General features: G+C 43.7%; 5 protein-coding genes across 8 annotated transcripts; 3 read left to right on the top strand and 2 right to left on the bottom strand.

Annotated features, from left to right (window-relative positions):
* The first annotated feature begins 16296 nt into the window (after positions 1–16296).
* On the top strand, positions 16297–22509 carry LOC109757507 (sucrose-phosphatase 2). Its single transcript, XM_020316328.4, has 9 exons — positions 16297–16597; positions 19369–19437; positions 19538–19837; positions 19934–20035; positions 20175–20369; positions 20461–20748; positions 20924–21110; positions 22003–22049; positions 22140–22509. The coding sequence occupies exons 1-9, from the start codon at positions 16343–16345 to the stop codon at positions 22227–22229; spliced, it is 1533 nt and encodes a 510-aa protein (XP_020171917.1). The 5' UTR covers positions 16297–16342; the 3' UTR covers positions 22230–22509.
* Positions 22510–23952: 1443 nt separating this feature from the next.
* LOC109757510 (probable ethylene response sensor 1) lies at positions 23953–29128 on the bottom strand. The gene is made up of 6 exons (XM_020316331.3): positions 28914–29128; positions 26421–27398; positions 25382–25750; positions 25031–25297; positions 24811–24938; positions 23953–24585 (listed from the first exon to the last, which is right to left on the bottom strand). Exons 2-6 carry the CDS (start codon positions 27324–27326, stop codon positions 24354–24356), a joined length of 1902 nt encoding a protein of 633 aa, XP_020171920.1. The 5' UTR covers positions 27327–27398; positions 28914–29128; the 3' UTR covers positions 23953–24353.
* A 1343-nt stretch (positions 29129–30471) lies between these two features.
* On the bottom strand, positions 30472–34884 carry LOC109757525 (phosphatidylinositol 4-phosphate 5-kinase 2). Of its 3 annotated transcripts, none has more exons than XM_020316344.4 (8): positions 34097–34884; positions 33804–33971; positions 33514–33679; positions 33298–33408; positions 33018–33211; positions 32795–32928; positions 32574–32673; positions 30472–31184 (listed from the first exon to the last, which is right to left on the bottom strand). In XM_020316344.4, exons 1-8 carry the CDS (start codon positions 34513–34515, stop codon positions 30863–30865), a joined length of 1614 nt encoding a protein of 537 aa, XP_020171933.1. In that variant the 5' UTR covers positions 34516–34884; the 3' UTR covers positions 30472–30862. The 3 variants fall into 3 exon arrangements, with proteins under 3 accessions (XP_020171933.1, XP_020171935.1, XP_073355699.1); XM_020316346.4 differs by having other exon boundaries at positions 30472–31175; positions 34097–34843; XM_073499598.1 differs by having other exon boundaries at positions 33800–33971; positions 34097–34351.
* A 4520-nt stretch (positions 34885–39404) lies between these two features.
* Positions 39405–44534, top strand: LOC109757516 (carotenoid 9,10(9',10')-cleavage dioxygenase). Its single transcript, XM_020316337.4, has 14 exons — positions 39405–40630; positions 40787–40857; positions 40948–40962; positions 41148–41259; positions 41563–41662; positions 41767–41829; positions 41977–42087; positions 42170–42354; positions 42584–42722; positions 43173–43290; positions 43368–43469; positions 43627–43896; positions 44010–44121; positions 44244–44534. The coding sequence occupies exons 1-14, from the start codon at positions 40367–40369 to the stop codon at positions 44271–44273; spliced, it is 1692 nt and encodes a 563-aa protein (XP_020171926.1). The 5' UTR covers positions 39405–40366; the 3' UTR covers positions 44274–44534.
* Positions 44535–47142: 2608 nt separating this feature from the next.
* LOC109757512 (carotenoid 9,10(9',10')-cleavage dioxygenase) lies at positions 47143–52227 on the top strand. 2 transcript variants are annotated; one of them, XM_020316333.4, is made up of 14 exons: positions 47143–47738; positions 47865–47935; positions 48071–48085; positions 48264–48375; positions 49199–49298; positions 49403–49465; positions 49611–49721; positions 49805–49989; positions 50219–50357; positions 50813–50930; positions 51008–51124; positions 51265–51534; positions 51650–51761; positions 51897–52227. In XM_020316333.4, exons 1-14 carry the CDS (start codon positions 47325–47327, stop codon positions 51924–51926), a joined length of 1857 nt encoding a protein of 618 aa, XP_020171922.1. In that variant the 5' UTR covers positions 47143–47324; the 3' UTR covers positions 51927–52227. The 2 variants fall into 2 exon arrangements, with proteins under 2 accessions (XP_020171922.1, XP_020171923.1); XM_020316334.4 differs by having other exon boundaries at positions 47147–47738; positions 51008–51109.
* Positions 52228–70423: the final 18196 nt, after the last annotated feature.

A 70423-nucleotide genomic window follows, 5' to 3' on the forward strand; every position in this document is an offset into this window, starting at 1 on the left:
ATACCCAGGTGCTACTGCGAGCTCTGGTAAGGTACACATCAATAACATGTATATCACATATACCTTTGTTCACCTTGCCATCCTTCTTATCCGCCAAATACTTGGGTCAGTTCCGCTTCTAGTGACCAGTCTGCTTGCAGTAGAAGCACTCAGTCTCAGGCTTAGGTCCAGACTTGGGTTTCTTCTCTTGAGCAGCAACTTGCTTGCTGTTCTTCTTGAAGTTCCCCTTCTTCTTCCCTTTGCCCTTTTTCTTGAAACTGGTGGTCTTATTGACCATCAACATTTGATGCTCCTTCTTGATTTCTACCTCCGCAGCCTTTAGCATTGCGAAGAGCTCGGGAATCGTCTTATCCATCCCTTGCATGTTATAGTTCATCACGAAGCTCTTGTAGCTTGGTGGCAGTGATTGAAGAATTCTGTCAATGACGCTATCATCCGAAAGATTAACTCCCAGTTGAATCAAGTGATTATTATACCCAGACATTTTGAGTATATGCTTACTGACAGAACTATTCTCCTCCATCTTGCAGCTATAGAACTTATTGGAGACCTCATATCTCTCAATCCGGGCATTTGCTTGAAATATTAACTTCAACTCCTGGAACATCTCACATGCTCCATGACATTCAAAATGTCGTTGAAGTCCCGGTTCTAAGCCGTAAAGCATGGCACACTGAACTATCGAGTAGTCATCAGCTTTGCTCTGCCAGATGTTCATAACATCTGGTGTTGCTCCTGCAGCAGGTTTGGCACCTAGCGGTGCTTCCAGGACGTAATTCTTCTGTGCAACAATGAGGATAATCCTCAAGTTACGGACCCAGCCCGTGTAATTGCTACCATCATCTTTCAACTTTGTTTTCTCAAGGAACGCATTAAAATTCAACGGAACAACAACACGGGCCATCTATCTACAATCAACATAGACAAGCAAGATACTATTAGGTACTAAGTTCATGATAAATTTAAGTTCAATTAATCATATTACTTAAGAACTCCCACTTAGATAGACATCCCTCTAATCCTCTAAGTGATCACGTGATCCAAATCAACTAAACCATAACCGATCATCACGTGAAATGGAGTAGCTTTCAATGGTGAACATCATTATGTTGATCATATCTACTATATGATTCACGCTCGACCTTTCGGTCTCAGTGTTCCAAGGCCATATCTGCATATGCTAGGCTCGTCAAGTTTAACCTGAGTATTCTGCGTGTGCAAAACTGGCTTGCACCCGTTGTAGATGGACGTAGAGCTTATCACACCCGATCATCACGTGGTGTCTGGGCACGACGAACTTTGGCAACGGTGCATACTCAGGGAGAACACCTTTATCCTGAAATTTAGTGAGAGATCATCTTATAATGCTACCATCAATCAAAGCAAGATAAGATGCATAAAAGATAAACATCACATGCAATCAATATAAGTGATATGATATGGCCATCATCATCTTGTGCTTGTGATCTCCATCTCCGAAGCACCGTCATGATCACCATCGTCACCGGCGCGACACCTTGATCTCCATCGTAGCATCGTTGTCATCTCGCCAATCTTATGCTTCTACGACTATCGCTACCGCTTAGTGATAAAGTAAAGCATTACAGGGCGATTGCATTGCATACAATAAAGCGACAACCATATGGCTCCTGCCAGTTGCCGATAACTCGGTTACAAAACATGATCATCTCATACAATAAAATTTAGCATCATGTCTTGACCATATCACATCACAACATGCCCTGCAAAAACAAGTTAGACGTCCTCTACTTTGTTGTTGCAAATTTTACGTGGCTGCTACAGGCTTAGCAAGAACCGTTCTTACCTACGCATCAAAACCACAACGATAGTTTGTCAAGTTGGTGCTGTTTTCCTTCGCAAGGACCGGGCGTAGCCACACTCGGTTCAACTAAAGTTGGAGAAACTGACACCCGCCAGCCACCTGTGTGCAAAGCACGTCGGTAGAACCAGTCTCGCGTAAGCGTAAGCGTAATGTCGGTCCGGGCCGCTTCATCCAACAATACCGCCGAACCAAAGTATGACATGCTGGTAAGCAGTATGACTTATATCACCCACAACTCACTTGTGTTCTACTTGTGCACATGACATCTACGCATAAAACCAGGCTCGGATGCCACTGTTGGGGAACATAGTAATTTCAAAATTTTCCTACGCACACGCAAGATCATGGTGATGCATAGCAACGAGAAGGGAGAGTGTTGTCCACGTACCCTCGTAGACCGAAAGCGGAAGCGTTAGCACAACGCGGTTGATGTAGTCGTACGTCTTCACGATCCGACCGATCAAGCACCGAACGCACGGCACCTCCGAGTTCAGCACACGTTCAGCCCGATGACGTCCCTCGAACTCCGATCCAACCGAGTGTTGAGGGAGAGTTTCGTCAGCACGACGGCGTGGTGACGATGATGATGTTCTACCGACGCAGGGCTTCGCCTAAGCACCGCTACAGTATTATCGAGGTGGACTATGGTGGAGGGGGCACCGCACACGGCTAAAAGATCAAATCAATTGTTGTGTCTTTGGGGTGCCCCCTGCCCCCGTATATAAAGGAGCAAGGGGGGAGGTGCGGCCGGCCAGGAGGAGGCGCGCCAGGAGGAGTCCTACTCCCACCGGGAGTACGACTCCCTCCCTTCCTTGTTGGATTAGGAGAAGGGGGAAAGAGGAGGGAGAGAGGAAGGAAAGGGGGGCGCCCCCCCTCTCCTTATCCTATTCGGACAGAGGGGGAGGGGCGCGCGGCCCTGCCCTAGCCGCCTCTCCTCTTCTCCACTAAGGCCCACTATGGCCCATTAAGCCCCCGGGGGGTTCCGGTAACCCCTCGGTACTCCGGTAAAATCCTGATTTCACCCGGAACACTTCCGATATCCAAATATAGGCTTCCAATATATCAATCTTCATGTCTCGACCATTTCGAGACTCCTCGTCATGTCCGTGATTATATCCGGGACTCCGAACAACCTTCGGTACATCAAAACTCATAAACTCATAATATAACCGTCATCGAAACTTTAAGCGTGCGGACCCTACGGGTTCGAGAACTATGCAGACATGACCGAGACACGTCTCCGGTCAATAACCAATAGCGGAACCTGGATGCTCATATTGGCTCCCACATATTCTACGAAGATCTTTATCGGTCAGACCGCATAACAACATACGGTGTTCCCTTTGTCATCGGTATGTTACTTGCCCGAGATTCGATCGTCGGTATCTCAACACCTAGTTCAATCTCGTTACCGGCAAGTCTATTTACTCGTTCCGTAATACATCATCCCGCAACTAACTCATTAGTTGCAATGCTTGCAAGGCTTAAGTGATGTGCATTACCGAGTGGGCCCAGAGATACCTCTCCGACAATCGGAGTGACAAATCCTAATCTCGAAATACGCCAACCCAACAAGTACCTTCGGAGACACCTGTAGAGCACCTTTATAATCACCCAGTTACGTTGTGACGTTTGGTAGCACACAAAGTGTTCTTCCGGTAAACGGGAGGTGCATAATCTCATAGTCATAGGAACATGTATAAGTCATGAAGAAAGCAATAGCAACATACTAAATGATCGAGTGCTAAGCTAACAGAATGGGTCAAGTCAATCACATCATTCTCCTAATGATGTGATCCCGTTAATCATATAACAACTCATGTCAATGGCTAGGAAACATAACCATCTTTGATCAACGAGCTAGTCAAGTGGAGGCATACTAGTGACACTCTGCTTGTCTATGTATTCACACAAGTATTATGTTTCCGGTTAATACAATTCTAGCATGAATAATAAACATTTATCATGACATAAGGAAATAAATAATAACTTTATTATTGCCTCTAGGGCATATTTCCTTCAGATAGAGGGTCGCCTTGCCGAAGACCACACGACGGTGCAAATGAATCCAAGAGGGTCCCATTTAACCTGACAGAGTACCTCACAGATGTGACACACGACATTATCGAGTCCACCCATCTATGAGCAAAACCCAGCTTTTGCATGTTGGGGATCGTAGCAGAAATTTAAAATTTTCTACGTATCACCAAGATCAATCTATGGAGTCATCTAGAAATGAGAGAGAGGGAAAAGAGTGCATCTACATACCCTTGTAGATCGCGAGCGGAAGCGTTCAATAGAACGGGGTTGATGGAGTCGTACTCGTCGTGATCCAAATCACCGATGATCCTAGCGCCGAACGGACGGCACCTCCGCGTTCAACACACGTACGGAGCGGGGACGTCTCCTCCTTCTTGATCCAGCAAGGGGGGGAGAAGTTGATGGAGATCCAGCAGCACGACGGCGTGGTGGTGGAAGTAGCGGGATCCCGGCAGTGCTTCGCCAAGCGCAAGCGGGGAGGAAGAGGTGTCACGGGAGGGAGGGAGGCGCCAGGGCTTGGGGTGCTTCTCCCATGCGCCTCCCCACTATATATAGGGGTGGAGGGGGCTGGTTTCTTGCCCTCCAAGTCCATTGGGGCGTTGGCAAAGGTGGGGGAAAGAAATCCCATCATTTCCCTTCCCCACCGATTGTTATCCCCCTTTTTTAGGGATCTTGATCTTATCCCTTCGGGATATGATCTTATTCCTTCTAAGGTGGGATCTTGGTGCGCCTTGACCAGGGGTGTGGGGCCTTGCCCCCACTAACCACGTTCATGTGGGTCCCCCCATGCAGGTGGGCCCCACTTCGGAACCTTCTAGAACCTTCCCGGTACAATACCGAAAAATCCCGAACATTTTCCGGTGGCCAAAATAGGACTTTCCATATATAAATCTTTACCTCCGGACCATTCCGGAACTCCTCGTGACGTCCGGGATCTCATCCGGGACTCCGAACAACTTTCGGTTAACCGCATACTAATATCTCTACAACTCTAGCGTCACCGAACCTTAAGTGTGTAGACCCTACGGGTTCGGGAGACAGGCAGACATGACCGAGACGACTCTCCGGTCAATAACCAACAGCGGGATTTGGATACCCATGTTGGCTCCCACATGTTCCACGATGATCTTATCGGATGAACCACGATGTCGAGGATTTAATCAATCCCGTATACAATTCCCTTTGTCAATCGGTACGTTACCTGCCCGAGATTCGATCGTCGGTATCCCAATACCTTGTTCAATCTCGTTACCGGCAAGTCACTTTACTCGTACCATAATGCATGATCCCGTGACCAAACACTTGGTCACATTGAGCTCATTATGATGATGCATTACCGAGTGGGCCCAGAGATACCTCTCCGTCATACGGAGTGACAAATCCCAGTCTCGATTCGTGCCAACCCAACAGACACTTTCGGAGATACCCGTAGTGCACCTTTATAGCCACCCAGTTACGTTGTGACGTTTGGCACACCCAAAGCACTCCTATGGTATCCAGGAGTTGCACAATCTCATGGTCTAAGGAAATGATACTTGACATTTGGAAAAGCTCTAGCAAACGAACTACACGATCTTGTGCTATGCTTAGGATTGGGTCTTGTCCATCACATCATTCTCCTAATGATGTGATCCCGTTATCAATGACATCCAATGTCCATAGTCAGGAAACCATGACTATCTGTTGATCAACGAGCTAGTCAACTAGAGGCTCACTAGGGACATGTTGTGGTCTATGTATTCACACATGTATTATGATTTCCGGATAACACAATTATAGCATGAACAATAGACAATTATCATGAACAAGGAAATATAATAATAACCATTTTATTATTGCCTCTAGGGCATATTTCCAACAGTCTCCCACTTGCACTAGAGTCAATAATCTAGTTACATTGCGATGAATCGAACACCCATAGAGTTCCGGTGTTGATCATGTTTTGCTCTAGGGAGAGGTTTAGTCAACGGATCTGCTACATTCAGGTCCGTATGTACTTTACAAATATCTATGTCTCCATTTTGAACATTTTCACGAATGGAGTTGAAGCGACGCTTGATATGCCTGGTCTTCCTGTGAAACCTGGGCTCCTTGGCAAGGGCAATAGCTCCAGTGTTGTTTCAGAAGAGAATCATCGGGCCCGACGCGTTGGGAATAACTCCTAGGTCGGTAATGAACTCCTTCACCCAGATTGCTTCTTGTGCTACCTCTGAGGCCGCCATGTATTCCGCTTCACATGTAGATCCCCCCACAACGCTTTGCTTGCAACTGCACCAGCTTACTGCCCCACCATTCAAAATATACACGTATCTGGTTTGTGACTTAGAGTCATCCAGATCTGTGTCGAAGCTAGCATCAACGTAACCCTTTACGACGAGCTCTTCGTCACCTCCATAAACGAGAAACATATCCTTAGTCCTCTTCAGGTACTTCAGGATATTCTTGACCGCTGTCCAGTGTTCCATGCCGGGATTACTTTGGTACCTTCCTACCAAACTTACGGCAAGGTTTACATCAGGTCTGGTACACAGCATGGCATACATAATAGACCCTATGGCCGAGGCATAGGGGACGACACTCATCTTTTCTCTATCTTCTGCCGTGGTCGGGCATTGAGCCGTGCTCAATTGCACACCTTGCAATACAGGCAAGAACCCCTTCTTGGACTGATCCATATTGAACTTCTTCAATATCTTGTCAAGGTACGTACTTTGTGAAAGACAAATGAGGCGTCTTGATCTATCTCTATAGATCTTGATGCCTAATATATAAGCAGCTTCTCCAAGGTCCTTCATTGAAAAACACTTGTTCAAGTAGGCCTTTATGCTTCCCAAGAATTCTATATCATTTCCCATCAACAGTATGTCATCCACATATAATATGAGAAATGCTACAGAGCTCCCACTCACTTTCTTGTAAACACAGGCTTCTTCATAAGTCTGTGTAAACCCAAACGCTTTGATCATCTCATCAAATCGAATGTTCCAACTCCGAGATGCTTGCACCAGCCCATAGATGGAGCGCTGGAGCTTGCATACCTTGTTAGTATTCTTAGGATCGACAAAACCTTCCGGCTGCATCATATACAATTCTTCCTTAAGAAAGCCGTTAAGGAATGCCGTTTTGACGTCCATTTGCCATATCTCATAATCATAGTATGCGGCAATTGCTAACATGATTCGGACGGACTTCAGCTTCGCTACGGGTGAGAAAGTCTCATCGTAGTCAACCCCTTGAACTTGTCGATAACCCTTAGCGACAAGTCGAGCTTTATAGATGGTAACATTACCATCCGCGTCCGTCTTCTTCTTAAAGATCCATTTGTTTTCTATCGCTCGCCGATCATCGGGCAAGTCTGTCAAAGTCCACATTTTGTTTTCATACATGGATCCTATCTCGGATTGCATGGCTTCAAGCCATTTGTTGGAATCTGGGCCCGCCATTGCTTCTTCATAGTTCGAAGGTTCACCGTTGTCTAACAACATGATTTCCAGGACAGGGTTGCCATACCACTCTGGTGTGGAACGTGTCCTCGTGGACCTACGAAGTTCAGTAGTAACTTGATCCGAAGTACCTTGATCATCATCATTAGCTTCCTCTCTAGTCAGTGCAGGCACCACAGGAACATCTTCCTGAGCTGCGCTACTTTCCGGTTCAAGAGGTAGTACTTCATCAAGTTCCACTTTCCTCCCACTTACTTCTTTCGAGAGAAACTCTTTCTCCAGAAAGGACCCATTCTTGGCAACAAAGATCTTGCCTTCGGATCTGAGGTAGAAGGTATACCCAATGGTTTCCTTAGGGTATCCTATGAAGACGCATTTTTCCGACTTGGGTTCGAGCTTTTCAGGTTGAAGTTTCTTGACATAAGCATCGCATCCCCAAACTTTTAGAAACGACAGCTTAGGTTTCTTCCCAAACCATAATTCATACGGTGTCGTCTCAACGGATTTCGACGGAGCCCTATTTAAAGTGAATGCGGCAGTCTCTAAAGCATATCCCCAAAATGAGAGCGGTAGATCGGTAAGAGACATCATAGATCGCACCATATCCAATAGAGTGCGATTACGACGTTCGGACACACCATTTCGCTGAGGTGTTCCAGGCGGCGTGAGTTGTGAAACTATTCCACATTTCCTTAAGTGTGTGCCAAATTCGTGACTCAAATATTCCCCTCCACGATCTGATCGTAAGAACTTTATTTTCCTGTCACGTTGATTCTCAACCTCACTCTGAAATTCCTTGAACTTTTCAAAGGTCTCAGACTTGTGTTTCATTAGGTAGACATACCCATATCTACTCAAGTCATCAGTGAGAGTGAGAACATAACGATAGCCACCGCGAGCCTCAACACTCATTGGACCGCACACATCAGTATGTATGATTTCCAATAAGTTGGTTGCTCGCTCCATTGTTCCGGAGAACGGAGTCTTGGTCATCTTACCCATGAGGCATGGTTCGCACGTGTCAAATGATTCGTAATCAAGAGACTCCAAAAGTCCATCTGCATGGAGCTTCTTCATGCGTTTGACACCAATGTGACCAAGACGGCAGTGCCACAAGTATGTGGGACTATCATTATCAACCTTACATCTTTTGGTATTCACACTATGAATATGTGTAACACTACGTTCGAGATTCATTAAGAATAAACCATTAACCAGCGGGGCATGACCATGAAACATATCTCTCATATAAATAGAACAACCATTATTCTCGGATTTAAATGAGTAGCCATCTCGAATTAAACGAGATCCTGATACAATGTTCATGCTCAAAGCTGGCACTAAATAACAATTATTGAGGTTTAAAATAATCCCGTAGGTAAATGTAGAGGTAGCGTGCCGACGGTGATCACATCGACCTTGGAACCATTCCCGACGCGCATCGTCACCTCGTCCTTTGCCAGTCTCCGTTTATTCCGCAGCTCCTGCTTTGAGTTACAAATATGAGCAACCGCACCGGTATCAAATACCCAGGAGCTACTACGAGTGCTGGTAAGGTACACATCAATAACATGTATATCACATATACCTTTGGTGTTGCCGGCCTTCTTGTCCGCTAAGTACTTGGGGTAGTTCCGCTTCTAGTGACCACTTCCCTTGCAATAAAAGCACTCAGTCTCAGGCTTGGGTCCATTCTTTGGCTTCTTCCCGGCAACTGGCTTACCGGGTGCGGCAACTCCCTTGCCGTCCTTCTTGAAGTTCTTCTTACCCTTGCCTTTCTTGAACCTAGTGGTTTTATTCACCATCAACACTTGATGTTCCTTTTTTATCTCCACCTCCGCTGATTTCAGCATTGAATATACCTCAGGAATGGTCTTTTCCATCCCCTGCATATTGAAGTTCATCACAAAGCTCTTGTAGCTAGGTGGAAGCGACTGAAGGATTCTGTCAATGACCGCGTCATCCGGGAGATTAACTCCCAGCTGAGTCAAGCGGTTGTGTAACCCAGACATTTTGAGTATGTGCTCACTGACAGAACTATTTCCCTCCATCTTACAACTGAAGAACTTGTCAGAGACTTCATATCTCTCGACCCGGGCATGAGCTTGGAAAACCATTTTCAGCTCTTCGAACATCTCATATGCTCCGTGTTGCTCAAAACGCTTTTGGAGCCCCGGTTCTAAGCTGTAAAGCATGCCGCACTGAACGAGGGAGTAATCATCAGCACGCTGCTGCCAAGAGTTCATAACGTCTTGGTTCTCTGGGATGGGTGCGTCACCTAGCGGTGCTTCTAGGACATAATCTTTCTTGGCAGCTATGAGGATGATCCTCAGGTTCCGGACCCAGTCCGTATAGTTGCTGTCATCATCTTTCAGCTTGGTTTTCTCTAGGAATGCGTTGAAGTTGAGGGCAACATTAGCGTGGGCCATTTGATCTACAAGACATATTGTAAAGATTTTAGACTAAGTTCATGATAATTAAGTTCATCTAATCAAATTATTCAATGAACTCCCACTCAGATAGACATCCCCCTAGTCATCTAAGTGAAACATGATCCGAGTCAACTAGGCCGTGTCCGATCATCACGTGAGACGGACTAGTCAACATCGGTGAACATCTTCATGTTGATCGTATCTTCTATATGACTCATGCTCGACCTTTCGGTCTTCCGTGTTCCGAGGCCATGTCTGTACATGCTAGGCTCATCAAGTCAACCTAAGTGTATTGCGTGTGTAAATCTGGCTTACACCCTTGTATTCGAACGTTAGAATCTATCACACCCGATCATCATGTGGTGCTTCGAAACAACGAACCTTCGCAACGGTGCACAGTTAGGGGGAACACTTTCTTGAAATTATTGCGAGGGATCATCTTATTTAAGCTACCGTCGTTCTAAGCAAATAAGATGTAAAACATGATAAACATCACATGCAATCAAATAGTGACATGATATGGCCAATATCATTTTGCTCCTTTGATCTCCATCTTCGGGGCGCCATGATCATCTTCGTCACCGGCATGACACCATGATCTCCATCATCGTGTCTTCATGAAGTTGTCACGCCAACGATTACTTCTACTTCTATGGCTAACGTGTTTAGCAATAAAGTAAAGTAATTTACAGGGCGTTATTCAATGACACGCAGGTCATACAAAAAATAAAGACAACTCCTATGGCTCCTGCCGGTTGTCATACTCATCGACATGCAAGTCGTGATTCCTATTACAAGAACATGATCAATCTCATACATCACATATATTTCATTCATCACATCCTTTTGGCCATATCACATCACAAGGCATATGCTGCAAAAACAAGTTAGACGTCCTCTAATTGTTGTTGCATGTTTTTACGTGGCTTCTATAGGTTTCTAGCAAGAACATTTCTTACCTACGTAAAACCACAACGTGATATGCCAACTTCTATTTACCCTTCATAAGGACCCTTTTCATCGAATCCGATTCGACTAAAGTGGGAGAGACAGACACCCGCTAGCCACCTTATGCAACTAGTGCATGTCAGCCGGTGGAACCTGTCTCACGTAAGCGTACGTGTAAGGTTGTCCGGGCCGCTTCATCCCACGATGCCGCCGAAACAAGATAAGACTAGTAGTGGCAAGAAAATTGACAACATCTACGCCCACAACAAGTTTGTGTTCTACTCGTGCATAGAAACTACGCATAGACCTAGCTCATGATGCCACTGTTGGGGATCGTAGCAGAAATTTAAAATTTTCTACGTATCACCAAGATCAATCTATGGAGTCATCTAGCAACGAGAGAGAGGGAAAAGAGTGCATCTACATACCCTTGTAGATCGCGAGCGGAAGCGTTCAAGAGAACGGGGTTGATGGAGTCGTACTCGTCGTGATCCAAATCACCGATGATCCTAGTGCCGAATGGACGGCACCTCCGCGTTCAACACACGTACGGAGCGGGGACGTCTCCTCCTTCTTGATCCAGCAAGGGGGGAGGAGAAGTTGATGGAGATCCAGCAACACGACGGCGTGGTGGTGGAAGTAGCGGGATCCCGGCAGGGCTTCGCCAAGCGCAAGCGGGGAGGAAGAGGTGTCACAGGAGGGAGGGAGGCGCCAGGGCTTGGGGTGCTTCTCCCATGCGCCTCCCCACTATATATAGGGGTGGAGGGGGCTGGTTTCTTGCCCTCCAAGTCCATTGGGGCGTTGGCAAAGGTGGGGGAAAGAAATACCATCATTTCCCTTCCCCACCGATTGTTATCCCCCTTTTTTAGGGATCTTGATCTTATCCCTTCGGGATATGGTCTTATTCCTTCTAAGGTGGGATCTTGGTGCGCCTTGACCAGGGGTGTGGGGCCTTGCCCCCACTAACCACGTTCATGTGGGTCCCCCATGCAGGTGGGCCCCACTTTGGAACCTTCTAGAACCTTCCCGGTACAATACCGAAAAATCCCGAACATTTTCCGGTGGCCAAAATAGGACTTCCCATATATAAATCTTTACCTCCGGACCATTCCGGAACTCCTCGTGACGTCCGGGATCTCATCCGGGACTCCGAACAACTTTCGGTTAACCGCATACTAATATCTCTACAACTCTAGCGTCACCGAACCTTAAGTGTGTAGACCCTACGGGTTCGGGAGACATGCAGACATGACCAAGACGACTCTCCGGTCAATAACCAACAGCGGGATCTGGATACCCATGTTGGCTCCCACATGTTCCACGATGATCTCATCGGATGAACCACGATGTCGAGGATTCAATCAATCCCGTATACAATTCCCTTTATCAATCGGTACGTTACCTGCCCGAGATTCGATCGTCGGTATCCCAATACCTTGTTCAATCTCGTTACCGGAAAGACACTTTACTCATACCGTAATGCATGATCCAGTGACCAAACACTTGGTCACATTGAGCTCATTATGATGATGCATTACCGAGTGGGCCCAGAGATACCTCTCCGTCATACGGAGTGACAAATCCCAGTCTCGATTCGTGCCAACCCAACAGACACTTTCGGAGATACCCGTAGTGCACCTTTATAGCCACCCAGTTACGTTGTGACGTTTGGCACACCCAAAGCACTCCTATGGTATCCGGGAGTTGCACAATCTCATGGTCTAAGGAAATGATACTTGACATTTGGAAAAGCTCTAGCAAACGAACTACACGATCTTGTGCTATGCTTAGGATTGGGTCTTGTCCTGTCCATCACATCATTCTCCTAATGATGTGATCCCGTTATCAATGACATCCAATGTCCATAGTCAGGAAACCATGACTATCTGTTGATCAACGAGCTAGTCAACTAGAGGCTCACTAGGGACATGTTGTGGTCTATGTATTCACACATGTATTACGATTTCCGGATAACACAATTATAGCATGAACAATAGACAATTATCATGAACAAGGAAATATAATAATAACCATTTTATTATTGCCTCTAGGGCATATTTCCAACATTGCATCACCTGCTTCAACAACGACTAGTCCACACGATCATACGCTTTGGATATATCAAGTTTATAAGCACAAAAACTCTTGGTCGGATCCTTCTCCTGTTTTATATGATGGATGCACTCAAAAGCAACAAGGGCATTATCTGTTATCAATCTGCCTGGTATAAATGCACTTTGTTCTAGTGAGATGATATCATCCAGTAACGGTCTCAACCGATTAACAAGACATTTAGAAATGACCTTGTAAATAACATTACAGAGACTGATAGGCCTATAGTGATTAAGGCAAGTTGGGTTAGGGATTTTTGGAATAAGAACAATAGAAGTAGAGTTTACCCCTTCCGGGAATATTCCAATACTGAAGAAATCCTTCACTGCCGCAACCACACTCTCCTTTAGAGTACTCCAATTACGCTAATAGAACCGCGCTGGAAATCCGTCCGGGCCCGGGGCCTTTAGCGGCCCAATCTGAAATAATGCATCTGCAATTTCCTTCTCCGTAAAAGGTGCACATAATCTCTCATTGTCCTCTGCTGTGACCTTTGCTTCAATCAAATCCAACACACCCGCAGCATCTAAGCTTTGTTCTGACGTGAAAATGGCGGTGAAATAATCATTATCTAGGTTTGCCATCTCATTAAAGTCCGTATGGACATTACCAATGTTATCCGTGAGACTGCGGATTTTATTCTTCCTTGCCCTCCAAACCGCTTTACTTTGGAAGAATTTTGTATTACGATCCCCTTCCTTGAGCCATGAGATGCGGGACCTTTGTAACCAAAGCATTTCTTCCTGGTAAATGAGTTCATTCATTTTGTCCGTTATACTTCGTATTTCTTCACGGTCGGCATTCATGCTCATGAGCTCCTCAAGCTGTGATCGAGATTTAGCCAGTTCTCTCGACACATTACCAAACTTCTTCCTGCTCCAAGAGCCCAGAGTTGTCATCATTTTCCGAAGAGCATCCTGCAACTTCTCCAAGTTATCAACGTATCCCACCGACTCACAAGCTTCTTTGATTACAGCCGGAAGCGCAGTGTCTCGCTCCCAGAAAACTTCATACCTCCTGGTTTTTGGCCTCGTCACCCCAACTTCTGGCTCCCCCTTTACTACCAAAGCTATGTGGTCCGAACAAGGGGTCGCCACATGAGTCACAAAAGAAAACGGAAACATATCCCGCCATGTATTAGTGGCTGTTGCCCTGTCCAACCGGACCTGGACGTTGTTACTGCCGCTACGTTTATTATCCTAGGTAAATGGGATCCCTGAGAACCCCAAGTCTACCAATCCACAAATTTCCAAAGTGTCTCTGAAAGCAATCATTTGAGGCTCCGGTCTTGGTGTAGCTGACAAATGTTCAAAACTCCATAGGGCCTCGTTGAAATCCCCTACAACCAACCATGGGTTATCGCAGACACTTTTAAGGTTTTTTTAACTTTGTCCACATTGCATGTCTGTGTTCAACCCGAGGTTCTCCATATACACACGTTAGCCTCCACTGTTCTGCATCTGTATTTAAACGAACCAGAGCGTCAATGTACCGATCATTCTTGTCCAAGATTTCCACGACACATGCCCCATGCCAATACAGCGCTAGCCCTCCACTGAGACCATTGCTGTCCACTCCCTCAAAACCCTTCAACCCAAGTCTACTTCGAATTCTCCTCATCTTCTCAGCTTTCTGTCTAGTCTCACTAAGAAACACAAAAGTGGGGGAATGCGACTGGGAAATCGTCGCGATTTCACAAACTGTCCGGGTATTCCCCCCTCCCCGGCAGTTCCAACTTATGAGATTCATTGGGACTGGCGGTCCTCCCTCTCGGAGGCCGCCTCAAGTGTCATCTCCATGTCATGTGCATCCCTTTCTTCCCCTTGCTTTCTTCTCTTCACAATCGGGTCCTTCCCTGGGGTAGAGGAAGATGGTACGGCCGGTTCACTACCTGACGCCGCGCCCCCATTTTCTAACGTCAGCACTGAGTTTGAGACTTTGCCCTTCAGGTGCGGGAAAGTTTGTCCTCTGACATTAACTGAGCCGTCTGGACTGATTAGCCTCTTCCGAAAGTTCCTACCTTCTCCCCCCCGTGTTTGTATACTGTGTTGGATACACCCCTTCAGACAGCCCATCCCCCCTCCCACGACCTCCTCCTACTTCACTTGTACTTCCGCCCATCTCACCTATACCTCCTCTGTCTCCCCTCTTTCCATCACTACCCACACCCCCAGCAGCCCTTCCTCTACCTGCTGAGAATGTCCAGCCTCCTCCCCTACGTCCTCTAGCACCACTCCCAACAGATTCATTACTCCAGTGAAGCCATTCTCCCCATTCATAGGACTCCGGGCTGTGAATGCCATCCCCACACTCCTCCACTACGTGACCCATACAGCCACAATAGAAGCAAAAATCTGGCAGTTTCTCGTAGCTAACTGGGTACTTCTTCATCTCCTTTAGAGTGATGCGTACAAAATGAACCAAGGGATTATTCACATTAACATACACCCTCACCCTCAGATAATTTGAGGGATTTATCTTCCCCTCATTGACCATCACTGTAAACGGTGGCTCACCCACCTTCTTTGCTAGCTTTTCAGCAAGTTCTTTCTTCCTTGTAAGACCATCTGGCATGCCTTTGACTCTAGCCCATAATGGATACATGTTCAAAGCATAATCAACAACATTGGTAAATCCATCATACTCAACTAGCACAACCGGGTCACGGCGAAACTGTCATGGTCCTCCATCCATCACACGCTTCCAATCACCCAAACAATGGCATTGAGCCAGGAAAAAGTTTGGCCCTTTGATGTTGAAGGTGACTCCTTGAGCACAAGACCACGCGTTCCTCATTGAATTCAGCAGCGCAGCGTGACTAAACGGGCGCATGGTATGAACCCTAAGCAGGCCAGCCATCTCACTTCCTTGATCAAATCCTCCACTTCTCCTGACAAGTCTAGATCTTCTTCTTCCTCCCCGTGCAAATTCATCCCCTCAAAACGTCCTCAAGATCGGGATCTGGACCAAGGTGATCCCATCTACCTTCTCCCTCATCCTCCCTGCCCGCTTCCTCCTCCTCCTCCACCGGGTTATCCACTAGGGTTTCCTCGATCGGCGGCGCAGATTGCCTGCTTTGTTCAAACACGTGTGATACTTGTTATTTGGAGAAAAAAAGAGGTGTAGGGTCCGCTACGTGAAACAACACCCACCGAAGGAGCAAACCAACCTTTGTTGGATGGTTAGAGGGATAGTGCTATCCTCATCTCACCAGAATTTAAATTCTGGTGCTCGCATTATTCCTGAATTTATTTTAGGATTTCCGGCGATGCGCTTTCAGTGGGAGGAAATGTTTCCGTCGACGACAAGGTGCCTAGCTACGGTCACTTCGTAAATGTCAAGATAATATGCCGGCTCAGTCTCTCAAAGATGCTCATAGTGGTAGAATGTGCGTGTGTGCGTTTATAGGTGTGAGTGTATGTGCGTATATATGAGGTATATGTTAAAAAAAAAAACACCCACCTAAGGACGCGCGGTTGGGGCGGTGGACAGAACGGAGAGACGAGCGAGCGATCGGTTGGGTGATGGAGAGCGTTTTCCGATCCGGAAGTGGGCAGCGGTTCACCTCTCCTCACGGGCTCACCCCTACCACCTCCCCTATTTCACCGCCAACCGCACGAACCCCATCCCTCCTCGTCTCTTTCCTCCTTTCTTTCTGTGGCGGCGGGTCGGCGCTCTCACCAAGCAGCAGTGGTGGACACCGGCGGTTTGCGCGGCGCGCCGGCGGGGAGCAGCGGCAGATCGGCCGTGCGGCGGGCAGGCCACCGGGCTCCGTCAAGGTATGAATCCGCCCCCTCCCCTCCGCTCCGCCCGCCTCAACTCCTCCCTCGCGTACTGCGAATCTCGACCCGATCTTGGCCGGCAGCAGATTGAGATTTGAGAGGATCCCGATCTTGAGAGGGGGTGATTCGAAATAAACAGGCCCGTCTTTCATTACTTGCTATATACTTATATGGTTCTGTTGCGATCTGTTTGATTTTGTTGCTGTCTGTTCTTGCCCAATATGTATGTGGTATATGGTGGTTAGCAATATGTTTGTTGGTGCTCTATTTTCATTTTGATTTGATAGAAGGCGTGCATTGTACTACATGGTCAACAGCAACAACAACAACAAAATCTATTGGGTTTCATCTCCATAAGAGTGGCTGAGTTTTACATTGGCTCGCCAAGCCTATCACAACCCTCCTCCTTTACCCGGGCTTGGGACCGGCTATGCTGAGACAACATAGGCGGAGTTCAACAGCATGAGTAATAAAAGGAAAAAAAAGGATGATTAGAGCATCTCCACCTGCACCCCCCAATTGAACCCCCAATGGCCTAATGGGGGTCCGGACTGAAAAAACGGCACCCCCCAAGTGTCCGAGCCAGCGCCAGTCCACGCGCCGGCGATGCGGCTTCCCAACGTGTCGCATGAACGCTAGCGCACCCCCATCTACCCTGATAAAAGGCAGGCGCCCCTCTCCTCGCCGTGCAAACCCACCCGCACCACTCGCCCTCGCTCTCCTCGTCGCGCACAACTACGAGGCTTCTGGCTTGGTGTACCGCGGCGGGCGCACCATCAACAACGACGACGCGTGCGGGCTGCACCGCTATGGGCTCCTCGCCCTACCTGACTACCGCCTCCCCAAGGGGTAGTGCGTGTCCACCGCTCGCCTCCCCGTGCCGCCGCTTCTTGAAACGGCGGAGCAGATTTGCCGCCGGAGCTGGATGACACGGGAGGAGTGGCGCCTCCCCGAGAACGACAACCACCACAGTTCGCACGCGAGCGGGTGCCGACGGCCCATTCATGTCGCGCCACAACTCCGCCGGGTGACACCACTGGTGGGAGGTGACTGGCCACACTGTGGCCAGCGCAATTGAAGCCGCCCACCGCCATGCTGCCTCTGCAGCGTGGCCCCACTCGGACTGCTACCACCGGTGCAGCGAGCCAGTGCCTGCTACCCGGTGAAGGAGGAGCGGCGATCCCCACCGCACGGCTGCCTCAACCTCGTCCAACGCCGCCTGGAAACGGAGTCATAGGAGGCCCTGCAGCAGGGCTATGGTGTCATCGCAGCTGCGGGACGACTCCCCTGGCTTGCTGGCGGCCCTAGCGGACTCGGTCCTCGAGATCAAACGGGATACACCCGGCTAAATGGTGACGACGCATATGGCCACCTCCTCGTCCGGTGGCGCCTCCACCTCCCGTGCGCCTCGGGATGGCGCATTCACTTTTCGTGCACATCAGGACGGCACCTCCACCTCTCATGCAGCCTCCTCCTCCATCCTGGTCCTCCTCGGCGAACTTGTCCCAGTCGACGCTGGAGGCGCTGCTGTCGTCGTCGTCCCCATCGCCGTAGTTGTCGTCGACGGCAACTGCAGCGCCTCTAGCGTCGACCGGGACAAGCTCGCTGAGGAGTAGGTTAGGGTTTAGGGCCTCCTGGTTTGAATTTCATTCAAAATATTTGTAAAATATGAACAAAATTGTAAATATTTTGCTATAATATGTGTTCTATTTTTTTAATTGATTTGGTTTGGGGGGCGCCGTTAGGGCCACCACCCCCTATTAAGGTTCTCATTACTGCCACAAAACTCGCAATACTTTATTTCCATCATTTCTTTGCTAAGTTGTCTTTAGTCAAAACGCCGTTCTTTTTTTTTCAAAGGAGTAAAAAACATGTTTTTAACCATTAATAATCATTTCAAAAAACAGATGGATATGCCATTGGATGGGCCGGAGATGCTGAGATATGGTATCTTGTGGTAGCCATCGATGTGTCAATACAAGGGAACGGTTGCAGGCTTGCAGCCAAGGCTTGGGGGCCTCACCACCAACGAAATTCGGGAGGAAGAAAGGCGCTCGTCCATCTCTCCCGAAACAACCGCTTGCCACCTGTCTCTCCTCCCACGCTCCACTCCCCTTCCTCTTCCCCTGGCAACGGCATCGTTGATCGAACACAATCTACGCCAAACGTGCCTCCGGATCTCGCACACAACCTTGAAGGGGATCCTCCCATAACTGCCGTCCTCCTCCGCCGTTCGCCTAGACCAGCGTGGAGTGGGGATCGATCCGGGCTTGGTTTGCTTTCTACGTTGGTGACGAACCCTAACCTGCTTGGATCGTTCTTAAAATTCTGGTAGGGTGTGTTTCGTCCAGATTCTAGAGCCAGTGATGCTAATTACCTGGCCCGTAGCAGCCTAGCAGTATCAAAACACAATTGAATCACACTTCTATGTTAGCACTGATTGTATGGGATTTTGATAGTAAATGTTCTATTAAAACTGGACAATGTTTTTCTATTTCACATTGAGTGCGTCCATGATCTGAGTTGGGTGTGATAGTTTATTTTCTGGAATCTGGAGACAGTTCATAGCATGCAGCAAACCAGCAGTGGAAACATTAGGATGAGTATATAAGAACTACTCTTTTACTTGATCCTTTGACTGCCTGTGAAAGTCTGGGTTCATAGTTAATGATGTCAGTGGCACGAATAGAACTTTTCTTGATGTTTTATGCACCCAAGATCTTCCCTTCGAATCTTAATTCCTCACAGAGGGACAACCATCTTTGCAGGCTGCTAAAATGGATAAGCTCAAGGGCTCTGCGCGTCTTATGATTGTTTCAGATCTCGATCACACAATGGTGTTTGTCTAAACTCGCAGCTTGGATTTTGTCCAGAGATAATTGTAACTTTTTTTGTATGACCAACTAATTTGAAGTTTCTTGGGTTTCAAACTTTCAGGTTGATCATCATGACGAAGAGAACTTGTCTTTGCTTAGGTTTGGGGCCCTTTGGGAGTCTGTTTACTGTCAGGATTCTCTTCTTGTCTTTTCAACAGGAAGATCACCTACTCTGTATAAGGAATTGAGGAAAGAGAAGCCTATGCTAACTCCAGACATCACTATTTTGTCTGTGGGCTCTGAGATAACTTATGGTGAAGCCATGGTCCCTGATCATGGCTGGGAGGAATATCTGAACAATAAGTGGGACAGGAATATTGTTCTTGAGGAGACAGCTAAGTTTTCTGAGCTGAAGCTTCAGGCATGTTTCGATTGCTAAACAGCTACTTCCCCTAATTAATAATCATTTTGATTTCTATACAAATAACATTATTGTCATTCACTTGCATGAATGCAGGTAGAGTCAGAACAGCGTCCACATAAGGTCAGCTTTTTGGTTGACAAGAAGAACGCTCAGGGAGTGATCAAGTCTCTCTCGGAGAAGTTTGAGAAACGTGGGGTGAGGCAGCATGTTTACTTTTTTTTGAGAGGCAGCATGTTTACTGATGTTGTTAGGTGTTAGTTTTTCGTAATATATTCTTTAAGAAACATGTTCTTTTGGAATTTGTGTGGTTAACTACTATATTTACTGTAAACAGGTAGATGCGAAAATAATCTACAGTGGTGGCCAGGATCTTGACATATTAGCTCAAGGGGCTGGAAAGGGTCAAGCACTTGCATATTTGCTCAAGAAGTTAGGTTCATGCGGAAAAACACCCAACAATACTCTTGCTTGTGGTGACTCTGGTAATGATGCAGAATTATTCAGTATCCCTGGTGTACATGGTGTCATGGTGAGTGTACAATAACTTGCATGATGTGTCTATAAAAGTTCAGGCGTGAATGAATGTGCATTTACTGCAACTCTATGTTCTAAAATGTTAGGTTAGCAATGCCCAAGAGGAACTACTCCAGTGGCATGCAGAAAATGCGAAGGATAATCCTAAGATAATTCATGCAACTGAGAGGTGTGCTGCTGGTATTATTCAAGCTATTGGGCACTTCAAGCTAGGACCTAATGTTTCTCCAAGAGACGTTGAGTTTCCTTACATCAAGGAGGACCCTTTCAAGCCTACAGCGGCCATTGTGAAGTTCTATGTTCTGTACGAAAAGTGGCGTAGAGCTGATGTTCCAAAGGCTGATTCAGTTATACAGTACTTAAAAAACATCACAGTATGTATATGGTTTTCCACTTCCATATACACTTAAACAGTTTGGTTAGCTTTTGTGTAAATTTCCCCCTCTCCCATTTCAGTTTCTCAAGCTTTCTAATTCTGAGAAAATGCCATATTTTCGTTAATATTTTCTTAAGCTTTCAGATTATTTATTTATTTATTGTGGGTGCTAGGATGCAAATGGAGTTATTATTCATCCGTCTGGGGTCGAACTTTCAATCCATTCATCCATTGATGAGCTGGCTTCATGTTATGGTGACAAACAAGGGAAAAAGTACCGGTCATGGGTGGACAGACTAGTTATCTTGCAGACTGCTTCTGACAGTTGGCTTGTGAGATTCGACTTGTGGGAGGCAGAAGGTGAGTTGTTATGATTCTGCAAAGTATTATACAGTTACTGCGTTGAGCAACTCAAACATTAACAGAAAATGCTATTTGATACATTTTGTTCAGATTGCAATATCTTTTACCCAGTTTGTGTGTGCTCAATCAGAATTCTTGTTAATCTATTTATAGATAGTGTCATTTATGGTTTACCTTTACTCGACATGGATGCCAAGTAATAATTTTAGGACTATGGTAATAGGTTTTTATATTACTTTGCGCACATATCCTTTTTTTTCCTGTTGCGAAATAATGACCGCATCATTCAGTTACAGAAAGTGCAATGCTAAGTTTACAGTGTGGACTGTTGTATAACTCTATTCTGGCCAGATATTACGGACTTACTGGTTATAGTATGAAGTAATCTAGATAGTAGAAGTTGATTGAAACACGAACCCCTTTACTGCATATTCTGTAAACATCAATGACTACTTGATGATAATGCTCATAGATTCAAAGTCCATTGCAAAAGGACAACCCGTGGGTCGAGGCATTTATTGTTGAGCAATCAGTAGTTATATCCTGAGTCGGTTGGGGATGTTGAAAATCAATCTTGGTCTATGATTAATGGAAATTGTGCTTCAAGCTAGTTAAAATGATCTGGCTACCTGATTTGACATGTTCCCTTCCTAACAAAGAGATATGGGGACTTTGCCGGTTGATTCTATCTGATGGACATGATTCTCTGATTCTACCTATAATGGAGGGCATAACACATAACCTGTGGGACAGTGTGACGTGGATTTCAAAGTTTTTCCGTCCCGTCAATTATTATTATATAAGCACGCTCCCGTTATCTTCATAATAAATCTTATTTTAGCAAATCATCCTCAGCTGAATGTTTAACACGCTGCTATGCTTTTTTCAGGTGCTGCGTGGGCGTGCTGTTTTACAACTCTTGCGCTGAATGTAAAGGTATATATCGCTTGTGTTGAGCCAAAACCTGACCTGACCCACTCGTATTTTGGAAATTTTAACATGGGTTGTTTTCGTGATGTCACTCAGCCTGAAACCCCTGGGGGTTTTGTGGTAACACACATCCACAAGACATGGCGTAAAGAATATCCCGGGGTCGAGCAGTCATGCAAACTCTAGACTGGATAGCTACCGCCGGCGCATTTTCCTCTTGAGGAGGATCAAATAAGAAATCGTGTACCGAAAGCATGGGAATTTCTTTCACTTGTTCATAATGTTGTTAATAAGTGCTCCCAGACACATATACTGGACTGGATGACGTCTCTTGATGCCTTTGCCTAATGCTTGTATCTCGTCGTTACTGTCATGAGAGGCTAAACTAAAGTAAATAACCAGTCCCAGTCCAGTATATACTAGTAGTTCGATGTGCTACTTGTTTTATTCAGTGTTTGTTCTCCCAGATGCATTCATTTTTATCCATTTCTGCGGTAAGTAATTCCTGATGGAGGGTTCCTATGTACCCTTTCAAGCGATTTTTATCGTTAGTTCTACACATGGTGATCCTATAGGCCCGCACATGTTTCTTCTTTTTTCCAGGTCATATTTATTTTTCTTTTTATGCTATTTTTTCTCATTTTAAAAAAATGTAGGAAAATAATTAAACTTGCCATAAAACTTGAAGAAAGTGTTTGTGCATTTGGAAAAAAATGGTTAGCATATTTTTGGAAAATGTTTCACGTGTATTAACAAGCTGTAAGCATGTTTTTCGTAGACATTATTGCGTACATTTATGTATCTTCATTAAGGACCACAAGAACGCACAATTAGTGTGTGTCTTACTTGTATTCTTAAAATACACAATTATTAATTGACAGCATTGCATTTTTAAACTTTTCAAGGTGTATTCAAAATTATTGTGTACCAATAATAAATTCTATAAATGTATTTAAACATGTTAAACGTGCTTGTAGAAATATAACAATAATTTTATGTGGACTTAAACAGTTCAACGTGTATTAAAATTTATTGTGTAAATTTATGTTTCTTCATTCACGACCACAAGCACACACAATTATTATGTACTGTATCTTCATTGTATTCTTAAAATACACAATTATTAATAAAATTGACAACGCTGTATTTTCAAAACTGTTCAAGGTGTAACTAAAATTATTGTGTAATAACAATAAATTGTAGAAATGTATTGAAACATGTTAATTTTTCTTGTAGAAATGTAAGAATAATCTTACACAATCATTTTATTAATACATGTTGAACATTTTTTAAAATACATGTTGCCAATTTTTTGATTGCATGACGAACATGTTACAAAATATGTTTATGATTTTTTAATACATGTGAATCATTTTAGAAAATATGCTGACCATGTTTTCAAATGCACTAACACTTTCTTCAAGTTTTATGGCAACTTTATTTATTTTTCTTGCATTCTTTTTCAAAATGCCAAAAAATAATATCAGAAAGGAAAATAAACCTGAACTTGAAAAAAAAGAAACTTGTGCGGGTCTATAGGGGCACCATGTATTTAAAAAATCTTATTTTTTTCTGAAAAAGTACGCAGGGGCGCCGTGTATAAGGTTCTAGCTCGTAAATGTCAATTAAGCAGACTTGGCCTGGATAGCTTGTGTGGGCTGTGGGACCCACATTTATAATTTTAGTGGCTTTTTGTGTAATTAAATAAAATCTGAAGGGGTTTTCTGCAAAGAAGATCACACCTACACATACACCAAACGTATGTGAGACGTATCACAGGACCAATTCGCCAAGTTCAAGGACCGTATTGTATTGAGGCAAGGACCGTATTGAAGCAATATTCACAAGTTTCAGCACTGTATTGAAGCAGTTTCTAAGTTTGAGGACTCTTATAGACATCGCCGCCAAGTTTAGGGATCATACATGCATTTTACTCAGGTCTTCAGTGACTTGGTACACTTCATCACAAATTTCGTCCACAGCTCTTTTCCATCTGGTTACTGCAGAATCTACTACACTGGTTGTTGGTGCATTGGTGCATGCTGCAATGTGCTTCCAACTCTTTGCAACATTGGGCCAGCACAGCACAGCACTGCAGCAGAATCATCAGTCAGGTGCAACAACCGTACCCTACTGCTGCCATGCACTATTAACCGCACAGCAACATCCATCAGATTACAGGACGCGCCAATCACCGTCTTCTTTACATCATGTGTACAGCACAAACATACCCCCGGCATCTTCCATTCCATCTCCTACCTCCCCCGACCCACAAAATTAGACGACGAACCATCGGTTTCGGTTATCATGTCATATACTCCTCTGGTACCTAGGTTTCAGGTTAGACAGCCCTCTCTCTTCCCAGCGAGCCGCCGCCGCCGCGCCAGACGGGTCGGAGCCGGCGTGGCTCGGCCACACCAGAGGGACCGCCGGCTGCTGGTACGCGTCGCAGGCCCCCAGCTTCACCACGAACGTCGCTGTGCAGCCCTTTCCCGCCCCGTCGCTCTCCAGCCATATGTGCCCACCCATCAGGCTCACAAACCTGCATATTCAAGTGTTTCTAAGTCACTATGTCATTGATTTGGATTTTCTGGCTCAGCTACTCAAGCTCGAGCTCGAGCGCTGTGAACAGTTATGCTGGCCTTTTTGCGGCCTCGTTTTATAAAAATGAGGTGGGGGAAACCCCTTTTATTCAAAAAATAATAATGTCATCGATCGACCCATCAGCCGTTCACCCGGGGAATCTGTTAGAACATTGGTAGAATACCTCTTGCAAATGGCGAGCCCGAGGCCGCTGCCGTTGTACCCCTGGTTCCCGCCGCTCTGTGTGTGAGCAAACTTTGTGAACACATGGGATAGGTCCTGGGAGCTGATGCCGCACCCTGTATCTTTAACCTGAAACCACAGAGTTTCATGTGATCCTCACATGTGCCATTCTCACTTAATACATTGATTAGAGCATGGAGTTTCTGCGGTGCAATCTTTACCTGAACTTTTACATAGAAATGGCCATCAGTCGCAACCGGATGGAAATCGGTGCTTCTGAACTCTCTTAGAGCGTCAGACTTCACAACCGACGCTACGAGCGATATGTGGCCCTCCTTGGTAAACTTAACAGCATTGCCACAGACATTAAGAATAGTTTGCATGAGTCGCTTCTCATCACCGATGGCAGATAGGGGCAGGTCAGGGGATAACATAACCGACACAGAGAGTTTTTTTATGGCTGCAATCGGCTTGACGAAACTCATCACCTGCAATGCCAAATAACTCAGGTTAGAGTAATATGCATCACCACCGGTATTAGGTGGTTGGGAAGGCAATATTTTTGTACAAACCTCTTTGAAAACAGCATGAAGATTGAATGCGCTTATATCTAGTTTGAAACTCCCATCCTCAAGTTTTGAAAGATCCAAGACATCGTTGATGAGCGTTGCCAAAAGGTTGCTGCTTTTTAACACTGTTTCCACCATTAGGCGCTGCTCGGGGGTAAGTTCAGTTTCTAGTAGCAAGGAGGAGAGGGCTATTATCGCGTTCATCGGGGTTCGCATTTCATGATTCATCACAGCTAGGAAGTCATTGCGAGCACGTATTGCCATTTCAGCCTCTCGCCGAGCTAAATCTAGGGCCACATTTTGATCCATCAGTAGATCACGTGCTCGCATGGATTCTTCAAGAATAGCAGCATGAGAGAGGGCAACAGCTACCTGCAGAGAGTACCATATATGATCTCATTAGAGCAGTGTAGAAAGCTGGTTCACCATGCATATCTGTATTTCTGTGTGCACAATCTAAGTAAAAGCTGAAGTACAAACAACATGGATGCAGCACAAAATTTTCTGCATACAGAATAGTTTTCCAAGGACTGTAATTCTTTCCTAGATAAAAGGCTTAACGCCCAGCTTCATTTAACGGCCAACTGCAGGTAACAGTTATTCAGAGGATCACCCTGTTACAACTCTTTATAAAGGGCATTTCCACTGAAAACGAAAAATTGAAGGAAAGAAAAGAAAACTACAGAGAAGGTTGATGTATGCTCATTACAAAATATATTAGCTGCACATCAGGAAAATAGTGCCATACAGGACCTCATTAGAGCAATGTAGAATGCTAGTTCACCATGCATATGTATCTAGGTAACTAGTTTTTGTGTGCACAATCTATTAAAAATTAAACCACAAATAGAATGGAGTGCAGCACATGAGAAATTTCTGCATACACAATAGTTTTTCAATGACTATAAATTCCAAAACAGGGAAATAAAAAACTACAGGGAATGTTAATTTATGTCCATCAGAACAATATATTAGCTACACATCAATAATAAAAACAAGAAAGAAATGAACAATATAGCATCAGGGAAAGTGTAGTAGCAACCTGATCGGCGACGACCTCGACGAGCTCCAGTTCATGAACATGCCATTTCCTCGCGCTATCAGACGGTAGCATCAAAACCATAATCGCGTAGCTTTTCGCCGAAAGCTCGGGCCAGTCATTTATCTGGAAGTTTGAAAGGTGCAGCAGGGGGACTCTCACAGCAGCCACCTCCGGTGGGACATACCGGCCTTGAACAGGGCGGATCCTTGCCAACGGAGACGTATGCGGCACGATGATCGCACGGTTGCTACTGAAGACTTGGTTGACAACAGGAAGATTGATCTGCACAGACGAGCCACCCGGGATCGGGTGGCGCAGAGTATGAGTTAGCTGAAGGCTCGAACCGCTCCGTGATGGCATCCACAAGGCACATTCCTCCAGACCCAACGTCCTCCCTAGCTCAACCAGAGTAGTCTTTAGGATGGTGTGCCTGTCAAGCGTGCTCCTGATCTCATGGGTGAGCATCCTGACATGCCTCCCCGTCTCCTCCTGCGTGCGTATCAGTCCCATTTCCCTGTCAAGCTCGTCGGCCTTCTTCTTGAGAAACAGCTCCCTTGTCTTGACGCTGAGAAGGTCGGGTATGATATGAACGAGCATGAGGGCGGTCGCGCAGGACACGACGGCCGTGGAGACCTTGGCCACGGTCATGACGATGGCGACGGTCTTGGTGTGCATGGTGAAGGTCCATAGGTTTATGAGGTGGGTGGCCCCGCAGAGGACGATGAAGGCGCCGAACTGGATGAGGACCCATCGGTAGGGGAAGAATGATGACTTCTTGACGAAGTAGATGAGCTCGAGCGGAATGGAGAAGTAAGCGAGGGCTATGAAGAAGTCCGAGATATACTGGTACTTGATGAGGAGCTCGTCGGTTGGCCAGAACGGCTCGATGCAGTCACAGCCCTCCATTTTAGTAGTTAATCTGGTGGCTTGATGTCTAGCTAGAGAGTCGTTGTCGTCGTCCTGGCCGGCATTTGTTCCCTGCAAAGACAAATCAGAGAAACAACTTGATGAACCGTGAGACCAACAAATAAATAACATAAAGTTGGGTACATCCGTCGTATGTGATGAAGCAAGTTAGATTCATTTCATTAAAGTGAAGAAAACAAAAAATAAAGAAGATAAATTTGGGCACGTGTCATCCATAGTAGTATGTGATAGGTATCTGTATTGTTACACATTGAGCACGGAGATGTAGAAATCTAATTATCTAAGTAGCCAGGCATGCTAGGGTGTAGATAGATGAACAAATTGGTCGGGCGAAGCAGCCTAAATAGCTGTTCTCTAAACTAACTGTGTCATGAAGCAAGTTAGATTTATTAAAGTGATGAAAGCAACAACTGTAAAGAAGATAAATTTCGGTACATCCATAACAAATGTGATGGTTATCTGAATTGATAGGCATCGAGCGCGGAGCTGTAGAAATCCACTTATCTAAGTAGTCTAGGGTGAAGCAAGCGTAGATATAAAAATTGGTGGGATGAAGCTAGTCCAAGTAGCTGTTCTTAAACTAATTGTGGCATTTCAATTTTCACGCGAGTATGGCGAGCAAGCTTAGCGGAGCAGGCGAATCTTAGGCGAAAGCGCGGCTGCTGGCTGGTTGCCAGACCTAGGTAAACCACAGGGAAAGGAAAGGGGGGAGATCCCTAGCTGCCAGACCTAGGTAAACCATGGCCGATGCAGGTTGCAGGGAGCAGGGGATATTGTAAGAAAATGCAGAACCACTGAACTAGCAGAGAAAAAACAACAGGGGAAGATAAATTTGGGCGCACCCATTGTATGTGATGGTATGCTTGGGTGAAGCAAGTGTAGATACCTAATTAAACAGATGAATTGGTGGGATCATCTAAGCATTGCAAACAGAAGATCCATAGTGTGCAACAGGTGTCTGATTTGATACACATTCGGCGCGGCGCAGAGTTGTAAAAAATATACTGTATTAAAAAATCTAAGTGGCTATGTGTCGTGAGTGAGTGAGTGAGTGCACATGAACAAATTTAAATGAAGAAGAGGAAATTTCGGCGCATCCGTACCAAATGTGATGGGTGTCTGAATTCGCAGAGGTGCAGAAATCTCTCTAATTGTCCAAGCAGCCTAGGGTGGAGCAGTCTAAATAGCTAGCTATTCCCAAAACTGGTGGGTGGGATGAAGAAGCGGTCAAAACAATAGCTACTCCCAAACTAAACTAACCGTGGCATACCAATTTTTCAGACGGAGTAGCCTAGCCTAGCGTGCTATGCTAATCCCTGCCTTCCCAAAACCAGGTATGGGGACTGAGAGCTGAGCCGAGGTGAGCTTAGCTTAGCAGGGCAGGGGGATCTCAGGAGAAACCGGGCGCGGCTGCTGGGTGGTTTGTTCCCAGATCTAGGTAAACAAAGGGCTAGGAGAAGGAGATCCCTGACTGCCATGGCCGATGCAGGCGGCGGGGAGAAGGGGATACCGTACTGCAGAACCGGCGGAGACCGCGCAAGAAGAAGAAGAAGAAGAAGAGGATACCTGCTCTCGCTCTGCTTGCTTGTGGGGGAGCGCCGGCGCGGCGGGGCGCGGCGGTGGCGGTGGCGTGGGGAAAGGAGCCGGACGGACGACGGACGGACGGACGGAGAAGGTGGGAGGCAATGGCCAGGGGGGACGAACCAACCCAGCTCAGCTGCACACTCATTCACTCACTGACGACACTCGGTGGCGATATGTGTTGCGTTGCCGACAAGTTGGAGCTGATCAGTACTTTCTTCACCTTATTATATAATACTCCCCTTCGTCCTGAATTACTTGTCTTAGATCTGTCTAGATACTGATGTATTTAATGTCAGACCACATTCGTATCTTAACAAATCTAATAAAATAAATAAATACTCCCTTCATCCCGGCGTTATTCCTTATATAAGCGGTATGACGTGTCTGTCAACTACAAATTGTCTGTGATGACTTCGCCGCTGTCGCCGCTTCCTTACAAGAGTCGGCTTGACCCTGTCGATGAGAACCGGGAAGTCTTTGTGCAGTGCTCCTAAGGACCATCGCCCTAGAACCCTTACATAGATCTGAAGCACCCGACACCAGATCACTCCACATATCGAGAAACCCTAACCTCATAGCCCCAAGAAGACGATGGAAATCTGCGCCGAAGCTCCACCGACTACGTCCATATGGACAAACTCGATAAGGATCGGAGTCCGGAAGACAAAATCGAAGAAGGAGCCGCCATCCGCCCGAGCGCCACACCTGCAAGGACAAAAAAACCTAACCTAAACTACTATCCGGAGCGAAGGCACCGGGATTCTCCTCGCCGCCACCGGCCGCTGGAGCGACAGGCACACATACTCCCTCTCTTTTTTTTATGTACTTTGCATATAAGATATATCCAAAGTCAAACTTAGTAAAGTTAGAGCAACTTTATTATAGGAAAAAAAATCAATACTCATAGTATGATATCAATATCCTGAAATTAATTTTCATATCGTATAACTTTAGTGTCAAATTTTTTATGAAGTTTCACTTCGGACAAACCTCATATGCGGAGTAAAAGGAAAATGAGAGAGTACTTATCATATATTACTACTATGTAGTTGTGCAAAGAAAAATCAATTTTTTTTGGAGAAAACTCCAAACAAAATAGTAGGTCTTCACAATATATTCTTAACACCTCCTATATAAAAAGCAACCTGATGCTTAAAAATAGTGCAAGTGCCTCGGTCCTGCCAGTGGACTTTGACCAAGCTCCCTCTGCTCCTTCCTTGCACTGGCTGGCACGCTGACAGTTCAACATGGCTACTCCTATCCCACCACACCAGCCTAACCACTACTACTACTAAACTATGGCTGCTAATCACAAGCAAGATCTGATCTACTTACTAATCCACATCACCAGCATATCCTCCTACTCATGCATACCTTTGTATAGCACCAGTGCCCTACCCAAAGCTCCTCCTCTATGGGGGAACCAACCCAATATTAGCAACAATTAAATATTACAAAATAATATGGCCTCCACAGAGAGAGGGCTCAACAACCAGATGCTGCTAGATTTAACTGGGAGACAGTGCCATGCATCAGAGTGTATCTGCTCAAGATCTTTCTTCCCTACTATCATATCATATCATCATCCATGGCTTACACCAGACTCATCTTCTCTTTCTCATCAAACATAAAAAACACAACCATGTCTCCCTTTCACTCCAACCAATCCAACACACATATACATACATAGGGCAAAGCAGCCCAGGATACTAAACAAGCACTAACTAACAAAAGCAGGGATCTGATCTGCCCCTCACTAATCAGATCATACAAACTATTTACAGACACACACCACACCTCTTCCTTCCCCATGAGCCATGGCTGTGCCTCAAAAAATCAGCCACCATCTCCCTCTACTCATCATCTCCATCTTCTTTACTGTGGTAACGCCACTGAATGTGTATGTAGTACATCAAAACTTGTGTGGTACACTAGCACTCCTTGATGAATATCCTGCCCATGAAATCCCGGAACCTCTGCGAGTAGAGCCTCGGGTCGACCGCGGAGATCGAGCTGGGGTCCGTCTGCAGCGACTTGTACGCGTGCTCCAGCCTCTTGCTGATGTCGTAGTCCCGGAGGATGTCGATTATCCCAAAGTAGAGGATGACGTCGTAGGCTTCCCCCCCGCTCTTGCTCCGGCCCGACGAGAATCCCCTGCCGCCAGAGAGGAACGGGTCGATGTTGCTCATGGATGTGCGCTCCGCTCGAGCTGGCAGGTGTGCGCCCAGTCTGGCCAAGGGTTTCCTGAAGTTCCTAAGAGAAGACCGATTAAAAATGAACCTGAAGTTGGAGTTGCCGACTGTCCAATTGGTATTACTAGTTATTATACAAGAACAGTTAAAAATGAACTTGGGGTTGGAGTTGCCAAGTGTCCAGTTGGTATTAGTCACATATAAGAGCAAAACGATGAACAAGATAGAATAATTAAGGGGTGCTGGTATCTCGGTATTACAGGTGGGGGGCAAGCAATCCAAATGATGCCAGAACATGCACTATGTGAAAAACCAGGGACGGCAGCAATCAAGTTTGCACTATGTAATGGTGACAGCTCATGTTTTATAAAAAAAAGAGACGGACAATGCGACCCCAGGTGTAACATCTTAGGGAGGCAAGAACTAAGTGTAGCACTTGTCACTAAGATAAGGCATGTGTTCCATTTAAAACTAATATATGTATTTGCAGAAGGCGACAAATTTAGTAACTGAAGCTCTCATAGTGGGAGGGGCAAACAACTGAAGCTCTGGGATCCAAAGTATTATTACTAAACATGTCGCAAAGTGAGTGATTACTACAAAGAAGTACTCCTATTTTACTAGTAGTAGCATGGAAGTGGTTGCTCATCAGAGTCCTGAGATGGCGACACGTTCGCTGCCTTTTTTCTGACAGGGAAACATTCAAAGTAGCTAGGCCAAGATGCCAGAAAAAGATTTTCTTCACTCTTTATGCTTAACAAGAGCGGGCTCATATTGCAAACAAACAGATTTGATCTTGCACACACAATCAAATCCGGAAAAAAAATGTATCATGTAGTTCAGATTTCATTTTCGTGTCACTGACATATGATGTTTACAGGTATCTTGCAGTTGACAAAAACAGGTTCTGCAGTTTAATCGGTCTTTATTTGATTATATCAATTATCAGTACTATCTATGACTAGATTTAATTCTGCAAGTGTCAAGAAGCTACAGAGATCCAAGTATTTTACTAGTATGTAGTAGTGTGGAAGTGGTTGCTCATTCAATAGAGTAGCGACACGTTCGGTGCCTTTTTTCTGACAGGGAAAACAATAAAAGTAGCTAAGCCAAGATGTCAGGAAAATATTTTCTTCACTCTTTATGCTTAACAAGAGCAGGCTCATATTGCAAGCAACATATATTTGATCTTGCACACACAGAAAGTACAGAAAAAATGCATCATGCCGTTTAGCAAACATTTAAAGGGGTGACATCAAATTTCATTTTCATGCCACTGATACATGATGTTTACAGATATCTTAACATAGACAAAAGAGGCTCCACGGTTTAATCAGTCTCTATTTGATTATCAGTTTATCAGTACTATTTATGACTAGATTTCATTTAATTCTGCAAGGGTCAAGAAGCTACAGAGATGCATATGTGTGCAAGCACTATTATGACGTACCGGTGATCGGCCATCTTGTCCAAATCTTTAGCTGAGAGGCATGGCTCAGGCATGCTGACGCTGCTTTGGCATGCCGACAGCATGTTGGCCGAAAGCTCTTCTGGGTAATATGCATGATTGCTCACGTTAGCGGAAAAAACCATAATGTTGCCAAAATTCTGTACTTATTTAGCATTTAGCAAAAGCACGTCCTTCCTTCAAGTAACACCCAACTTGCTTACCAGGAGAAGTAGTAAAAGTAGATAATGCCATCTTTGATGCAGGGACAATATCATCGCAAAAGTGAACTCCAACCAATAGACTGTAATCCATGATGCCCTCCGATTCCAAGAACGCGCAATCTCGCCTAAGTTGCCTAGAGAAACAATGACATCGTGTCAGACTCGATGTTGCTGGAAGACAATGTAGTCGCGCTAGCATCACCGGGGAGGGCAGAAAGCGTACTCATGAAGCTCTTTATACAGAGGGCGCTGCATCCGGAACGCAAAGTTGAGGTCCAGGTCCTTGAGCGTGGTTGCATCGCCGGTCTCTTCTTCAAACCTGTCGGATTTCCGGCCATAGGAGGAGCCTTTCAGATCGTAACGGCGATGGATCCGGTGCTCTGAGCAAAACAGGTTGCCCATGACGATGAACCGCACCTGCGAAAGAACCAAGAATCGGTCAACAGCACTAGGAAGGAGCCAAGGCAGTTTGTTGTTGGCTTGTGGGAAGCAGGATTGCACACCTTCTGCCCACCATATGGCTTCACAGAGTGAACGCCGTAGAACCTTGTGATCAAGGAGTTCTTGTACCGTTTAACATGTTTGTGGTAGCTCGGCAACATCCGAATCAACAACTACACAAGATGCAGAACACCACAGAAGATGAATCCTCGGCCGAAATTGATAAATAGTGCACACAAATGATAAATAAAACTAACAAGCATGAATGTTGGTGGTACCTTGACTTCAGATTTCTTGACGGTCTTGATCATGAGGCGCTCGTCCTGCGTGAGGTAGAAGAAGCTCCCGCTCTTCCCCGGCGACGACAGCTCCCGCAGGGCGTCATCCCCGCAGATGGCAAGCATGTAGTCCGCCGGGTCGACGGCGAACAGCTTCCTCATGTGCCTGTGATGTGAAGCATCAAACCAACATAAAAAGAAAACAGAGTCAGTTATTACAGAGCAGGTTGAAGTAACAAGTGACTGAACTGAATATTACTGTAGTTGGCATTGGACAGGCAGCTACCTACCTGAAGACCATGGGGCAGTAGTCCTTCCACCGGAACTCGGAGGAGGAATGCGGCGGCGTGGTCTTGGAGCCCGCCGGCGGGAACCGCGTCCAGAACTTCTCCCGGGGATCGAAGTCCGCCCGGCTGAGCTCCCGCATCGGCTTCGCCGCCGACTTCCCCACCGCGTGCCTGCAGAGAAGAATAACCATCGAATTCACTATCCATTGCCACCAAAACTGTGGCAGTATATCTTATGAGGTCTGCAATGGAGAATCAGGGGCTGACAAAAGGAAGGAAAGAAAGTATGGACATGCCTGATGCCCAGCTGCAGGTTGAGCATGAGGTGGTAGTTCCTGTGGCCCTTGGAGATGGTCTTCCCGGGCCGCCTCCACCGTTGCGGCGGCGGCTCCAGATTGGTGCGCGGGGTGGCGGCCTCGTCCGGCCACGCCACGGAGACGGAGGCCTCTTTGGTGACGTCGCAGCCGCCAGGGGCGGAGTCCGAGATGCAGATCCGCGGCAAGGCGGGGGCTTTGGCCTCCGGCGAGCGGCTGGCGTTGCCCCCGGCATTGGCGCCGACGGCGGTGGACGCGCCCGCCTTGCCGTTGCCGTTGCCGCGGCGGCAGGGGCAGGCGCAGCCGTGCGGCGCGGTGGGCGAGGCGTGGGCATCTCCGTCGTGGCCTTGGTGGACACCTCCGTGGGCAGAAGCGACGGTCGCCGGCGCCACCCGCCTCATCGCTCCGGCATGAATCAGTTAATTAGCCAGAGATGAGAAGGAAGAAGTAGAAGAAGGAGTGGGTTTAGAGAGGAGCGAGGGAGGGGTTAAGGTCATGTGGTGTGGTCACGAGGTGGGTGGCGGCCATTAACATCGCCATTGGCATTAGCAAAGAAAGCCAAAAGCCAAAGGCAAGAGGCAAAAGCAAAGCAACAGGGCAGGGCAGGGAGGAGATCGAGGAGGGAGGACGGCGGAGAGAAGTTTGTCAGCGAGGTACGTAGTAAAAAAGAAGAGAAAAGGAGGAGAGATTGCAGTCAGTCAGGCTTTGGTGTGGACGATGACCATGGACGAGATTAAGAAGGGGATTGGATTGGAATCATCATCATCATTTTATTTGATTGAGATTCATTCAAGATAATAACTAGGGTAGGATCCGTCGTTGCTGATTACTACGTACGTACTGATTAGTTACTACCTATACGCGTAGTCCTAGTATTCTACGTATTTGATGATGACCTTTTCACTAATCCCATTCATTGGTCGAGTACCCACTAGTAATTCTCTTTCCCAAATGACAAGTGTCACATGTCCCATGCCTGACACTCTAGCTCTAACGTTTTTTGAAGGCAATTCCAAGCACGCAAGGACGACAAATTCCAGTAACACGCGGTTGTCAAAAATAAAATAAAAGCACGAAAGTTGCCATGTTTAGTAGTAATTCTTTCTTGTTGGATGACTGGCCGATACCAGCAAGAAACAAAACAGGACAAGTACACACTCCTAGTAAATATAGGAGATTGTTCATTCTTCGAATCGGAGGGCATCATGGATTACACTCTAACCGCATTATGCAAATACATGCGCATGCATCATGCAGTTATACAAATAACACACAACAATTTAACAATAAAATAGCAAAGTCGGCGTAGCTCACATTGTTAGGTTTCATGGAACCAACCCGCCAGGGTTCAAGTCCTAAATTTGGCACAAATGGTTGCATTCTACTGGATTTATGCCAGACTTTCCAGCGATATGCGTGTAGTGGGAGGAGACGTTCTCGCGACTACGAAAACGTCTAGGTCAATGGGAGGTGACGTTCAGGTGACGTTCGCGCTCAATGGGAGGTGACGTTCAGGTCAACTACGAAGGCATCCGTGGCGACTCCATCGATCTCAAGATGTTGTGTAGGCTCAATACCTCGGAGGTGCTCGTAGGGGTAGGGTGTGCATGTCAGTTAGGCTTTGGTGATTGCTACTGATTAGTTAGTGCCTATGCATGTACTCATTGTGTTGTACGAAGTTGATGATGACCATGCACGATAGTTTTCACTAATCCCATTCATTCATCGAGCACCCACTGGTAATTATTTTTCTGAGACGATAAGTGCCACATGTCAGGTGCGTGACACTCCGGCTCTGACGTTTTTTTATGTCAGTTCAACCATGTAAAGGATGGCAGATTTCAGTCACGCAAGAATGGCAAATTTCAGTCACGCCAGTGGCACATGTTAATTTTCCATCAAAACTAAATTGAAGCACGAAAGTTACCATGCTGGTAAGAGCAACTCTAGCAGACCCTGCATCCTTCCGACCCGCAAAACGTTTTTGCAGTGCGCCGAAAAACGCCTTTGCGGGCCGGCGCGGATGGCCGCGTATGCAGACCCCGCATAATGGACCCGTAAAAAAGGATATTCCCGGAATATGCTTTTTTACGGGTTGGGGTTGCGGCGTCTGATCTGGCGCAGCTCCTCCCGGCCCGCAAAACTTAAATTTGCAACTTAATTTGATCTTGCATATTGCATTGCTTTTCTTATTTAACAACATTGGATACAAAAGATATCACCAAATCTTTGCTAGAATAGCAAGACCAAAGAAAACAAGAACTACAAGTATGCATTTTAGAAGATTTCCAACTTCCATAACTGCTCCCACTAGTTGGACTAATATTTTCTCCATGCATTCGTTGTTGATCTGTGGATTCTTGATTTTGCATTCTTCTTTCTTCATTTTTGATTCGGAAGAAGTAGATGTTGCTTCCCCTCTAGTTGCACATGCAGCCGCATCATTGCCTTCGATTGTACTAAGGAGTGCACTAACATTTATTAAGTTTCTTTCTATCAACAAATCAATGTATTGGCCTTCCCAAAACCAAAATGAGCATCCATCGTCCTACAGAAAAGAATAAGCAAGCTCGAAGTGAGCTACCACAGTTGAACTAAAGAATGAACTATGAAACGAGCTACCGCAAGTGCACGTACCCCGTCGTTTTCGCATTTGAAGAACACCCATCCGGGGTGCTTCAGCGTGCTCGAAGTGAGCCGCGGCACTTTCCGCGTGCAGTCGTCGCACTCTATGAGCGGCATCGGCAAGCCACAAAGACGCCACGCGAGTGCCGAGCCCGGTGGACGCCCGTATGAGTCCATGCCCGCAAACCTTTGGCGGCGGCGGGCGGACGAACCCGTACCTGCATGCGGTGATGCGCCCTTGCCTGGGCTGCGGGAGAGGCTCCCCGACCACTCCATCGCTTGAGGCCGCAACCGGCGGCCGGGAAAAGCCAAATCCGGCGGCCCGGGATGAAGTGCCGCAGATCCGCAAATCCGGCGGCCCGCTGACGCAGGGGGGGAGGGTGGGGGAGGGAGGGGAGGCCTCGTGCGCATGGCGGCCTTCCGGCGTGCTCCTGCCGGCTGCGTTCGCGGGAATCTTGGGCGGCGGCCGGCGGCGGCGCGAGGGGGGAGAGGAGAGGTGGTTGGTGGGAAAAGCGCGGGACGAAATGTCCTCCCACCAACCGCTTCCGCTTATATGCAGGGCACCGCAGCCGCGGGGGCGAAACCCGCGTTTTCCCGGGTTGTGGTCGGGAGATTGGCCTCTTAAAGATGAGAGGGTTGTTGGCGATGACGATAGCTTCGATTTCCCCCTCCGGGAGGGAAGTTCCCCCATTGGAACCACTCCACCGAAGGGCAAAAGTGCTCATGCCCAAGTTCCACCTCGAGACGGCGGCGCTCCGTCCCGAAAGTCCTCTCCTTATTTTTTCTAGGTCAAAGTGACCTATATACCAGAATATGGGCACCGAAGGTGGGCTGGGCTGAGCACAACCCACCAGGGCGCGCCCTGGGGTCTTGTGCTCACCAGGTGGCCCCCCTCTGGTAGTTATTTGCTCCAGTACTTTTTATATATTCCAAAATAATTCTTCATAAATTTTCAGCTCATTTGGAGTTGTACAGAATAGGTAACTCTGACGTAGCTTTTTCAAGTCCAGAATTTCAGATGCCGGCATTCTCTCTCTTTGTGTAAATCTTGTGTATTATGAGAGAAAAGACATTAAAATTACTCCATAAAGCATTATTATGCATAAAACCATTATAAATAACATTCATTATTGTGATTTGCAATAAGAACGGTTTTAAATTCTTGATTAACATTCATCATTTTTTAAATAAGTAATCAACATTTTTTATATACACGTTCAACATTGTCCGAACGCTGGTTCAACATTTTTCAAATACTTGTTCAATATTTTTAATACTTTATTAAACGTTTGTTTTCAAACACTTGTTCAACAGATTTCAAATACTTGGTCAACATTTTTTAAATACTCATTCAACATTTTTAAAATACCTTTTCAACATTTTTTAATGCTTGATAAATATTTTTATATACGGGATCAAGAAATTTCATCATTTTTTTAGTACATGGTCAATATATTTTTATACACATTCAACATTTATCAAAGCATGATTAACATTTTTGAAATGTTATTTGAAGTAAGTTTTTGAATAATATATGTTTAAAAAATTTAAAAGTGTAAACAAAACTAAAAAATGGAACCAAAAAGAAAAAAAAACATGAAAAGGAAAGAAAAAAAACGAGGCAGTATACATACCGCGAACTGGGCTGGCCCATATCCTCGCACGCTTTACCGAGTCTGAAGGGGCGAGCGAGCTGGACTGGCCCATGAGCGCGGGAGGCCACAGCCTCTTTTTCATGTTTTCTTATGTTCTTTTATCTTTTATTTTTGTACTTTTTTTTATACTTTCAAATATTCCAAGAAAACTCATCAAAAAACAAATATTTTAAAAATGTTGAACAAGTATTTGAAAAATATTGAACAAGTATATGAAAAATGTTTTAATGTATATAAAAATGATGAACAAGAATGTAAAAAATCTAAAATAAGTATTTAAAAAATGTTGAACAAGTGTTTGAAAAAATGTTGATCATTTATTACAAAAATATCGATCAAATATCTAAAAAATGTAAAATAAGTATTTGAAAAATGTTGAACAAGTATTTGAGAAAATGTTGATCCTATTTAAAAAATGTTGAACAAGTATTTGGAAAAATGTTGAAAGAGCATTTGAAAAAATATCGATCATGTATATAAGAATGTAGAATGAAAAACAAAAAGAAACAAAGAAACACCAAAAAATGAAAACCGAAAAAGAAAGAAAATAAAACAAAGAAAAAATAAAATGAAGAAACAAATGAAAATCAAACAAAAAATGCAGAAAAATAGAAAATCAAGCAGAAAACAAAGAAAAAAGAGATGAAAACCCTGTCTAAGGAAAGAAAGAAAATACAGAAAAATAAACTTGAAAACCATGGAAAAACCGGCGTCGTTTGCGTCAAGTACATATCACGCCCACAACTCAGCACGTGCAAGTCATGGACGGAGTGGTTAGCGCAGGCAGATCTCTCCCAGGAGACTGGAGGTCGATCTGAGTTTCCTACGGGCTCGCTTAATGCGAGAAATAGTCGAGGTGCTGAATGCGAGACATAGCAGCGCCCGATGCGAGACACCCAAACGCGCAGCCTCCCACCCCCTTCCCACATGTGCTTTTGGCCGGCCCAAGTACGGGCAGGGGTGCCCCTGTTTTTTTTTTTCGTTTTGCTTTTTGTGTGTTTGCTTCTATAAAAATATTAAGATTCCAACAAGAGTTCACTAATTTGAAAATGAATTATATTTAAAAAGTGTTCATAAATTTAAAAATGTTCCTGATTTTAGAAAACAATCGACATTTTAAAAAATATTCACAAATCTAAAAATTGGTCCCGTGTTTCAAAAACAAATTATGAATTTTTAAAAATATTCTGAATTTTATAAATTGTTCACAAATTCGAAATTATCACTAGTTTCAAAACTATTTTTTCAACTCAAAAAATGGTCGCAACCTCCTAAAATTTAAAGACAGTGTCAGAAGCATGCCGAGAAAGAGCGTTCGATAACCATCTCGTTACATCCTGTTACATGTAGTCCATAGGATCCAGGTCATCGCCTCAAACCCTAGCAAAAATGGCGCCTCCTCCTGCCAGTACGGTCGGCGTGACAATGACCACCAAGAGTCAGGACATCAACAGCTGATCGATGAACTCTATGAACAATTTACGAGTACCTTGACAAGCTGCCGCTGCTGTGCCAGCATCAATATAGTATGCAGCTCCCAATTTCTGGGATTGTTAAATCCATCACGACTATTTTTAGTAAAAGAATTTGAACGGGGGGACGGCGGCAATCATGCACTCGTTCATCAAACACAGTTTACAGAGAGGATATGATCAGCCAGGTGGATTTCGTGGAAAAATGTGGAGCGAGTCAGTAATCCAACCATCCAGAGAGACGAGAAAGACAAGCGATCTGGGCGATGGAATCCACGGAGGAGAGAGGCGGAGGCCGCTTTGATGTGATCCTCTCCTCGGCGTGGCCGGCCATCCGCGCCACCGCTGACATGACATATGGAGGCCCGTCGGTTGTCGCTGTCCTGTCGCCATTGCCGTGCCGTCCCTCCCTTGCTCTTTCTACTCTCCCATCTCCCGACCATCTCCGGTCTCCTATACAAGCCCACCCCAGCCAGTAATCTCCAGCGCCACCAGCCACCATGGGAGAAGCACAAGTAGTAGCGGCGGCGGCCACCATGGGAGAAGATGCCCAGAGGAAGGGAGCGGCGATGGTGGTGGTGCCTGCGCCGCGGCCGCGCAAGGGGGTGGCGTCCTGGGCGGTCGACCTGCTCGAGCGGCTCGCCGTCCGCCTCCGCCACGACGACGAGAAGGCCGAGCCGCTCCCATGGCTCTCCGGCAACTTCGCCCCCGTGCCCGACGAGACCCCGCCCGCCGCCGGCCTATCCGTCCGGGGACACCTCCCGGTCAGCATCCCTCTCCTCCCTCCCTCTCTTCACCCTTTCACATGATTTGTTTTCTAGAGCAAATTACCATTTTCTCCAGCATTTTCTTGGAGCCATGCAGCCCTTCCTTTTTATGGGGTAAAAAAGAAGTTAATTCTTTCTTTTTGTTATCTGCAGAAGTGCTTGAATGGAGAATTTGTCAGGGTGGGGCCTAACCCCAAGTTTGCCCCTGTTGCAGGGTATCATTGGTACTAATTAACTCTTGCTTGTTGACAATTTTCCTTGCAACAATTGAGGGCCACATTTCTAATTTTGGTGTTTGTGTGTTTCTTTTGCAGGTTTGATGGGGATGGGTATGTGACACAATCCCTTTCCGTTTCGAATATTGTATATCTAGTTGCACCGGTTGCGTGCACGTTCATTTTCTCCTGTTCTCAATACAGTTCTACAGCTCACGATTTCCTAATAAGTCAAGCCTTAATCTATGATTCAAACTTTGGTTTCGTGGTTGCATCAACTTGCACATTGTTTCCTACAGAATGATCCATGCAATGCGTATTAAAGATGGAAAAGCTACATATGTATCAAGATACGTGAAGACTTCTCGCCTCGAGCAGGAAGAGTATTTTGGTGGAGCAAAGTTTACCAAGGTAAGCTTACATGCATGTCTGACTAAAGAACCTGAATCTTCTTAGCTGTTAATCAACTATTATGTAACACTTGATTGTCACCATCTCCAACTATGCTCCCTTTTTCCACGGGAAATGCTCCGATTTTCTTATTCATGCTTGCAACTTTCTTACACTCCGAAGTAAGAATCTAATACATGTTGTACATGTGTATGACTTAATCCACCACTAAAACCCTATCTCTCCCATATCTTGTGGATTTAGTGATGGCTATGTAAGAAATCGGTTGTGTGCACGCGTGAGTTTTTCCCTCAATCTTTACAGATTGGAGATCTAAAGGGTGTTTTTGGATTGTTTATGGTTCTAACGCAAGAACTCAGGAAGAAACTTAAAGTCTTAGATGTTACTTACGGATTTGGAACAGGTACTTCTTTACCTTAAGTAGTCATTGAATGATGTATATCTACATATGTTTCATGGATATTTTATTTTAGTGGTAATTTGTTGATTTCCTCCATTCTTTTCCAGCTAATACTGCGCTTATATATCATCATGGCAAACTCATGGCCCTATCAGAATCAGATAAACCTTGTAAGTTATCAGCCTGTTAGCACAATTTGTTTATATACTAGCTAGATCATGGCCCACACATTGATGTGGGCAAAATAATACCATATAGTCTGCATGATAAAGAGCACATGGCAAATGTGGAGCATGAGTTTCTATTTTTCTTTTCAGATGTTGTTAAGATCCTTGAAGATGGAGACTTGCAAACTCTTGGGTTGTTGGATTATGACAAAAGGTTGAAGCATCCTTTCACCGCTCATCCAAAGGTTGATCCATTTACAGGTACATTAGACTGAAAACATACTATTTCTTACTTACATTCATCAAAATTCGGTTAAATCATGTAGTTTTACCTTTCTTTCAGATGAAATGTTCACCTTTGGTTACTCGCATGAACCTCCATATTGTACATATCGGGTCATCACTAAGGGTGGAATTATGCTTGACCCTGTGCCAATAACAATACCGGAATCTGTAATGATGCATGACTTTGCCATTACAGAGAACTATTCAATATTTATGGACTTGCCAATGTTTTTTCGACCAAAGGTACATGATGATTTATGTATACAATGGTAAATGACATTAATAATAAGTGCTTTCTGTAGGATGTTTCCCCTATACCATTTATTTTCATCATGTTGAAGGATGCCATAGTCAACATTTGTTTCACGGTTGCATAGGATCAACATATATGTTTGCATCAACAATTGTTGAATGGTTAATACTCCTCTTCATAATTTGGTCTTATTGGAACCTGATATGTTCTTGTATAAAGGAAATGGCGAAGAATGGTGAATTTATCTACAAGTTTGATCCTACAAAGAACGCTCGGTTTGGTATACTCCAACGCTATGAAAAGGACGAAAAAACCATCAGATGGTTTGAACTCCCCAATTGCTTCATATTCCACAATGGTATGCCATCTCCAACATTTTTCTTGGACTCCGAATGTGCAATCTTTCTATATCATGTCATAATTCAACATAGCCAGGGAAATGATGAATATAAAATATAAATGCAATTCTTTATTGTCCCAACAATGTTGTCTAGCACCATAGCATAAGAACTAAAAATGAAATAAACATGTTCAAGAGGATGAATTAAGTTCAATGTTAGTTCCTTGAGTGATTCTATTAGCATTGTGCATGCAAAAACCAAAAAATAAATAATTTAATTTTTGGTGAGATCTAATTATTAAAAATATACCCAAAAACAATCAGATGAAAATATGAATAAGAGAGTCAAATCCATCTTGCTTCTTTGCTAGAGCATGTATCAATCGATGCATTGCACTAATTATTTGTATTATTCATTGCATGCTAATATTATTGAACTAATCACAAGAAGCATATCTCTTCTTGCAGCGAACGCCTGGGAAGAGGGTGACGAAGTTATTCTGATTACATGTCGTCTCAACAACCTAGATTTGGACCAAGTGAATGGTCACCAAAGTGACAAGCTTGAGGATCCCGGGAATGAGTTGTATGTATACCCAGAATATGGACCTTTTATTTTAATTCCATGCAACCCACTGCTTGCCCTAATGTTATATCTTTCAGGTACGAGATGCGATTCAACATGAAAACAGGTGCTGCTTCGCAGAAACAACTATCAGTATCTGCCATAGACTTTCCTCGAATCAATGAGAGTTATACTGGCAGGTACTTATACTGGATGTATCACTTCAAAGTTTGTTTTGTTCTATGATGCATATACCATAAAAATCACTATTAACACATGATAAAACTTTCATTTCAAAGTAAGATTCCTTCTCGGAACTATCAAACTTCCTCTCATATGTTATTTTGTTGAATGCAGAAAGCAGCGGTACGTCTACTGCACGATACTTGAGAGCACAGTGAAGGTGACTGGCATCTTAAAAATGACTGGCATCATAAAATTTGACCTACACGCGGAGCCAGAGAGCGACAAGGAGCAGCTTGAAGTTGGAGGGAATGTGAGGGGCATATATGACCTGGGGCCTGGTAGGTTTTGTTCTGAGGCGGTCTTTGTGCCCAAGGAGCCTAGTGTTTTAGGGGAAGAAGATGATGGGTACTTGATATTCTTTGTGCACGATGAAAACACAGGGTACTCCTTTCATTTCCTACACCACTAAGGCAAGATGGTCCTGCTACATGGATGCAGGAAATATGAAGTTAATGTGATTAATTTTGTTTTCTTTGCGTGTACCGTGGATGCAGGAAATCCGAAATAAATGTGATTGATGCCAAGACGATGTCTGCTGATCCAGTGGCGGTTGTTGAGCTGCCGAGCCGGGTTCCTTATGGATTCCATGCCTTCTTTGTCAATGAGGTACTTTTCGTCTTGAAATGTGTTTGCTTATTTTATTTTATGATATGTAATCACCACGAGATATATTGGTAGCTACTTCATGTTGATGAAAAAAGAAACCAATGTTTGTGTTATTTTGACAGGAACAACTAGGACATCAAGTAGAGCGGTGAAGAGTGATAAAAAAGAAGCATTAGATGAAGTTTTTTTTGTTGTAATGGTGTGCCCGATGTATGTATCTTTTTGTGTGCCAGATCAACAGGCTGTGAAGGGTTTCACTTAGTGTTTTGCCAATTAACTGGGCAAATATCTACTTCTTATTTGGTGAAAATGGCAAGTATTTTGCCTTTTTTAAAAATATATAAAGGAAAGTAGCATGTTCTACATGTCGTAGAAATAAAGGAAAGTAGCATAAATATACATTAACATATAGGAGTAATTAGTGTAGTATTTGTACGGTGATTGAATCAATTGACACAACGAACGAGATAGTAAATTTGATGCAAAATTCTGATAAACCTGGAAGGATCATCCAGATGGCTCGACCCAACACTCCGTATGATAGATTGGTCCTGCATGGGGACTCTCTTTGTCTTTTTTTAACACAGTACAGACGCAAACGCTCATACATACGCGTATACACTCACCCCTATGAACGCACACACGCACACCCTACCCCTATGAGCACCTTTGAAAGACTGAGCCGGCATGTCATCTTGAGATTTACAAAGTCATCGTAGGCGCCTCGTCGTCGACGGAAACGTCTCCTAAAGGGCCCCTTTCTGATTTGGAAAAAGAGAACCCAGTAGCCAAGGTCGGGGATTTCATTAGTAGACATTATTATATATACCTACTCTTTAACTGCACAGTACGCTGCATGAGTATCAAGTTTATTTAGATGTTTTCTTGTGGGGAATCATTCAGATCGCTTCGGTCCCAATCTGCTGGCAAGGATATTGCAAAAGATCTTGACAATACTATGCATTAGGCTAATTGGCCTATAACCAGAGGCGGTCCATGCAACATTGTTTTTTGGAATTAAATTATATTTGCCCCATTTAGGAGCTTCCATTGATTGCCCCTCAAGTCTGACGTTTGCATAGTCTCCTAAAAAGGATCATCTTCAGTTATATGGCAGAGACACTTGAAGAATGCACTAATACAACCGTCTGGACCTTGCTCCTGTTGAGTATCATGATTAGTTAGGAAAGATAGGATAGCATAAGATATATTTTATCTTGTCTTGTACTTCAAGTTGATCATGCCTACGAGACTCAAGCAATACAACAACAATTTCACCAAATCCCTCTCTACCCTTCTACAGTGCCTTCTCCTCATGCAAGTCCAAGACAACAACATTTAACTCATCTCTAGTAATGTTAGCTTCAAGGTGATGGAGGTTGGCATGTAGCAGATGCATGGAATTCCATTCCAGTCTCAGGTTATCTGGATTCTTCTTTCCAATCAAAGAGGTGAAGTGATAGCAATATTTGCTCCTTTTCACTATGTTCTATAGGACCTCTCCCAATTGACCTTTCAAGATTGGGATGTGGTTCTTTCTTCCGCGACCATTAACTCGGAGATGGAATAACTTAGTGTTGGCATCCCCCTCACATATCCAAATCATCCTCGATCTCTGTTGCCATCTTATTCGTTCAACAACAGTGATACCCCAGAGTCTAGGCTTGAGAACTATCTAAGTTTAAACTCATTTTCTAAGAGGGTTCTCTCCTCCATCACGAGTTTCAGATTAAACATCACCTCATTGCGAATGTTGAAAGCCAGATTTTGCTTAGCTTGGATATGCTTATCCCTTTTCTTGAGTGTCGTGGCCATTCCGGAGACCTTGATGCGTAAGGTTCTAATCGCGTCATTAGAGAACATGCTTCGTCCAGGCCATCTCAATCACATTCTGAATCCCCTCCATCTTAAGCCAATATGCCTCGAACCTGAACCCCTTGAACACGTGCAATTGTATCTTCTTTAAAATCAGGGGGTTGTGGTTGGATATAGCCGTTGATGCCATAGAGAGATGAAACGGTGACCGTCATCGAGGCCACGAGCAATGTGACCGCCACGATAACATTGTCATGTAGCTCAGATTTCTACAAATCCTTATACCTCTTGATCTCATCTGGAGTGGGCCGGCCGTTCCCAGAGCAGAACCACTGATTCCGCAGCACGACCAAGCACGCTTTGTCCATGGAGAGGAGGTTGTTGCCCGCTGGTTTGGGCGCAAGACGGCCGCTGAATCTGGCAGGGCCGTCCGTCGTGGCCTTCGTCCCTCGTAACGACCTCGTTAGGTCAGGAGCGGTAGGTGGCACTTGTGGTTGGAGCAGAGGAACATGGGCAGTCGTCAGCTCGTAGAGGAAATCCTTGAGAGGATTCAAGTCTTCACCATCGTCTCGGTGGTGGGCAATTCCTATTTGATGTATATAGTGTCAAGTAGTCGCCTATTCGCACAGGGTGTGAACGAGCAGACCAAACTGGGCCGGCCCATTTAACACTAGGAAGGCTCTAGTATGGGTTTTCGATGGTTTTGGGAACCTTCTAGAAAGTTCCTCACCATTTTTTATTTTTATCATTTTTTTGGGTTTTCTACTTTTTGCTCAGAGTTCTCAAAAAATGTTTGTCTTTTCAAAAAATGTTCACTATTTAAAATGTCCACGTTGTTCAAAAAATGTTCAGAAATTTCAAAACTTGTATATATGCAGTTTCCAAAAATGCTCGTGTTTTGTTTAAAAGTTCAGAAATATAATTCTTTGTCCGCATTTTCAAAAAATGCTTTATAAAAAATGAGTAAAAACAATTAAAAAAACCGGGTACTACAGTAACCAGGTGGCTAGGTAGTGTTATTGCGCCGGGCCAGGTAGCAGCGCTCTGTGCTTAAAAATCATTACAGGCCTGATAGGAACTCCCTCGGCAGTGTGTTCATGGCACTGTATGGTTGTGTAAGAGTTTGGAATTCATGGCACATGCGTGATAATGACTATGAAGAGCTGATCTTGATCTATATCAGCGTCAATGTACAGTGGGCGGCGGCGCCAACGGTTCATTCAAACATGCACAGTTTACAGAGAGAGACGCAAGAAAATGGATTTCGTAGAGAAACAAAGTGGAATCAGTCCGTGCGATGGAGTATACAAGGAGGACATGAGATTTGGGCGATGGAATCCAGAGAGAGAGAGAGAGAGAGAGAGAGAGAGAGGTGAGGCGATCCTGTGATGGGTTCCACGGCGCGGCCGGGCAACCGTGCCACCGCTGGCTTGGCTAATGGAAGCCGGCCGGTCGGCTGTAGCTGTCGCCATTGCTGCCGTGCCGTCCCTCCCTCTTCCAAGCTCCCAAGTCCGAGCCAACGCCGCCTCCAATACAAGCCCACCCAGCCGGAAATCTCAGCGCCACCAGCCACCAAGGGAGAAGATACCCAGCAAAAGAAGGGGTTGGCGGCCGTGGTGGTGCCGGCGCCGAGGCCGCGCAAGGGGGTGGCGTCCTGGGCGCTGGACATGCTCGAGCGGCTCGTGGTCCGCCTCGGCCACGACAAGAAGGCCGAGCCGAACCCCTGGCTCTCTGGCAACTTCGCCCCGGTGCTGCACGAGACCCCTCCCACAGCCGGCCTCCCCGTCCGCGGACACCTCCCGGTCAGCGTCCCTCTCTTCATTCTTTCAAAAATATTTTCTTCTCTCATGGAAACCATGCATGCAGCTCACTAGATTATCCTTAATTTCTTTCCCTAATGATGTTCCTTTTTTTTATTTTGTCTGCAGGAGTGCTTGAATGGAGAGTTTCTTAGGGTCGGGGCTAATCCAAAGTTTGCCCCGGTTGCAGGGTACCATTGGTATTGACTCTTACGTCTTGACAATTTCACATTCGTCTTAAAAGACAGACATTATTCCGTTGTTTGCTTCCAACAGTTGAGGATCACATTTCTAGTAATTCATTTGTTGTTCTGTGTATTTTTTCTTCCCTACAGGTTTGATGGGGATGGGTAGGTGATACAGTCTCTTCTGTGTGGAGTGCCGAATTGGTTGCGTGCACATTCAGTTTTTCCTGTTTACAATACAGTTCCACTGCTCGCGACCTTTTGATAAAACAAAGCTTTATTTGGTCTTTGTTTCAAACTTTTTGCTTCCTAGTTACATGGACTTCCACGTTGTTTCTTGTAGAATGATCCATGCATTGCACATTAAAGATGGGAAAGCTACATATGTATCAAGATACGTGACGACTTCTCGCTTCAAGCAAGAAGAGTATTTTGGTGGAGCAAAGTTTATGAAGGTAAGCTTATTTGTTGGACTGAAAACCCGAATCTTCTTAATAGTTACTCAATTACTCCATCCGTTGCTAAATATAAGTCTTTGTAGAGATTCCACTAGATGGACTACATACGGAGCAAAATGGATGAATCTAAACTTAAAATGCATCTATATACATCCGTATGTGGTTCGTAGTGAAATCTCTACAAAGACTTACATTTAGGAACGGAGGGAGTATTATGTAACACTTGATTGTCGCCATCTCCAACCATGCTCTGGTTTTCTTATTCATGCTTGCAACTCTTTTTGTACTCTCTTAAGTAAGACTAGCACATATGCCCGTGAGTTACGTGAGGTGTAAAATGGCGAGGTGGGACTAATTTAATATGCGAATCAGACGTTGCTTGTACACACATGACGAGCCGGGCCGATGGAACAATTTTTTTTCTTTCGCCTCCTACTGCCGGGCCGCTAGAAATCTTACATGGGCCAAAATATGTGGGCCAATAATTCGCCTAGACCAGCAAGTATTTTTGCCCAAAAATTAGTACCACCTTGGATAGTAAAAATCTCTCTAAAAAAACCCTCGGATAGTACAAAATCTTAAAAAATAAAAAAAAGGATGAATGAATGAAAAAAAATCGGAGAAACGCACCTTGCTTTATTAGTAGGTCGGTATAGATATAGATATAGATTATAATATATACCATACATAATTGTAACTTAATCCACCATTTTTGCTTGGTGAAGTATTAGTCTAACACCGTGACTCTCCCCACCCGAGTTGGATTTAGTAATGGCAGTCAGTTGTGCGCATGTGTGAGTTTTTCCCTCAATATTCATAGGTTGGAGATCTAAAGGGCCTTTTTGGATTGTTTATGGTCTTAACGCAAGAACTTAGGAAGAAACTTCAAGTCTTGGATGCTACTTATGGAACCGGACCAGGTACTTCTTTACTTTAAGTAGTCACTGCATGATGTATATCTACATACTTTTCATGGTAATTTTATTTTAATGGCAATTTGTCGATACACTCCCTTCTTTTCCAGCGAATACTGCGTTTATATATCATCATGGCAAACTCATGGCCCTCTCAGAATCAGATAAACCATGTAAGTTATAATTATGTTAGCACAATTTCTTTCTATACTAGATCACGTCCCACAAGTTGCTGTGGGCATAATAATCCCATACGCTCGGCATGATAAAGAGCACATATAGAAAATGTGGAGCATGAATTTCTATTTTTGTTTTCAGATGTTGTTAGGATCCTTGAAGATGGAGACCTGCAAACTCTAGGGTTGTTGGAGTATGACCAAAGGTTGAAACATCCTTTCACCGCTCATCCAAAGGTTGATCCATTTACAGGTACATTACAGTGAAAACATATTATTCCTTACTTCCATATAGGAAAATTGGGTTAAATGACGTAGTTTTTATCCTTCTTTCAGATGAAATGTTCACCTTTGGATACTCGCATGAACCTCCTTATTGTACATATCGAGTCATCACCAAGGATGGAATTATGCTTGATCCAGTGCCAATAACAATACCGGAATCTGTAATGATGCATGACTTTGCCATTACAGCAAACTATTCCATATTTATGGACTTGCCAATGCTTTTTCGACCAAAGGTACATGATGATATATGTATATAATGGTAAATAACATCAAGAAGAAATATCTTCCATATATTTTTGCCCTGTACCATTTCTTTTCATCATGTTGAAGGATGCCATAGCCAATACTTTCTTCATGTTTGCATGGGATTAACATATGTTTGCAAGAAAAAAAAATGATAAATGGTTAATACTCCTCTTCATATTCTGGTCTTATTTTACCCTGTTGCGTTCTTGTATAAAGGAAATGGTGAAGAATGATGAATTTATCTACAAGTTTGATCCTGCAAAGAAAGCTCGTTTTGGTATACTACAACGCTATGAGAAGGACGAGAAAAACATCAAATGGTTTGAACTCCCCAATTGCTTCATATTCCACAATGGTATTTTATCTCCAACATTTTTCTTGAACTCCGAATATGCAATCTTTCTATATCATTTTTCATTCAACATAGCTAGGCAAAGGATGAATATAAAAATGTAAATGCAATTGCTTTATTGTCCCAACAATGTTGTTTGATATCTAAGCATAAGTAAGAACTAAATATGAAATGAACATGTTCAAGAGGATGAATTAAGTGCAACATCAGTTCCTTGAGTGATGTTTGGCACTGTGCATGCAAAACCGAAAAAATATAAATACGATAATTTTGGGGATATCTAATTATTAAAAAATCCACTTGACAACAATGACTTGACAATATGAATAAGAGAGCCAAACCATCTTCCTTTTTTGCCAGAGTACACATTTCCAGTTGATGCATTGCACTAATTATCAATAATTTCCATTCCATGTTAATCTTATTGTACTGATCACAAGAAGCATCTCTTCTTGCAGCTAATGCGTGGGAAGAAGGCAGCGAAGTTATTCTGATTACCTGCCGTCACAACAACGTAGATTTGGACCAGGTGAATGGTAACCAAAGCGACAAGCTTGAGGACCACGGGAATGAGTTGTATGTATACTCACAATATCAACCTTTTATTTTAATCCCATGCAAGCGAATGCTTGCCCTAATTATATATCTTTCAGGTACGAGATGAGATTCAACATGAAAACAGGTGCTGCTTCGCAAAAGCAACTGTCTGTCTCTGCCATAGACTTTCCTCGAATCAATGAGAGTTATACTGGCAGGTACTTATACTGGAGGTATCACTTCAGAGTTTGTTTTCTTCAATGATGCATATACCTTTAAAAACTATTAACACGTGACAAAACTTAAATTTCAAAGTAACATTCCTTCTGGGAACTACCAAACTTGCTCTCATACGTTACTTTGTTGAACGTAGAAAGCAGCGGTACATCTACTGCATGATACTTGAGAGCACAGTCAAGGTGAATGGAATCTTAAAAATGACCGGCATCATAAAATTTGATCTACATGCCAAACCAGAGAGAAGCAAGGAGCATCTTGAAGTTGGGGGAAATGTGACAGGCATATATGACCTGAGCCCCGGTATGTTTTGCTCAGAGGCAGTCTTTGTGCCCAAGGAGCCCGGTGTTTCCGGTGAAGAAGACGATGGGTACTTGATATTCTTTGTTCACGATGAAAACACAGGGTACTCATTTCATTTCCTACATCACTAAGGGGAGATGATGTTGCTACATGGATGTAGGAAATCTGAAGTTAATGTGATAAATTTTGTTGTTCTTTTGTGTGTACCATGGATGTAGGAAATCTGAAGTAAATGTTATTGATGCCAAGACGATGTCTGCTGATCCAGTGGCAGTTGTTGAGCTGCCAAGCCGGGTACCTTACGGATTCCACGCCTTCTTTGTCAACGAGGTACTTTACATCTTGAAATATGTTTCCTTATTTCATTTTATGATTATGTCAGCATCAGGAGATATAAGGTATTTGCAATTGGCAGCTCCTTTTTGTTGATAAAATAAATAAATAATGTCTGTATTTTTTTGGCAGGAACAATTAGGACATCAAGTAGAGTGGTGAAGAGTGATAAAAGGAAGCATTACACGAATATATATTTTTGGAATGGTGTGTATGATGTAGTATCCTTTTGTGTGCCATACTGGCAGGTTGTGAAGGGTTTCAGTTACTTTTTCGCCAGTTAAATTGGCAAATATCTTCTATTGAGAATGGCAAGTATTTTGCCTTGTTTAAAAATGTATAAAGGAAAGTAGCATGTTCAATAAGCTGTATAAACAAACGAAAGTAGCATTACTATACATATATGTATAGGAATAATTACTAGTCAAATCTTTGTATAATTATTGAATAAACTGACACAACAAAAGAGCTAGTAAATTTGATATTAAATTCTGATAAACCTAGATGGATCATCCAAATGGCTCTGCCCAACACTGCATACTGTAGATGGGTCCTGTATGGGGACTCCCTTTGTCTTGGGGTTCCTTTCGTATTTGGAAAAAAAGAACCCAGTAGCCAAGGATGGAGATTTCATTAGTAGAGAGTAATATATGTACACACTCTTTAACTACATAGTACGCTGCGTGCGTATAAGGTTTATTTAGATGTTTTCTTGTGCGGAATCATTCAGATCGCTCCGGTCCCAATCTGCTCGCAAGGGTATTGCAAAAGATCTTGGCAACACTGTGCATTAGGCTAGTTGGCTTATAACTAGAGGCCATCCGTGAAACTTCTTTTTTGGAATTAAAATTGAGCCCCACTTCAATACAACCCCCCTCACTAAACGTATAAAGAGCAATATGGAGATTTGGCAAATCATAGCCTCTTTCGTATGTATGACAGGCCGCTTGTCACAACGTATAAGCCGTACGTTAGACCCCCTTCCATAATGGGCTCGACCCATTTACTTTTTCTTCTTTTTTTTAACCTTCACAAAATGGTGAGGGAAGTGGTATTCGAACCCCAAAACTCACTGCTTCATTCGAACCGCACTAACCAAAGGAAATTACATATTTTTCATGACCATTTTATTTTAGTGGCAATTTGTTGATCCAGTCCCTTCTTTTGAAGCTAATATTGCACTTATATACCATCATGGCAAACTCATGGCGTTGTGAAATAAACCATGTAGGCAATCAGTGTCTAGGCACATCTTCTTTCTATAGCAGATCATTCCCCATGCATTGTTGCGGGCATAATAATCCCAAATACTTTGCATGAACAATATGTCATCTCATGTTAAAGAGGGCATATATTGTGTTTATAATTTTGATTGTAACATGAGTACTCTTTCTGCGACACAAACAATTTTGACAATATGCAATGGAATAAAAATGCTTATCTGCAGTATTATGACTAGGTAGCGATGAAGCTATTAATGAACATGTATCTAGTAAAACCATGGAGAAAAACTATAGTAAAGATATAATTCCATTGTAAAAATGTTTTTGAAATGCCAGTTTCACAACTAGAATCAATACTCTTGGTTAGACAATTAAATAACTACGGAACTATTGAACATGAGTTTTGTTTTTGTTTTCAGACGTTGTTAAGGTCCTTGAAGATGGAGACCTGCAAACTCTTGGGTTGTTGGATTATGACAAACAGTTTAAGCATCCATTCACTGCCCATCCAAAGGTTGATCGATTTACAGGTACAATAATACAATGACAACATACTATTTATTACCTCCATTTAGGAAAACTGGATTAGATGATGTAGTTATTATTCTTTCAAGTGAAATGTTCACCTTTGGGTACATGTATGAACCTCCTTATTGTACATACCGGGTCATCATCAAGGATGGAATCATGCTTGACCCTGTGCCAATACCAATGCCGGAATCTGTAATGATGCATGAATTTGCAAGCACAAAACACTATTCCATATTTATGGACTTGCCAATGCATTTTCGAGCAAAAGTACACGATGTTTTGTGCACACTACCAATATAAAAGCAATGTCATCAATGATAAATGGTGCACATTATTTTTATTGTACCATTTCCTTTCATCATGTTCAAGGATGCCGTAGTCCATATTTATTTCACAGTTGCATGGGCTCAGTTTGCATTAGCAGTTGATAAATGGTTAATTGTACCCTTCATAATCTGGTTTATTGTTTTGATGTTGCATTCTTGTATATAGGAAATGGTGAAGAATGGTCAATTTATCTACAAGTTTTATCCTATAAAGAAATCTCGTTTTGACATACTCCAATGCTATGGGAAAGGATGGAAAAAACCATCAAATGATTTGAACTCCCCAATTGCTTCATATTACACAATGTTATGACATATATAACATTCTGCTTGAACTTCTAATGATAACTTGTTTATATCATTTTCACGAATTCAACTTAGCCATGGAATGGATGAATATAATAAACATGTAAATGCAATTCTTTATCGCATCACCGATGTTTTCTGGCATTGCGGCGTAAGTATGAACTAAAACTGAAATGAACGTGTTCAATCAGATGAATTCGTATGTGCAACACTAGTTCCTTTAGTGAAATTTTAGCATTGTGTAGACAATTAAAAAAAATAAGAAAATAATTTAAATTTGGGGGATATGTAATTATTAAAAACCCATGGTTTATAACTAGCGTTGTTTTCTGTTGTTTTTCTCATCAGTATGCGCGGGGATAGAGTCCTACGGGGAAAGAGAAGGTTGAACGATAGGTGCATTGACTAGGCGTGCATTTCTTCCGTTCTTTCCCTAGTGATCTGGATCGTGCATGCATTGGTGGCAGTTTGCAATAGCCGAGAGGAGAGGAGAGGGATCGCTAGGATGGTGGGAGTGGGAGGTCAAACCAGCACGACGACGGCAGATCCTCCTTTGATATTAGAGATTGTTAGAATTCAACCTACCCTCTCTCTCCCTCTCCTTGCACGTCATGCATGATCACATGATCGCCATGCATGTCGCTCGCTCTCTCACACCCCTCTATACATGTAACCTATATAAACAGTGCAATACCATGGCAGCACCCAAGGTGCCATTGCCATTCATTCATCCAAGTCACATGGTATCAGACGCCGATTACTCCCTCATCTGTAACCTTCTCTTCCGCTACACTCCTCCCTCTCCCACCTCGCCATGGCGGCTCCCCAACCTCTCCATCACCTCTAGGATACCACTGCCTCGTCCACCTCTGCGGCTCCCAACCTCTCCCCCTCGCCGGCGTTTTCTCAATCCGCATGTCCCTCTGGTTCTCTCCCTCAATCCACCAAACTTCTCTCAATGGTGCACCTTGTTTGAGGCGATGTTCCAGAAATACGCTGTCACCGATCATCTCGCTAGACCACCTCGGCCTACTGATCCCGTCTGGCTCCAAGACGATGCACACATTGTTTCGTGGCTCTGTAATTGCGTCATCGCGGAGATCATCAATGAGGCGCCATTGCAACCGATGTCTGGGCATCCATTTTCTCCCTATTCCTGGAAAACCGTGAGCACTAGCAGGTTCTTCTCTCCATCGAGTTTCTCCGGATAGAGCAGGGCACGTCCTCGATCATCGACTTCTTCGCCAGACTCAAAGAGTGTGCCAATCTCCTTGCCAACCCTGGGGCACCGGTCAGCGACCGCGATGAGATACTTGATGTCGCTTGAAACTACGTCGGTATTTCCCCAAAGAGGAAGGGATGATGCAGACAACTACGGTAGGTATTTCCCTCAGTTGTGAAACCAAGGTATCAATCCAATAGGAGAACCAAGCAACACTATGTAAACGGTACCTGCACACAGAGAACAAATACTTGCAACCCAACGAGTATGAGGGGTTGTCAATCCCTCTTCGGGTAACGGCGCCAAAAATTGTCCAGTTGATGGGATAAAAGTTGTGGTAGATTGGATAAATAGATCTCGATAAAACGCGAAATAAAATAAGTAATAAAAAGTGCAGCAAGGTATTTTGGGGTTTTTGGAATACTAGATCTGAAAACAAAAGCAAATAAAAATAGATCTCAAAGCAAATATGATAAAGAATAGACCCGGGGGCCGTAAATTTCACTAGTGGCTTCTCTCGAGAAATAACACAGTGGGTAAAGAAATTACTGTTGGGCAATTGATAGAAGATCGAATAATTATGACGATATCCAAGGCAATGATCAATATATAGGCATCACGTCCAAGATTAGTAGACCGACTCCTGCCTGCATCTACTACTATTACTCCACACATCGACTGCTATCCAGCATGCATCTAGTGTACTAAGTTCATGGAGAAACAGAGTAATGCAATAAGAACGATTACATGATGTAGACGAGATCTATTCATGTAGGAATAGCCCCCATCTTGTTATCCTTAATAGCAACAATACATGCGTGTCTTGCTGCCCCTTCTGTCACAGGGAAAGAACACCGCAAGATCGAACCCATCACAAAGCACCTCTTCCCATGGAAAGAAAAAAATCGATCTAGTTGGCCTAACTAAACCAAAGATTCAAAGAAGAAATACGAGGCTATAAATAATCATGCATATAAGAGATCAAAGAAGACTCAAATAATATTCATGGATATAGATCTGATCATAAACTCAAAGTTCATCGGATCCCAACAAACACACCGCAAAAAGAGTTACATCAAATAGATCTCCAAGAGACCATTGTATTGAGAATCAAAAGAGAGAGAGGAAGCCATCTGGCTACTGCCAACGGACCTGCAGGTCTATGGTGGACTACTCACGCATCATCGGGGAGGCACCAATGAGGATGATGAACCCCTCCGTGATGGTGTTAGAGTGGATCTCGTGGTTCTGGAACTTGCGGCAGCTGGAATTGTGTTTCGTCGACTCCCCTAGGGTTTCTGGAATATATGGGTATTAATAGGGCGAAGAGCCGGTGCATGGGGCTCCATGGGGGGCACAACCCCCCTAGCGCGCCTGGGCTCCTGAGCGCGCCTTGGTTGCTCCCCACGGGCCTCCCCTCTGGTACTTCTTTGGCCTACTGGGTGTCTTCTGGTCCAAAAAAATCTCCAAAAAGTTTCGCTACGTTTGGACTCCGTTTGGTACTGATATTCTGCGAAGTAAAAAACAAGCAAAAAACAGCAACTGACACTGGGCACTATGTCAATAGGTTAGTCCCAAAAAATGATATAAAGTTGCTATAAAATGATTGTAAAACATCTAGGAATGATAATATAACAGCATGGAACAATAAAAAATATTAGATACGTTGGAGACGTATCAGTACTGAAGGTGCTCCATGGTCTTCAACCCCGCTATCGCTATGCCATGCCCATCCTTACCATGCAAACTTCATTTCCCTCGTTCCTCCATTGCCACACCTTCCTTTTGCTCGAGCAGAGCCAGCAATCCGATGAGCGCTCCACTGAGATGGCGCAACACGCAGGCCACGCGCCCAGCAACACCAACAACAGCGGCGGCGGCGGTGGTAATCGCAACTCCGGTGGCGGCAGCCGTAAAAAAGGCAAGGGCAAGGCCTCTAGGGAAGCTCATTCCTCGCACAACGGCGGGGGAGCTCATCACACTCCAGCGGACTCCGACGGGGGTGCTCCACCTTGCCCCCATGCTTCTGCACCAGCCCCGTGGACGGGTGTGGTGCACGCGTGGCCAATGCCATGGCGTCCACATGCTCCCGGAGCCGGCATCCTCGACTCCCACCCCGGTGCGCCACCCCCCTTCACCGGGGTGGCTGCTCATCACGCTGGGGCGCCCCTTCAACACGTCTAAGAACCGCCCACCATCTGGCAAGCTGGCACCGCACAACTTCATCCTCTCTATGGCACGTTGATACGTCTCCAATGTATCTATAATTTTTTATTGTTCCATGCTGTTATATTATCATTCTTGGATGTTTTATAATCATTTTATAGTCATTTTATATCATTTTTTGGTACTAACCTATTGACAAAGTGCCAAGTGCCAGTTGCTATTTTCTGCATGTTGTTTACATAGTAGGAAATCAATACCAAACAGAGCCCAAACGCAGCAAAACTTTTTGTGGATTTTTTTGGACTAGAAGACATCTAGTGGGCCAGAGAAGTGCGTGGGGGGTGGGGGTGCTCCGAGGAGAGCACAACCCACCAGGGCGCGCCAGGAGGCCCATGCGCGCCCTGGTGGGTTGTGCCCACCTCGGGTGCCCCCTGAACCGACTCTTTGATCTATAAATACCCCAATATTCCAGAAACCCTAGGGGAGTCGACGAAAATCAATTCCAGCCGCCACAGAGTCCAGAACCACCAGATCCAATCTAGACACCATCACGGAGGGGTTCACCACTTCCATTGGTGCCTCTCCGATAATGCATGAGTAGTTCTTTGTAGACCTTCGGGTCCGTAGTTAGTAGCTAGACGGCTTCCTCTCTCTCTCTTGATTATCAATACAATGGTCTCTTGGAGATCCATATGATGTAACTCTTTTTGCGGTGCATTTGTTGGGATCGGATGAACTTTGAGTTTATGATCAGATCTATCTTTTTATCCATGAAAGTTATTTGAGTTTCTTTGATCTCTTATATGCATGATTGCTTATAGCCTCGTATTTCTTCTTTGATATTTGGGTTTTGTTTGGCCAACTTGATCTATTTATCTTGCAATGGGAAGAGGGGCTTTGTAGTGGGTTCGATCTTACGGTGTTTGATCCCAGTGACAGAAGGGGAACCGACACGCAAGTATCATTGCTACTAAGGATAAAACGATGGGGTCTATTTCTACATAAATAGTATTGTCTACATCATGTCATCGTTCTTATTGCATTACTCCGTTTTCCATGAACTTAATATAATAGAGGCATGCTGTATAGCGGTCGATGTGGGGAGTAATAGTAGTAGATGCAGGCAGGAGTCGGTCTACTAATCTTGGACGTGATGCCTATATAATGATCATTGCCTGGATATCGTCATGATTATTTGAAGTTCTATCAATTACCCAACAGTAATTTGTTCACCCACCATTTGCTATTTTTCTTGAGAGAAGCCACTAGTGAAACCTACGACCCCCGTGTCTCTTTCTGATATTATTTGCCTTTGCGATCTATTTTATTTGCCTTTTATTTTCAGATCTATTAAACCAAAAGTACAAAAATACCTTGCTGCAATTTATTTTATTTGGCATTCAATCTATCAATATTTACATCTCTCTCATGTCCTTTGCCAATTTCTGGCGCCGTTACCTGAAAGGGACTCAACCCCTTTAACACGTCGGGTTGTGAGTATTTGTTATTTGTGTGCAGGTGCTGTTTACGTAGTGTTGCTTGGTTCTCCTACTGGTTCGATAACCTTGGTCTCATCACTGAGGGAAATACCTACCGTCGCTGTGCTGCATCATCCCTTCCTCTTTGGGGAAATACCGACGTAGTTCTAGCAGACATCAAAAGGAATTTCTGGCGCCATTGCCGGGGAGGATCTTCAACATCTACCAGGTTCCTCATACATCCATTTTGCATCATGTTTTCTTACTGTTATTTATGACGTTTTTATTCTTAATAATGCTTTTTGGAGTAATTCTAATGCCTTTTCTCTCATAATTTGCAAGGTACCCACCAAGAGGGAGAATTCCGGCAGCTGGAAATCTGGACCTGGAAAAGCTACGTCAGGCCACCTATTCTGCACAACTCCAAACAAGCTGAAACTTCACAGAGATTTTTTATGGATTATTTAAGAATTTTTGGAGCAAATAACTACTAGAGGGGGCCCACCAGGTGGGCACAACCCACCTGGGCGCGCCCTGGTGGGTTGTGCTCACCCAGGCACACCTCCGGTGCCCATCTTCTGGTATATAGGTCATTTTGACCTAGAAAAAATAAATAAGAGGAGGGCTTTCGGGATGGAGCGCCGCCGCCTCGAGGAGGAACCTACTCCGCCGGGGGAACTTCCCTCCTGGAGGGGGAAATCATCGTCCTCATCATCACCAACAACTCTCATCTTGGGGGAGGGAAATCTCCATCAACATCTTCAACAACACCATCTCATCTCAAACCCTAGTTCATCTCTTGTGTTTAATCTTGTTACCGGAACTATAGATTGGTGCTTGTGGGTGACTAGTAGTGTTGATTACATCTTGTCGTTGATTACTATATGGTTTATTTGGTGGAAGATTATATGTTCAGATCCAATATGCTATTTAATACTCCTCTGATCATGAGCATGTTTATCATTTGTGAGTAGTTACACTAGTAGAAAAAGGGACTAATGTGAAGCTCATTAGTCCCGGTTTGTAATGGAACCGACATTAATGTGACCATTAGTGCCGGTTCCAACGGCTAGGCGGGCGGCGCTCATTAGTACCGGTTCGTGGCGAACCTTTAGTACCGGTTCGTGCCACGAACCGGTACTAAAGAGGTGGTGGCCTTTAGTACGGGTTGGTGGCTCCAACCGGTACTAAAGACCCCCCCTTTAGTACGGGTTCGTGCCACCAACCGGTACTAAAGGGGTGCGCTGCCACCCGCAGTACACAATGTTTAGTCCCACCTCGCTAGTTGAGAGGAGCTTGCATCGGTTTATAAGCCCCGCCGCGGCTACTGTGTCGAGCTCCTCTCTAAGCAGGCCTTTGTGGGCCTATTGCAAGTCTTCTGCCCTGTGGGCCCTACTGGGCCGTACGGGACTGCATCCTGGCCCAACTAGAGGTTGGGTTTCTGCCCTGTGGGCCCTACTGGGCCGTACGGGACTGCATCCTGGCCCAACTAGAGGTTGGGTTTCTAGTCATATGCAGGCCGTGCCGGCCCAGTAGATGGGCTGTTTTTGCTTTATTTAATTTTTTTAAATCCTTTAGTCCCGGTTGGTGTTACCAACCGGTACTAAAGGGCTCCCCGCCCCTGGCGCTGGCTCGTACCACGTGGTGGCCCTTTAATGGCGGTTCGTGCAGATCCGGTACTAAAGGGGAGGGGGACCTTTAGTCCCCACCCTTTAGTGCCGGTTACAGAACCAGCACTAAAGGGCCTTACGAACTGGTGCTATAGCCCGGTTCTGCACTAGTGTTACTTTTGTTCTTGAGGTCACGGGAGAAATCATGTTGCAAGTAATCATGTGAACTTGATATGTGTCCGATATTTTGATAGTATGTATGTTGTGATTCCCTTAGTGGTATCATGTGAACGTCGACTACATGATACTTCACCATATTTGGGCCTAAGGGAATGCATTGTGGAGTATCAATTAGATGATGGGTTGCGAGTGTGATAGAAGCTTAAACCCCAGTTTATACGCTATTCCGTAAGTGACCGGTTGGACCCAAAACTTTAATGCTATGGTTAGAATTTATTCTTAATACTTTTCTCGGAGTTGCGGATGCTTGTGGGAGGGTTAATCATAAGTATGAGGTTTGTTCAAGTAAGAACAACACCTAAGCACCGGTCCACCCACATATCAAATTATCAAAGTAGCGAACACAAGTCGAACCAACAAAATCTCGTGTACCCTCAAGAACACTTTGCTTATCATAAGAGACCGTTTTGGCCTGTCCTTTGCCTCAAAAGGATTGGGCTACCTTACTGCACTTTTGTTACTACTATTGTTACTTGCTCTTTACAAATTATCTTGCTATCTAACTACTCCGCTACTTACAATTTCAGCACTTGCAGACATTACCTTGCTGAAAACCACTTGTCATTTCCTTCTGCTCCTCGTTGGGTTCGACACTTTACTTATCGAAAAGAGCTACAATTGATCCCCTACACTTGTGGGTCATGAAGGCTATTTTCTGGCGCCGTTGCCAGGGAGTTAAGCGCCTTTGGTAAGTGGAATTTGGTAAGGGAACATTTATATAGTGTGCTGAAATTTTCACTTGTTACCATGGAAAACAATCCTTTGAGGGGTTTGTTCGGGGTATCTTCACCTCGTCCGGAACCACAATTAGCTACCCCTCAACCTACTGCACCTACTGAAAATATTGAATATGAAATTCCTTCGGGTATGATAGAGCAACTGCTAGCTAATCCTTATGCAGGAGATGGAACCGAACATCCTGATATGCACTTGATATATGTGGAACAAATTTGTGCATTGTTTAAGCTTGCAGGTTTACCCAGGGATGAAGTTATGAAAAAGGTTTTTCCTTTATCTTTGAAGGGAAAAGCATTGGCATGGTATAGGCTATGCGATGATATTAGATCTTGGAATTGGAATCGTTTGAAATTGGAATTCCACCAAAAAATTTATCCTATGCATCTAGTTCATCGTGATAAGAATTATAGATATAATTTTTGGCCTCGTGAAGGAGAAAGTATCGCTCTAGCTTGGGGGAGGCTTAAGTCAATATTATATTCATGCCCCAATCATGAGCTCTCAAGAGAAATTATTATTCAGAATTTTTATGCTCGGCTTTCTCGTAATGATCAAACCATGGTTGATACTTCTTGTGTTGGTTCTTTTATGAAGAAGACTATTGAATTCCGGTGGGATCTTTTGGAAAGAATTAAACGCAACTCTGAAGACTCGGAACTCGACGAAGGTAAAGAGTCACGTACTAAACTTAAGTATGATTGTGTTAAATCTTTTATGGATACCGATGCTTTTCAAAAGTTTAGCACTAAATATGGACTTGACTCAGAGATAGTAGCCTCCTTTTGTGAATCATTTGCTACTCATGTTGAACTCCCTAAAGAGAAGTGGTTATATATCACCCACCTATTAAATTAAGAAATTAAAGAACTGGTACCAGTTAAAGAAGAAACTATACTTTATAATGTCGATCCAGTTGTTCCTTCTGCTTATATAGAGAAACCACCTTTCCCTGTTAGGATAAAGGAACATGCTAAAGTTTCAACTGTGGTTAACAAAAGCTATATTAGAACACCTAAACCTGATGAAAAAAATTAAAGTAGAACCTAGTATTGCTATGGTTAAAGATCTCTTAGAAGAAGATATAGATGGGCATGTTATTTAGTTCTGCGAAGAAGCTGCTAGAATTGCCAAACCTGATAAAAATGATAAACATAGACCTGTTGTTGGCATGCCTGTTATCTCAGTTAAAATAGGAGATCATTGTTATCATGGTTTATGTGACATAGGTGCTAGTGTGAGTGCTATTCCTTACACCTTATACCAAGAAATTATGAATGACATAGCACCTGCAGAAATAGAAGACATAGATGTTACTATTAAACTTGCTAATAGAGACACCATATCACCAATTGGGATTGTTAGAGATGTTGAAGTCTTGTGTGGGAAAATAAAATACCCTACTGATTTTCTTGTTCTTGGTTCCCCACGAGATGACTTTTGTCCCATTATATTTGGTAGACCTTTCTTGAACACCATTAATGCTAAGATAGATTGTGAGAAACAAACTGTCGGTGTTAGTTTTGGTGACGAGTCTCATGAATTTAATTTTTCCAAGTTTAGTAGAAAGCTTCATGAAAAAGAATTACCTAGTAAGGATGAATTAATTGGTCTTGCTTCTATTGTTGTACCACCTACTGATCCTTTAGAATAATATTTGCTAGACCATGAAAATGATTTACATATGCATGAAAGAAATGAAATAGATAAAATTTTCTTTAAACAACGTCCTCTGCTTAAACACAATTTGCCTATTGAAACTCTAGGAGGTCCTCCTCCACCTAAAGGTGATCCTGTGTTTGAATTGAAGCAATTGCCAGACACTTTGAAATATGCTTATCTTGATGAAAAGAAGATATATCCTGTTATTATTAGTGCTAACATTTCATAACATGAAGAAGAAAGATTATTGAAAGTTCTAAGGAAGCACCGAGCTGCTATTGGATATACTCTTGATGATTTAAAGGGCATTAGTCCCACTCTACGTCAACACAAAATTAATATGGAACCTGATGCTAAACCCGTTGTTGATCACCAACGTCGGTTAAATCCGAAGATGAAAGAAGTGGTAAGAACGGAAATATTAAAACTCCTGGAAGCATGTATAATCTATCATATAGCTGATAGTAGATGGGTAAGTCCTTTTCATTGTGTCCCTAAGAAAGGAGGTATAACTGTTGTTCCTAATGATAAGAGTGAACTCATTCCACAAAGAATTGTTACAGGCTATAGAATGGTAATTGATTTTAGAAAATTAAACAAAGCAACTAGAAAAGATCATTACCCTTTGCCTTTTATTGATCAACTGCTTGAAAGATTATCTAAGCACACACACTTTTGCTTCCTTGATGGATATTCTGGTTTCTCACAAATACTTGTTTTTCAACCTGATCAAGAAAAGACCACTTTTACTTGTCCTTTTGGAACCTATGCTTATAGATGTATGCCTTTTGGTTTATGTAATGCACCTGCTACCTTTCGAAGATGTATGATTGCTATATTCTCTGACTTTTGTGAAAAGATTGTTGAGGTTTTGATGGATGACTTTTCTGTTTATGGGAAGACTTTTGATGATTGTTTAAGCAATCTTGATCGAATTTTGTAGAGATGTGAACAAACAAAGCTCGTCTTGAATTGGGAGAAGTGCCACTTTATGGTTAATGAAGGCATTGTATTGGGTCATAAAATTTCTGAAAGGGGTATTGAAGTGGACCAAGCTAAGGTTGATGCAATTGAGAAAATGCCATGTCCTAAAGATATAAAAGGTAATCGTAGTTTCCTAGGTCATGCTGGTTTCTATAGGAGATTTATCAAAGACTTCTCTAAAATTTCTAGGCCTCTCACTAGTCTCTCGCAAAAGGATATTCCCTTTGTTTTTTATGATGATTGTTTAGAAGCCTTTGAAACACTCAAGAAAGCCTTAATATCTGCACCTATTGTTCAACCACCTGATTGGAACTTGCCTTTTGAAATTATGTGTGATGCTAGTGATTATGTTGTTGGTGTTGTTCTAGGACAAAGAGTTGATAAGAAACTGAATGTTATTCATTATGCTAGTAAAACTCTAGACAGTGCTCAAATAAACTATGCTACCACTGAAAAAGAATTCTTAGCAGTGGTGTTTGCTTGAGATAAATTTAGATCTTATATTGTTGATTCCAAGGTAACTGTTCACACAAACCATGCTGCTATTAAATATCTTATGGAAAAGAAAGATGCTAAACCTAGACTTATTCGATGGGTTCTCTTGTTACAAGAATTTGATTTACATATCATTGATAGAAAAGGACCCGAGAACCTAGTAGATGATAATTTGTCTAGTCTTGAAAATGTGCTTGATGACCCACTACCTATTGATGATAGTTTTCCTGATGAGCAGTTAGCTGCAATAAATGTTTCTCATCGTAATCCTTGGTATGCTAATTATGCTAATTACATTGTTGCTAAATATTTACCACCTAGCTTTACATACCAACAAAACAGAAAATTCTTCTATGATTTAAGACATTACTTTTGGGATGACCCACATCTCTATAAAGAATGAGTGGATGGTATTATTAGACGTTGTGTACCTGAGCATGAACAGGGACAAATCCTATGGAAATGTCACTCTGAAGCTTATGGAGGGCATCATGCTAGAGATAGAACTGCTCATAAGGTATTGCAGTCTGGATTTTATTGGCCTACTCTCTTCAAGGATGCCCGTAAGTTCGTCTTATCTTGTGATGAATGTCAAAGAATAGGTAATATCAGTAAGCGTCAAGAAATGCCTATGAATTATTCACTTGCCATTGAACCATTTGATGTTTGGGGATTTGATTACATGGGACCTTTTCCTTCCTCTAATGGGTATACACATATTTTGGTTGATGTTGATTATGTTACTAAATGGGTAGAAGCTATTCCAACTAGTAGTGCTGATCACAACACCTCTATTAAAACGCTTAAGGAAGTTATTTTCCCAAGGTTTGGAGTACCTAGATATTTAATGACTGATGGTGGTTCACACTTTATTCACGGTACTTTCCGTAAGATGCTTGTCAAATATGATGTTAAGCATAGAATTGCATCACCCTATCATCCTCAGTCTAGTGGTCAAGTTGAACTTAGCAATAGAGAACTAAAATTAATTTTGCAAAATACTGTCAATAGGTCCAGGAAGAATTGGTCTAAGAAATTAGATGATGCACTTTGGGCTTATAGAACAACATATAAAAATCCTATGGGTATGTCTCCTTATAAAACGGTTTATGGAAAAGCTTGTCATTTGCCTCTTGAGTTGGAACATAAGGCATTTTGGGCAGTTAAAGAACTCAACTATGATTTCAAACTTGCTGGTGAAAAGAGGTTATTTGATATTAGCTCTCTAGATGAATGGAGAACCCAAGCTTATGAAAATGCAAAATTATTCAAAGAGAAAGCTAAAAGATGGCATGACAAAAGAATGCAAAAGCGTGAGTTTAAAGTCGGAGAATATGTTCTTTAGTACAACTCTCGTTTCAGATTCTTTGCAGGAAAACTCCTCTCAAAATGGGAAGGCACATATGTCATCGAGGAGGTTTACCGGTCTAGAGCCATCAAAATAAATAATCCCGAGGGTACTAACCCGAAGGTTGTTAATGGGAAACGAACAAAACATTATATCTCAGGTACGCCCATTAACATTGAAAGTAATATTATCCAAACTTTGACACCGGAAGAACTCATAAAAGAGTCCTTCCGGAACACTCCAGAATCGTGAAAATAAGGAGGTACATGATACGGTAAGTAAACGGACTCCAAAAAATCTGCAAAAATATTTCTTATCAGTTTTGGAATATTTAAGAATTTTGGAAATAAAGAAGCTTCTAGGAAGCGTCCACTGGTGGGCACAAGACACCAGGGTGTGCCAGGCTTGCCTGGCGCGCCCAGGTGGGTTGTGCCCACCTGGGGCACCTTCCGTACTCTGTTTTTCTCCCGTATGCTTGTCCTTCAAGATAAAAAATCTATATATACTTCCCGAACCTGTTGATCACCGTATCGTGGATAAATCCTCTGTTCTCTTTTCTTGCTGTTTTCTGACAGATTCAACTAGAACAATGTCATGTCTTCCTCACCCTTCAACAATGGAGAAGGAGACATAAGGTTGGTTCAGGAAGATCTAAGGAGGGATGAAGCCAAAGAGGTTGCTATGGAGGAAGAAGAGGGAAGTCCCTTTGGGATTCACCCTCCGGCCTCCGAGTGGGGTACACTAGCTGGCATCTTCACTCACCCTAATCCTCATCAAGCCATGGGATCATCGAACAATCAAGCGATCCTGGAAGTGCAAGAAGAGCTCCAACCGAGGAGGCCCTTACAAAGGTTACATCGTAACAATTTTCATAATTTGATTCACAATTATGGGTTCGAGAACACTCTTCGTAGGCACATACCGTCCAACTGGGACATATCTCAGCCAAGAGAAAACAGTGCAGGAACCAAACCATGGGGCCCTCAGAATAAACACATAATGGCTGAGGTGAAGAAAAACAGTGAATTAATTCATCAAGCCCTTCGGGAGATTCAAGGTTTGAAGGATCTACTCATGGTTATATTGGAGAATACTACTTCACCGCCATCATCTTCTTCACCACCAAAGGAGAATTGAGTATGAGGTATGGGCACTCCCCTTGGCTTCCGCCAAGCTTGGGGGAGGTGCCCCGGTATCGTATCATCCCACTATCTTTTTTGCTTTTACTTATTTTAGTTCGATCTTTTGCATGAGATGAATAAAAGCTAGTTCGATCCTTTGTTCATTAATAGTTTTCTTAGTGATCTATCCTTGTAATCGTGTGCAAGTTATATCATAAAGTTTAGTTTGAGTTTTTGCTTTCTTTACTTTCATGTTGCAAATAAAGAAGAAAAACGAGAAAGGAAATAAATAAAAGAAAGGAAATAAATCAATAAGATCATATACTAATCCTATGGTAGGTGATAGCACCACATAAGGAAAAGTAGAAGTAGGAAATTTTATTAGATATTGACAAACATAGCATTAGTCAATGATGCAACTCATGAAAGAATTAATAAGGGAAGAGAAGATCCACATATAAATATACTATCCTAGAAATCTTTTGTGATTGTGAGCCCTCATCAAAATATCATATGCCAAAATTGTTGATGTTGGACAAGCAAGACAACTTAATGATTTATGTTTGTTTATATTCACATAGAAGTCATATTGTCATAGATCCTTCAACATGTGGTGCTTGCCCCTATCTTTGCTAGCCAAAAATTCCGCACTAAGTAGAGATACTACTTGTGCATGCAAAAACCCTTAAACCCAAATCTTATTTTTCAAGTGTCCACCATACCTACCTAGGGATTGAGAAAGATCCCTCAAGTAAGTTGTCATCGGTGCAAAAAGGCAATAAAAATTTCTTCTAAATGTGTGAGTTCATTTAGTGTAAGAGAAAATTGAGCATTGCACGAACTTGTGATGGTGAAGAATAAAAGCGGCAGACTGCATAATAAAGGTCGCTATCACAAGGGGCAATGTAATGTGACGTTCTTTTGCACTAAGGGGTTAAGCATACAAACAAATAAGCGCATGGCAACCTCTGCTTCCCTCTACGAAGGGCCTATCTTTTACTTTTATGAATTTACCTTTATGCAAAGAGTCAAAGTTTTCCTTCTATTCCTTTTTATTTTTCTCCTTTGGCAAGCATCATGTGGTGAGGAAAGATCTAGGCACATATGTCCAGTTGAATATGGATAGCATGAGTTATTATTGTTGACATCACCCTTGAGGTGAATATGTTGGGAGGTGAAACTATAAGCCCCTATCTTTCTATGTGTCTGGTTGAAACGTTTTGCTCATGGGTACGAGGTGAGTGTTAACAATCATAGAAGACTATATGATGGTTGAGTATGTGGACTTGCCTAAAGGCTCCGATACGTGAGCCTTCCTGAAAAGATGATGAATTGTAGTTGCAAAGTTGACTGAGAACATAGTTTGTTGGTTTCTAATAGAGTTTTTGCTTTATACTTCGATTGTGTGATGAACTATTACTTATTCATGAGAAGTATATGATAAAAGTTCTATGATAAGAGTCCTATGTTTAATTTTTTTGGTGTTATAATAATCAACATGATGCTTCTATGTCCGTATTTTGTTTTTATTGACACCTCTCTCTCAAAGCATGTGGACATTTTTTTGATTTCGGTTTTTCGCTTGAGGACAACCGAGGTCTAAGCTTGGGGGAGTTGATACGTCCATTTTGCATCATGTTTTCTTACTATTATTTATGATGTTTTTATCCATAATAATGCTTTTTGGAGTAATTCTAATGCCTTTTCTCTCATAATTTGCAAGGTACCCACCAAGAGGGAGAATTCCGGCAGCTGGAAATCTGGACCTGGAAAAGCTACGTCAGGCCACCTATTCTGCACAACTCCAAACAAGCTGGAACTTCATAGATATTTTTATGGATTATTTAAGAATTATTGGAGCAAATAACTACCAGAGGGGGCCCACCAGGTGGGCACAACCCACCTAGGCGCGCCAGGGAGCCCAGGCGCGCCCTGGTGGGTTGTGCTCACCCAGGCCCACCTCCGGTGCCCATCTTTAGGTATATAGGTTGATACGTCTCCAATGTATCTATAATTTTTGATTGTTCCATGCTATTATATTAGCAATATTGGATGTTTTATAATCATTTTATAGTAATTTTATATCATTTTTTGGTACTAACCTATTGACATAGTGTCAAGTGCCAGTTGCTGTTTTCTGCATGTTTTTTACATCGCACGAAATCAATATCAGACGGAGTCCAAATGCAACGAAACTTCAAGAAGAATTTTTATGGGCAGAAGGAACACAAGGGCCCTGGCTGCGCCTAGGCAGTGCCCCGGGGGAGGCACAACCCACCAGGGCACGCCAGGAGGCCCAGGCGCGCCCTGGTGGGTTGTGCCCACCTCGTGTGCCCCCTGGACCGCGTCTTTGCTCTATAAATACCCCAATATTCCAGAAACCCTAGGGGAGTCGACGAAATATTCATCCAGCCGCCGCAGAGTCCAGAACCACCAGATCCAATCTAGACACCATCTCGGATGGGGTTCACCACCTCCATTGGTGCCTCTCCGATGATGCGTGAGTATTTCTTTGTAGACCTTCGGGTCTGTAGTTAGTAGCTAGATGGCTTTCTCTCTCTCGCTGAATTCTCAATACAATGGTCTCTTGGAGATCCATATGATGTAACACTTTTGCGGTGTGTTTGTTGGGATCTGATGAACTTTGAGTTTATGATCAGTTATATCTTTTTATATCCATGAAAGTTATTTGAGTTTCTTTGATCTCTTATATGGATCATTACTTATAGCCTCGTATTTCTTCTCTGATATTTGGGTTTTTTGGGCCAACTTGATCTATTTATCTTGCAATGGGAAGAGGTGCTTTGTAGTGGGTTCGATCTTACGGTGCTTGATCCCAGTGACAGAAAGGGAACCGACACGTACGTATCGTTGCTACTAACAATAAAATGATGGGGTCTATCTCTACATAGATAGATCTTGTCTACATCATGTCATCATTCTTATTGCATTACTCCGTTTCTCCATGAACTTAATACACTAGATGCATGCTGGATAGCGTGTGGAGTAATAGTAGTAGATGCAGGCAGGAGTCGGTCCACTAATCTTGGACGTGATGCCTATATAATGATCATTGCCTGGATATCGTCATACTTATTTGAAGTTCTATCAATTGCCCAACAGTAATTTGTTTACCCACCGTTTGCTATTTTTCTCGAGAGAAGCCACTAGTGAAATCTATGCCCCCCGGGTCTTCTTTCTCATATTTGCCT

This window comes from Aegilops tauschii, chromosome 5 (genome assembly GCF_002575655.3).
Source record: "Aegilops tauschii subsp. strangulata cultivar AL8/78 chromosome 5, Aet v6.0, whole genome shotgun sequence".
NCBI classification, from domain to species: domain Eukaryota; kingdom Viridiplantae; phylum Streptophyta; class Magnoliopsida; order Poales; family Poaceae; genus Aegilops; species Aegilops tauschii.

Bases quoted from the DNA above. Each gene is read 5' to 3' on its own strand.
- LOC109757507 (XM_020316328.4), top strand. From the start codon at position 16,343: ATGGAGAGCGTTTTCCGATCCGGAAGTGGGCAGCGGTTCACCTCTCCT. The intron at 19,838-19,933 runs GCATGTTTCGAT...GCATGAATGCAG, and splicing joins TTTCTGAGCTGAAGCTTCAG to GTAGAGTCAGAACAGCGTCC. The intron at 22,050-22,139 runs GTATATATCGCT...GATGTCACTCAG, and splicing joins CTCTTGCGCTGAATGTAAAG to CCTGAAACCCCTGGGGGTTT.
- LOC109757510 (XM_020316331.3), bottom strand. From the start codon at position 27,326: ATGGAGGGCTGTGACTGCATCGAGCCGTTCTGGCCAACCGACGAGCTC. The intron at 25,751-26,420 runs GTTGCTACTACA...TACTCTCTGCAG, and splicing joins TCGAGGTCGTCGCCGATCAG to GTAGCTGTTGCCCTCTCTCA. The intron at 24,586-24,810 runs GTATTCTACCAA...TTGAATATGCAG, and splicing joins GGGCTCGCCATTTGCAAGAG to GTTTGTGAGCCTGATGGGTG.
- LOC109757516 (XM_020316337.4), top strand. From the start codon at position 40,367: ATGGGAGAAGCACAAGTAGTAGCGGCGGCGGCCACCATGGGAGAAGAT. The intron at 40,631-40,786 runs GTCAGCATCCCT...TGTTATCTGCAG, and splicing joins CCGTCCGGGGACACCTCCCG to AAGTGCTTGAATGGAGAATT. The intron at 42,723-43,172 runs GTATGCCATCTC...CTCTTCTTGCAG, and splicing joins TTGCTTCATATTCCACAATG to CGAACGCCTGGGAAGAGGGT.
- LOC109757512 (XM_020316333.4), top strand. From the start codon at position 47,325: ATGGGTTCCACGGCGCGGCCGGGCAACCGTGCCACCGCTGGCTTGGCT. The intron at 47,739-47,864 runs GTCAGCGTCCCT...TTTTGTCTGCAG, and splicing joins CCGTCCGCGGACACCTCCCG to GAGTGCTTGAATGGAGAGTT. The intron at 49,299-49,402 runs GTACTTCTTTAC...CTTCTTTTCCAG, and splicing joins TACTTATGGAACCGGACCAG to CGAATACTGCGTTTATATAT.
- LOC109757525 (XM_020316344.4), bottom strand. From the start codon at position 34,515: ATGAGGCGGGTGGCGCCGGCGACCGTCGCTTCTGCCCACGGAGGTGTC. The intron at 32,929-33,017 runs GTACGCTTTCTG...TTGTTTCTCTAG, and splicing joins CTGTATAAAGAGCTTCATGA to GCAACTTAGGCGAGATTGCG. The intron at 32,674-32,794 runs GTAAGCAAGTTG...CATATTACCCAG, and splicing joins TACTTTTACTACTTCTCCTG to AAGAGCTTTCGGCCAACATG.